We start from the raw sequence: 72,089 nt of genomic DNA on the forward strand, positions 1-72,089 counted from the left end.
TGACATTGTTTAGCTAAGGGACAAACTGAACAAGGAGAATCAGTACATCGATCAGGCAAATCTAAAACATTTTTTAAAAGAGCTAGACGTGTAGGAGATAAATGTCCTAAACGATTGTGCCAAGTATTTATGGAAGCTTTACAAAGAAATGCAGCAGTAACATTGGTGCAAGCTGACCGAGAGAACAAGTATAAGTCGTTCAAATAACTAGCCTTCCCAATCGTCCTTGAAAGTGATTTGTCCTGGATAACACAAGAACTAGTAGAAAAAATAACTGAGTATGCACCGGAACTTAGTAATGAACTGACAGAGAGTAAATTGAATGTGAAATCGAGGACAAACAAAACATCGTGAAGTAGAAGGTCATCTGAGATGTATATATATCACCCACATAATCAACATGAATTCGGGCAACTTTAGGCAGAATGACTAAAGTATTCAAAACAAGATGTATGTTGGAAAATAACCCTCTCGTATGACAAATGTGAATGGAAGCATCCAAATCAACAAACCAAGCATCTGAAATGTTTTCTGTAATTGAAGATAAAGCTAGAAACCAAGTACCTGCTACGTGAGTCACAGGATTCGTAGAGATAGGCTAAGATTTTGGTCCTGATAGGTGAGTATTGAGCATGTCCATTAGTTGTGCATATTGGTTGGGATTCAAACTAGCAAAGAAAGCTGGTTGATTTGAAGAAACAGTGGTTGTTGTGGCTGAAGAGGAGGCCAATTTTTTAGCAGGAGAAACAATACTTGAGTTTGAAGGATATCCTGATGTGTTGAATGAATTCCGTCGTTTATAGCCTGGTGGATACCCATGAAGCTTGTAGCAATGCTCGATTGTATGTCCTTTAAGACCACATTGAGTACAATGAGGACGTTGATATACTCTTTTGCAAAACGATCATTCACAGGCCGTTTAGAAGTCTCGATAGCAGCAACCAAAGCGATTGAATCTGGAGTGGAAATCGATCGTTGGTGTTCTTCTTGAATTATAAGAGAAAAAACCTTATTAATTGGTGGAATAGGTTCCATTAAAAGAATTTGTGCTTTGACTCTAGCATAAGACTCATTTAGCCCTATCAGGAACACCATTATGTACTCTGAATTGAAGTAATCAAAGATTTGCTTTAGTCCTCCGTAAGTACAGGTTCTGGGAGGGCGATATTCACATAATTCTTGCCAAACTATTTTAAGTTTAGTATAATAAACCTCTACAAATGAGATTCCTTGAGTAATCGTCACAAATTCCTTCCGAAGTTGATAAATCCCCGGTCCATTACTTTGTTGAAAGCGATCCTTAAGTTCCTCCTATATGTCTTGTGCCGAATATGAGTAAATGAGACTAGCTGCTATCTCTTTGGAAACTGAATTCATTATCCAAGAAATTACCACATCATTGTTCCATTTCCAGGCATGTAGCATATCAACACTTGGTTTCTTGATAGTTCCATGATTGATTCCTATTTTATTTTTGGTCGAAAGGGCAATTAGCATTGCACGATTCCAAGAAGTGTAGTTATTGGCTCCTGATAGTTGCTGAGTAACAAGGATAGTAGCAAGACCGAAAGAGTGATGAAAAAGAAATGGGTTCAATTGCGATTCAAAATTGGAAGAATTTTTGACCTGACATCTCCGATTGTACTTGCGAAAATGGAGGAATTGATGATAGATGAACCAATGGTGGAGCAAGTGCGGCAACTCGGAAGATGTAGCGAAGGATGGAATCGACGACGGCACCAGATCATCCAAAACGAATCATAGCAATTCGATAATAGAAAATAAGAGAAAATTATCTATGCTCAGATACCACATCACTGATATGGGAGAATTGAAATCTGTTATTATTTACATATTATCTTACTCAACAAATAATAATATCTCACAGTACATATATATAAAGGGGGAGACCTAGCTAATTTTAGTAAAAATAATTAACGCAAGCAGTTAACAAACTAACTATAGTTAACAAAATATTAACAAACTAACCATAGGTAAATACAACTAATAATGGCAATTGTTAAGGCATTTAGAGAGAGTTTTGTACAGCATTTGTGAAGTCCATTGTAATATTCACAATCATAGTAGAACCCTCACATAGCGGAACATTGGACGAAGCCCGTGCTTGGGGTGAACTAGTATAAATCTCTGTGTCATTTCGTCTCTCTCTCATATTCCTTTATTGTATTGTTTATCTAAGATTTGTTCATAACTGTGGAAGGGGAAAAATCAATTTGTTGGGTAGCTCGTGTTAGAGGACTAGTGAATTGCACATTTGGCATATTTTTCCTAAGATACTTGTCTATGGAGTGGAATATGCAAGTCTTGAAGGAGGAAAGATATACAAGGTCAGAAGTTGTACTGGTCATGACGCGATATTTAACTTCAGCACGCTTCTTGGAGGACTAAGAGATAAGATTTGAACCAAGGAAAATGCAATATCTTGATGTGCTTTTTCAAGTGATATGACAGCCACCCAATCTATATCATATAAAGCATACAAGTTTAGTAAGCTATGTTTTTTAAATAATATATCGTGGTTTAATGTGCCTTAGAGGTAACGAATGATCATTTTGACTGCACGAAGGGGTTGCATTTGAGGGTATCGGAGGTGTTGACATACTTTATTGATAGTGTAGACACCGTATTTGGTTCGACTCAATTTGATTTGATTCATCGAAGGCGTTAACACAATGTTATGTCATAATTCAAAACATGCGCTCACCCAAGTCAGACGAGCAACTCGAAAGGCAGATGGTTTAGCTACAGAGACATGTGTTGGCTTTTTCGAGCTTCAATCATACCATATGTTTTGATGATAACAAACTTAATCTATTGATGATTTTTGTGTTTCAAAGTGTCCATAGCGTAGAGCATAACAAGACAAATCCAACGCAATTTGAATGGCTCAAATCAGAGTTTAAATGAAGAAGTTATGATCGAAACAAGTCGAACGAAAAATACCCGAGAAGATGACGTGGACAAACATTATGGCGAGCTGTATTGTTGAAAAAAAAAAGAAACAAAGAAAAAAAAAAGAGAAAGAAAGATTGAAAAAAAATGAAAATGAAAAAAAAAAGGTAAAAAGTTACCGTTTGAAAAAGAAAAAAAAAAGAAAAAAAAAATCATAGTTACCGTTACATATATATATATATATTATATTATATTATTATTATATATTATATTATAATATAATGTAATCATTACTTTTAAAAATTCAATCTCCACCTTTCATCTTCCATCATTAAAATCAAATGGCCGAAATTGATTTTAGTTTCAAATCAACTTTACTCACTTTCCTCTCCTATTTAAACCCCTCTTCTCTCCCATTTTATATATACCAATTTTCTTATTTTCCTCTATAATCCATTGTTCTTCTCTCCAACCTCTCAATTCTACTTCTATTTTTATTCTTGTGAGAGATTTTCTTGTGTGAGGATTGATGTATTTGTGAGCTTAAATTTGTAAATCTACTCTATTTGAGAGTTTTAGTGTGTGAAAAATTCTTATTTCCACACTTATTTGGGTTTCGTTCTTGAGCCCGGTAAAGGAACGGAGTGTGGGTTTTAATCTTTGTCCCAAGAAAAAGATTGAGTTTAGTTCTAGATCCCGTAAAAAGAGCGGTTTGTAAGGTTTGGTCTCGATCCCGCAAAAGGACTGGGTTTCCAATCTTGAACCCGTAAAAGGATCGTGCTTAGTGGAAAATCTCAAGAGGTGCTCGGGGAGTGGAGTAGGCCGAGGGTTTGCCGAACCACTATAAATCTCTTGCGTGACGTTTTCTCTATCCCTACTTTTTATTTATTGCAATTTATCTTTTAAGTATATTTTCTTTTATTGCAAGTATATATTGTGCTTATTTTGAATATTTGTTTCATGATATTTTGAGTTGCTTTAAATATTGCATAAATTGTTTTTGTTTAAAAAATTTACTTGGTTATTTGATTTATGCTTAAATTCGAAAATTTTTAGTAAATTGATCTTCAACACTATTCACCCCCCTCTAGTGTTGTCATACCGATCCATCATTTGGTATCAGAGCGGGTTGCTCTTTTTCGAATCAAAAATATATTTCAAAAACTATTTTGGTTGAGTTTCTCTCCAACAAGTGATTTTGTACCAAGATTTCTCTTATTTGAAAATTTTATCTCATAAAATATTTTGAAAATTATTTGAGAAATTTTTTAAATTATCTTTCAAAATATTTTTTTTGAAAAGTTTGAAAAACTTAATTGTTAGAGCATTATGGCAAACTTTTTGGAAAATGGAATTGTTGAAGGTCAAATGTTGCTAAATTATGCATATTGGAAAGCTAGAATGAAAATCTATTTACAATCTATTGACTTGAATTTATGGTTAAATGTTGCTAAAGGTCCTTTTATTCCCATGAAGAAAATAGATGGTAAAGATGTGCCTAAGTTACAAGATGAGTATGATGAAAATGAAATGAAAAAGTGTTCTTTTAATGCTAAGGCTATGAATTGTTTATATTGTGCTTTATGTAAGGATGAATTTAATAGAATATCTATGTGTACTTCGGCTAAAGAAATTTGGAATATTCTTGAAGTCACTCATGAGGGAACAAACCAAGTTAAAGAGTCTCAAATTAGCATGCTTGTTCATAATTATGAATTATTTAAGATGGATGCTAATGAGTCAATTACCGATATGTTTACTCGATTTACTAACATTATAAATGCCTTGAAGGGTCTTCGTAAAGAGTATACAACATCTGAAAATGTTAGGAAAATTCTTAGGTATAACGACCCAGAATTTTCCGCACACCTCTAGGTCACATTAACTACCCAACTAATTAAACTTAACCCCGACTACATCCTGCCAACTTCCTATGCAAACAAACATATAAAATCAAGTTCCAATCCTCATCAATTTAACGATAAATCAATCTCATTGAATAACATTCAACAACATTCGTGAACCACTTCACGAGGCAAGTTTATTATTCAATCTATATGAATCTAAATAAATGGAATAAAACTCAAATAGGCACCTATCCCGAAGTGAAACTAACAATAAGGGAAAAATCTCTCAATTATTCAAATACGAATAAACCGTTTATTGGCCATAACATAAGGCCTTAACCAATGACTTAAACTAAACAGGAGTAACTAAGCAGCCTATAGTCCTCGCTCGTCATGTCTCCTCCGTCCCATCACCATGGTCACCCACGAGTCCTTCACCTGAAACAATCATTGTAGAGAGGGGGGTGAGTACATAAAATATACTCCGTAAGTAGCCCTCACCAACACACACACACGTCATGCTCAACTATATCAAGAAACATTCGTAATCATGCTTTTCAATACATTATGCATTTAAAACATATACACATTTCGTAACATATTAGTGAGAACCACAACCAGGAAACATGTTAACAACCAACCTCCAGTCTCCCTAACATTACCAGTACCTCTATTCTTATCACGGTTATCCTACCCTTCCACAGCTATCTCCTTCGAGTAGAGTCGGCCCCTGACCATTTATACCCAGAGCCTCGACCCTGCTGCATCGGCCCTCGACCATTTATACCCGAGGCCTCGATGACTTCACCATCTATTGGCCCTTGACCATTTGTACCCAAGGCCCCAATAGTCTTTCCTCCAAAGGACTCCTCGTATCGACCCTCGACCATTTATACCCGAGGCCTCGATACTCCGTTAGTGACGTATCAGCCCCCGACCATTTGTACCCGAGGCCCTAACACTCACTCCTTCACTCCACTAGTGGCGTATCAGCCCCCGACCATTTATACCCAAGGCCCTGACACCCACTCTTTCATTCCTTAAAAAAAAAAATCCAACTTTGACCAGAGTCTTACTATATATTTTCTTTTACCACTAACCCTGCACCTTTCAACTCACAAGTACAGTTCATCATGCTTTCACAACTTTATCAACTTTCTAATAACGAAATGACAACCCAATCATGCTCAATATCCAACATCAGTATTTAACAAGTATTACTAAGGATAATAACTCACTAAACACGCCGAACAAAACATACATATCCAGGCAACAAACATTACCACAGCAATACTCACAGTTTAGCAAAGCAGAAAACTCACCATTTTTCATCGACAAATATCCAACACCATTCCAAGTATATCGACTAACACCATAAAAATTATTTAGCACAACAACGTCACAAAATTAACATTAAATACTACAAAATCAGCATGTTAGAGACCATCGAGCATACATTAACACACGCACCCGCCCTTTGTCTACTTACCCACAACCGTGCCCTTAAGTTTTGCGTCGACCTCACCCTAGGCACACCAAAACAGAAAATACAGCACGTTACGTATGCTATTTATCCTTCGAAATTAACTCTAAAAGGGTTCGAATGACGCATTACCACCAAGACCGACTTCGTATAGATGTGGGTCACCTAGATCTAGCTCGCCAAGGTGTGGGTAGCCTAAATCGAGCTTCGAACGGATGTGGGTCACCGCCAAACGTCCTAAACACCGCTGTAACGTACAATTCTGCCGTCGTTCCACTGCCGTACCGTCGTTCGCCGTGCGCCGCCGCGAGGGGGAGGCCGCGCTGGTTCGTTGCAGATTGCCGGGGCGCGCCGCCGCTGCTCCAGGTCGTCGTGCACCGCTGCGAGGAGGGGGGCCGCGCCGCCGCTGTACTTGTTACGGAGCGCAGCCGCTGGAGCGTCGGGAGTCGCCGGCCGCCGCTGCTCGAACGTCGCCAAGGAAAGATCGCGCCCGACCGCCGCTGCTCGAACGCCGCCGAGGGAAGGTTGCGCCGCCGCTGCTCGTGGAACCCGTGCACAGAACCGCCGCGACGTCGCACGTAAAAGAGAACGCCGGAGGAGGAAGGCTGGGTCGCCGTCGGGTCGCTCACGTCGATGTCGCGCCGCCGTTCGGAGTTGCCGAAAAACGAGAACAAGGGGGCGGCTGGGTTGAAGAAAGAAGGAGAAAGGGTAGGGTTTCTTTATTTTTTTTTCTTTTGTTTTGTTTTAAAACCAATTTTTCCTCAATGGAGGCCCAACCATCAAAGCCCAAGAAGAAGGAGTCAATTCCCCTTAAAACAAGACCCAACATACAGAGTTCGGTAAATATTAATTTAATTGGATTTTTAGAGCCCGATAAATATAAATAAATTTAATTAACAATCAATTTAATATTAAATGAAAAATCTCCTGATTCGAGACTAACTAACCTGAAGGAGTCGGGGCGTTACATTAGGTCTCTTCCTAAGACTTGGGAAGCAAAGGTGACGGCAATCCAAGAAGCCAAAGATCTCACCAAACTTCCTTTGGAGGAACTTATTGGCTCACTCATGACTCGTGAGATTACCATGAAGGAGCACTTGAAGGATGAGTCCAAAAAGAATAAAAGTATTGCTTTGAAGTCCACATCTAACCAAAAGGAGTCCAATGATGTGTTTGAGCTCAACGAAGAAGAACTTGCTTATCTCACGAAGAAATTCAAAAACCACTTTAAGAAGAAGCATTTCTCAAGAAGAAATTCCCACCAAGAATCAAGAGGAGAAAAGATCAATAAACATGAAGATATTATTTGCTATGAGTGTAAAAAGTGGGGCACGTGAAGTATGATTGTCCACAACTAAAGTCTTCTTCAAAGAAATCCAAAAGGAAGGCATTTAAAGCTACTTGGGATGACTCCGACGAGAGTAATAACAAAGAAGATGAAGAAATTTCAAATATTTGCTTTATGGCATTCGGAAATGAAGAAGATGACAACAATGAGGTAAGTATTGAAAAACCCTCTTATGATGAGCTTATGGATGCATATGAGGGAATTATAGTTGAATTTGAAAAAGTATGCTCAAAATACATAGCTCTCAAAAAGAAATATTCTAGCATGTCTAATGAGATTAAATCTTTAAAAGATGAAATAGATGCTTTGAATATTGAAAATAATTCTTTGGTTGAAGAAAATGCATGCTTGAAAAACAATGTCAACGATGTTGTGAAGCATGATGTAATTGAAATTTCATGTGATGAGAAGCTTGCTTTATTAGATAAAATTAAACTTCTCGAGTATGATATTTTTGATAAAGATGAACCTGTTAAAGCTCTTAGAGAAAAAGAGTCAAATCTTGTAAATGAGCTTGAATGTGCTAAAGAAAACATTAAGAAGTTGACAATAGGTGCACAAAAATTAGATAAAAATTATTGATATTGGCAAATCTTGTAATGATAAAAGAGGATTAGGTTATGTTATGAGAGTTCTACTCCATCTACTTCAAAACAATTTTTGTGAAAGCTTCCTCTAATGTGCATAATAAAAATTTGTCTAATGTTGTGCCAAAGTGTGATGTGCATAAGCATGATGTACTTAAATTTGTGCCTAATCATTTTCATGCTAAATCTAAATTGGTGCATAATGCTAAATTTGTGCCTACATGTCATTATTGAGGAGTTAAATGTCATATTAGACCAAATTGCTATAAATTGAAAAATGCTCCTAATTTTTATGGAAAAAGAAATATATCCCATAGACCAAAATATTTTCATGATTATAGAAAGAATTCTTACATGAAAAAGAATGTGCATAAATTTCTTGTAAGAGAAAAATTCATGCATAATATTTTGTGTTTTTTTTGTGGCAAATTTGGACACAAATCTTATACTTGTTATTTGCCCAAATAGAATGTTATGAAAGATGAAACTAAAAATAAATGGGTTCCAAAAGTTAATTCACTAACATAGACCCAATAAAGTATGAGTACCAAAATCTTTTTGAAAATCTTTTGTAGGTTGGCTCCAAAATTCAAATTTGAAATGGTTGCTTGGTTAAAAAAGAATATGATCACAAAAACAATTCTATAACTCTCTTTTGGTGCTTCAAGTGGAACATCACCTTTTGGTAACTTTGTTATTTCTAAATGAGCATTGATATGTTTTTTGTGATATTGACAATATTATTGTGATATTTCTTTATGGACACGTTTACTTTTTTTTTGTTATTATTGGAGCATAAGTTAAAATTTGAAAATAAAATTATTTTGTTATTGGAGGAGTTTGTTTGATAGTGATGTTTGTAGTGTTAATTTTCTTCATTAATTTTTTTTTTGTTATGTTATACGAGGTTGAATATATTATTTACTTTGCTTGAATCTTTATAAAAGGTTTCAATGTTAAATATTTTTTTTGGATACTTGGAATTAATGGTTGAATTACTTTTTGGGGGGGAAATTCTAATAGTTTATTTGTTTCTTGAACCCCTATTGGTTGATTAATGAAACTGTTGTTTTTATTGCTTAAAATTAATGTTCTTTTTATCTCAACAAATTTGATTATTTTTTAGAACAATTGGTATTTTTTTAACAATTGGTATAATTGGATTGAAATTGATATATCATTGATTGGAACATTTTGGTATCTTGTTTAAGACATTGTCTTGAGTTTCTATCATTTTGTCTGTCCTTAAAAATTTTTATTTTGGTACAAAGAGCTTAAATTTATTTAAATTTTATCTATTGAAGTTGGTATCTTTGGGTTAATGTCATATTTATTTGAGTTATTAAATGATATTTGCATTTTAGCATTATTATTAAAATATTGAACAATCTTGATATATTTTGGAGTATGCTTAATTTTAGGGGGAGTAATGTCTTTTGAAAAAATATGAAGGTTTGATTGTTAGTCTCCTTAATTTTTTTTGGAAGTAAATTTGAAGCTTTCTATAGAAACTTTGGTGCTAAATTATTTGAAAATTTAGTCTATCGCCCATGTGAATTTATTACATGATTCATTTATTTAGGGGGAGTCTCATGTTTTACTTTGTGGTCATGAAATACTTATTGATTTATGTTGATTGCATTTTTTTTTATGGAAAGTGAACTTCTAAATTTATATGTTTTGATGATTTGTGCTTATTACAATTTGTATTAAAATGAAAATATTTCTTTATCCTTTTTGATTGATTCCAAAAGGGGGAGAAAGTATGAGAAAAATAAAGTTATATTATTGAATATGTTTCTTATGCCACTTTGAAGATATTTTTTCTTAAGTGGTTTGTCATCATCAAAAAGGGGGAGATTATTGGCTTTTTCGAGCTTCAATCATACCATATGTTTTGATGATAACAAACTTAATCTATTGATGATTTTTGTGTTTCAAAGTGTCCATAGCGTAGATCATAACAAGACAAATCCGACGTAATTTGAATGACTCAAATCAGAGTTTAAATGAAGAAGTTATGATCGAAACAAGTTGAACAGAAAATACCGGAGAAGATGACGTGGACAAATATTATGGCGAGCTGTATTGTTGAAAAAAAAAAAAGAAAAAAAGAAAAAAAAGATGAAAAAAGGTAAAAAGTTACCGTTTGAAAAAGAAAAAAAAAAGAGAAAAAAAATCATAGTTACCGTTACATATATATATATATATATATATATATATATATATTATGTAACGCCTCGAGTCCCTCAGGTTAGTTAGTCTCGAATCAGGAGATTTTTCATTTAATTTTTAAATTAATTGTTAATTAAATTTATCTATATTTATCGGGCTCTAAACTCCAATTAAATTAATATTTACCGGACTCCGTGTGGTGGGTCTTGTTTTAAAGGGGGATGGATTTCTTATCTTTTGGGCTTGGACTTGTTGGGCCTCTATTGGGGTAATTTGGTTTTAAAACAAACAAAAAAAAAGAAAACAAAAAAAAGAGGGACTTCATCTTTTTCTTCTCCTTCTTCCTTTTGCCCTAGCCGTCACCCACCCCTCTCCTTCTTCTTGTTCATCGGCGACCACAGCTCACGGCGGCGACGGAAGTGGCGGCGCCTCCCAGCAGCAGCGGCGGCCGGCGACCACACCCGTAGCAGCAGCAGCAGCGGCGGCGCGACTTCCCCGACGTCCCGGCGATCTGCAGCAGCGGCGACGCGTTCCCCGGCGGTCTGCAACGAACCAGCAGCGCTCCTCCTCGCGGCGGCACACGACAACGGGCCAGATCCGCGGCGGGGCACGGCGAACAGGTTGTTACAGCGGCGAACCGGCGGCGCACGACAAACGGTTCAGATCCGCGGCGAACCTCGACGACCTGCTGCTACGATCCGACGAACAGCGACTCCAGCGGCGAGATTTGTGCGTTACAGCAACGTTTAGGACGTTTGGCGGTGACCCACATCCGTTAGAAGCTCGATTTAGGCTACCCACACCTTGGCGAGCTAGATCTAGGTGACCCACACCTATACGAAGTCGGTTTTGGTGGTAATGAGTCATTTGAACCCTTTTAGAATTGATTTCGAAGGCTAAATAGTGTACGTAACTTGCTGTATTTTTCTGTTTTAGTGCTTAGGTGTGAGGTCGACGCAAAACTTAAGGGCGCGGTTGTGAGTAAGTAGACAAGGGGCGTGTGCGTGCGTTAATGTATGCTAAATGGTCTCTAATGTGCTGATTTTGTGGCGTTTAATACTAATTTTATTACGTCATTGTGCTAAATAATTCTCGTTGTGTTAATCGGTATAATTGGAGTAGTGTTGGATATTTGTCGCTGAAAATGGTGAGGTTTTTGCTTTGCAAAACTGCTGAGTATTGCTGTGGAAATGTTTGTGGTCTGAATATGCATGAGTTGTTCGGCGTGTCTTGTGTGTTATGATACTTAGTAATGTTTATTGAATATCGATGCTGGATATTAAGTGTTTTAGGTGAACTGTGTCGGATTCCAATGGTTTAAAATTTGTTTGGTTATGCCTTGTTGCGACGAACCTCATTGTGAAGCCGTTGTTAAGAAAAGTTATATTGTGAGAGCATGATCGGTTTATTATTTCATTATTAGAATGTTGTTTAAGTTGTGGAAGCATGCTGATTTGTAGTTGTGAGTTGAAAGATGCAAGGGTAATGACTTAAGAAAGTATATAGTAAGACTCTGGTGAGAGTTGGATTCTTGGAGAAAATGAATGAGTGAGTGTCAGGGCCTCGGGTATAAATGATCGGGGGCTGATACGTCACTATAGTATCGAGGACTCGGGTAAAAACGGTCGAGGGTCGATACGAGGAGTCCTTTGGAAGGAAGGCTATTGGGGCCTTGGGTGAAAATGGTCAAGGGCCAATAGATGGTGAAGTCATCGGGGCCTCGGGTAAAAATGGTCGAGGGCCGATGCAGCAGTGTCGGGGCTCTGGGTAAAAATGGTCAGGGGCCGACTCTACTCGAAGGAGTTAACTGTGGAAGGCTAGGATAGCTGTGATAAGCGTAGAGGTACTTGGGATGTTAGGTAGACTAGAGGTTGGTAGTTAACGTGTTCCTGGTTATGGTTGTCACCAAATTTTATGGGATGTGTCTATGTTTGAATGCATGATGTGATGAAAGGCATGACTATGAATGTTTCATGATTTAGTTGAGCATGATGTGTGTGTGTTGTTGGTGAGGGCTACTTATGGAGTATATTTTATATACTCACCCCCCCCCCCCCTCTACAATGATTGTTTCAGGTGAAGGACTCGTGGGCGACCATGGTGATGAGACAGAGGAGGCATGATGAGCGAGGACCATAGGCTGCATAGTCATTCTTGCTTAGCTTAAGTTATTAATTAAGACCTTATGTTATGGTCAATAAACTATTTGCTCGTGTTTGAATAATTTGGGAGGTTCCCACCTGGTATTGACTTTATTTCAGGATAGGTGTCTATCTTAGTTCTCTACCATTCATGAGTTTTGCCTAGTTTGAATAATAAAATTGCCCCGGGAGGTTGTCCACGGATGTTGTTGAATGATATTCTATGAAATTGATTTATTGTTGAATTGACCAGAGGTGGAACTTGATTGTATGTAATTGTTGCATAGGGAGTTGGCATCATGCGTTTTGGGGTTAAGTTTAATCAGTTGGGTAGTTAACGTAACTTAGAAGTGTGGGGGAAATTCTGGGTCGTTACATATTATATTATATTATTATTATATATTATAATATAATATAATATAATCATTACTTTTTAAATTCAATCTCCACCTTTCATCTTCCATCATTAAGATCAAATGACCCAAATTGGTTTTAGTTTCAAATCAACTTTACTCACTTTCCTCCCCTATTTAAACCCCTCTTCTCTCCCATTTTATATATACCAATTTTCTTATTTTTAAATCCTCTATAATCCATTGTTCTTCTCTCCAAGCTCTCAATTCTACTTCTATTTTTATTCTTGTGAGGGATTTTCTTGTGTGAGGATTGATGTATTTGTGAGCTTAAATTTGAAAATCTACTCTATTTGAGAGTTTTAGTGTGTGAAAAATTCTTATTTTCACACTTATTTGGGTTTCGTTCTTGAGCCCGGTAAAAGGAACGGAGTGTGGGTTTTAATCTTTGTCCCAAGAAAAAGATTGAGTTTAGTTTTAGATCCCGTAAAAAGAGCGGTTTGTAAGGTTTGGTCTTGATCCCGCAAAAGGACCGGGTTTCCGATCTTGAACCCGTAAAAGGATCGTGCTTAGTGGAAAATCTCGAGAGGTGCTCAGGGAGTGGAGTAGGTCGAGGGTTTGCCAAACCACTATAAATCTCTTGGGTGAAGTTTTCTCTATCCCTTACTTTTTATTTATTGCAATTTATCTTTTAAGTATATTTTCTTTTATTGCAAATATATATTGTGCTTATTTTGAATATTTGTTTCATGATATTTTCAGTTGCTTTAAATATTGCATAAATTGTTTTTGTTTAAAAAATTTACTTGGTTATTTGATTTATGCTTAAATTCGAAAGATTTTAGTAAATTGATCTTTAACACTATTCACCCCCCCTCTAGTGTTGTCATACCGATCCATCAGCATGAACTCTCACATGTACCATTGCCCCTACACAGCTGAATGGCAAGAGCTGGCAAACTTCGGCGAGATCTAGAACATTGGGGACAGTTTTATTAATACTTTGCTTTAATGTATTTTCAATTTAATGATTTAAGCATTGTGGTACAAATTTGGCACAATTGTTGCTTTGTTTCATTATTGTAATCTTCATTTATCTATTTACCCTATTTAATCATGGATTTATTTATTTATGGTTCTCTTTTTCTCTTCTCCTATTTTCTATTTTCTTAATTGACTGGCACCACATCACACTTACTGTACCAGACGCAGGGTGAGAGTAATAATGGAAGATCAAAAAGTTGAGCAAAAGAAAACAAGGAAATATATTGAGGAATTGAGTGAAAATTTTGATGTCATCCTCCTCGTGCTAGAAAAAGCAAAGATGCTTGCAGATCCCGCTACATCTAGCAATCTCGTCCATGCCCCGCAAGAAACCCTGTCTTATCCACCTAGGTTTGGCCAACCTCTTACGCCAGTAGCATAGGGCTCTATGCCACTATATACAACGTATAACCCTCTGTATGACATTCCAGTTTGTCGGTACCCACCTCCCTTTGTTAAGGGAGATCAGCAAGTCCCAACCAACATTATCTTTTGAGAGTCCGAGCAAATCATGGCACCCCCTATAGTTCTTAGTCTCGGTGGTCTCCCAGCCAAGATAGACTCAGAAGAACGAATTTCCCCCGATAATGAGAAGCTAGAACTTCTAGAGGAAAGATTAAGAGCAGTCGAGGGGACAAACATTTTTGGCAACATCGATGCTTCTCAATTGTACTTAGTGATGGGTTTAGTCATCTCTTCAAATTTTAAAGTGCCGGAATTTGAGAAGTACGATGGTTCTTCTTGTCCTAAGAACCATCTTATAATGTACTGCAAGAAGATGATGGCGTATGTCCAAAAATGACAAATTATTGATACACTGCTCTCATGATAGTTTATCTGGTCCGACATCTTTTGGTACATGTAGTTGGACAGCTCTTATGTCAGCTTGTCGAAGAATCTGGCCGACTCGTTCCTTAAGCAATATAAACATAATATAAATATGGCACCATATTGCTTGGATTTGCAAGGAACGGAGAAGAAGAGTACAAAAAGCTTTAAAGAATACGCCCAAAGATAGAGGGACACGACAGCTCAAGTCTAACCTCCTTTAACTGATAAAGAGTAATCTTCTATATTTATCAACACTTTAAAACATCTCGTCTATGATCAGATGATAGGAAGCGCTTCCATAAATTTCTCTGATATTATGACCATCGAAAGAAAGGATCGAACATGGGGTCAAGCATGGTTGAATAACTAGTACTGCTAATGACACATCAGCCATTAAGAAAGCAAGTTCTTTGAAGAAGAGGGAGGGTGAGGTGAAAATGGTAAGAGCAGACCGACACTCTTGGAAACAGCAGCCATATAGTAGGACACCGCGATACTCTCAATATTATTACCCAATGCCATACGGGTATAATCAACTATATATGAACAATACAACTTCACATTACTCTCCTTATGCCTCTCAAAATTTCTGACCCCCAGCCAGTCACAATTTCCAACCTTGGGGTCAACACCATGATACATTCTATACTCAAGGGCAGTAGTGATTACGCTTGTTTACATGCGTAAAAAGAAGGTTTTAGATACTGTTTTTACTATGTTTTAACTTTGTTACGGACTTTTTCTCGGTCATTTGAGTTCCAATTCATGCAAAAATCATATATGATGGTTCGTGGTTGGCTTATATTGTATTTATGACATTTTAGGACCATTTGGGAGTGCAAATTAATCAAAAGAAGCAAAAAGTCAGAAACATCCTCATGGGAGGCACCAGGCGCCTGGGAAGGCTGCAGAAAACTGTTTTTCTTCCAACTTTGCCCTTAATGAAACGCGTCTTCCAATGCGTTTTGGTGGTTCCAACTGATGCATACGTGTAGAAGAAGTGTTCCACTATCAGTTTGAGCACGATTTAGTCAGTCAAAGAAGTTGGAAATGGGTGGTCCACCATCGTTTTAGGACCTACCTAACCAATTCTGCACAGCTATAAATTCCAGCAGCTTCTTCACCAAATTCATCAAGCCTTGCTTCCTTCTCTTGATCATTTTTAGTGTTTCTTTGTTGCTTTCTAAGTACTTTTGAGTTGCTTTCATTAGTTGCTTTTAGTTTTTAAATCTCGAGCACTTTACATTCCTTTATTGAGCTTTGTTTTGTTTCCGTTTGTACTTAGTTATTTTCTACCTATTCAAATATATAAAAATCCAGCACTTTGCTTATCTTTCCTTTGCCTTTACTTTATTTTTAGTTAAGAGAATTGTGTTTTTGGAGGAAAGAACACGTGACACTCTCCCTTGCTTGAAAGAGAAGAGCGAAGCTCTCAATCCCGAGCAAAACTCTCCGTTAGTTAACTTTTGTTTTTCACACATGCATTTCAATTTCAACCGTTTTACTTGCTGTATTTTCTTCAATATGTCTTTCTAAATTCCCGTCTCTAGCCCGATTATGGATAGTTAGCCTTTTATTTCTAAAAAGGGTTGCTAAGAAGTAGTGTTTTTGCTTTCCACTCATTGCTCAACATGTTTTTCCAAAAAAGTTAGGATTTAGAGAAGGCCACTGTAAGTCTTAACAAGTCAATACTGAAAAGGTTGCTTATTTGCATTGTTGAGTGGTTAAACCGAGGAGAGGAGCACCTTAGACATAAGGGTTCCGGTTAAGTAGCCTAGACATAGGACCTTAACCCGAGGTTGCGACTATTTCTATCCTAAAACTAAGATATCTCTCATAATAGACATATTAGGGAATATCTTAGGACTTTGAACTTGCTTAGACATAAGTCAAGTGAAAAGCGTAGTCGTTGGTTCCTAAAGTAAAATGCATATCGTCCTTAGCATATCCTTGATTCTTTGTTGGCTAACTTGAAGTAATTCGGGCTAGGTTTTACCATTATAAGACCAAATCCCAAATCCAAAACCATTATTTGTGACCACTTCCCATTTTACAAGAACCACTCATTTCAACGTTCACTATTCATTAAAACTTTAGAGTTTGGAAATTATTTAGAAGTCCTTGAGGATCGATACTTGGATACTCCATCCATTTTATATTACTCTGACAGGTGTGCGCTTGCATCTATAAAATTGTTACCACGCTTAGTGCGTGCGTTCAGCATAAGCCCAGTCAAGTAGAATAATAGATGGCTACGTAAATAAACTCAGTTCGACTCAATCTCCATGACTTTTACTGAGCTTCTACCTCAGTTATTTCAGAATAATCGATTGGCGCCTGTATTTGTAGATCCAATCAAGCCTCCATATCGAATATGGTTTGATGCAAATGTCTGTTGTGACTACCACGCAGGAGTCATAGGGAATTCAACAGACAACTGCACTGCATTGGAATATAGAGTTCAAGCTTTGATAAAGGCGGGTTGGATGAACTTCAAAAAAGAAAATCGGCCTGATGTCAATAATAATCCACTGCCGTATCATCATAACCTGCAAACAAATGTAGTGGAATGCCAAGGGATCGAGTCAAAGAGTAAGGCTGCAGACATTATAACCCCTATAGAGGAACTATGTGACATTCTCTTAGGCAATGGATATGTATCAATGGAATATCTATGCCCGGACCTCAAGTTTGAAAGATATGATGAAAGCCATACACGCCCGTCACAGGTCTGTTCATGGGCTATAGTGGGTTCGAAATTCGTGTTCTTACTGTGTCAGGGACAAATGGCCATAGTTAGGTTCGTGGGTTTGGTTGCATGCTGTTGTATGTGGAGGAAAGGTTTGTCGGAGAAGACGTTGAGGGAGGGGCTGTTGCAATTGAGAAAATATGAGGGAGGGGCGGTTAAGGAAGAAGAAAAAGAAGAAGAAAAATATTAATTTTCTCTTTTAATTAAATCAAGTTTATGTATTTAATTTCTTAGTTTAGCACCGTGAACGATGAACAAACCTTAAATATTATGGAGTATATGTTTTGTATATGTTAAGGTATGAAGTTAATACGAAGTGTATTTTAGGGTATATGCAACATAAACTTCAAGGTATATATTATATAACCTAATATTTTAGTATAGAGCAGCAAACGTTATGTATTATATAAAAAAATTAGGCGCATATATTATTATCATGCTGTAAGCTATATTAAAAAATATTATATAACCTAATAATTTAGTATATACCAATAAAAAATATATATTATTTAACATTTTGAATGAGTATATCTTTATATATTAGATTAAAATATAAAATATATTATATAATGGTTGCTAGAATTTTCTACGACCAAAAAACTTATGCTAATCGGAAAAGGAAACCTGTTAAACAAATGGGTGGTCGAAAAAAATTAGATCCACGCGAAAAAGTAGAGCGCCGTCGTAAGGTTGAGAAACTAAATAACAGCTAAAAAAATAAATAAAATAAAGACGCTGGAATAAAGTAATATATGTCGAAAAATTCAAAGAAGAACTACCAAAAAAATTAAGCAAGAATAAGTTGATTGATTAGTTACAAAAGAGCTGAACTTATTGAAAATGAGCTTTGTTGATGCTTGGATTTTTGGCCTTCCCAGTTCTCTAAAAAATGCCCATCAAACTCGATGATCAAGGGGTTGGATACCTACAAAATCGAACAATCCTAAACTAGTGTGACTTCAGTCACATGAGCTCTGATGCTAAAGTCAGCTATGGGAGAATCACTAAGCAAACAAAGTACTTCGAGTGTATTTCAGCTTACCTTTGATAGGTGATTCCTCCTCCTATTTATGGTCTATCTTCTCCCTAGGGTTTTACGAATTCCAACCCTAGGTCATCTCAAGATAGTCGGGCTCACTGGGTCGTGATACCTGTGGGCTCTCTTATCAGGTTTGGGCCTGAACATCGATTGGTTGACATAGGAACCGGGAGAGAGGTCGAGATACTTCTCGACCTAAAGCCGAGAAGGTCTTGGCGCCGAGGTGGGGTCGGCTCTCAAGTGGGCCGACCCTTATGCTCTGGGCTGGCCCCAGTCATCGATGGCCTCGGTTCTTCCTTCTTCTTTTACGATCGAACATCTATTCTTTTCTGAACCGTTTTGCTCAATATGACAATAGCCCCCACTCTCAAAATTGAAGACGAAGGTTGTGACCATGTTAAGACTCTTGTTTTGAGAGTACTTGTTGCCCATTGTTGCTATGAGACCCTTTTACAAAGTAGTTTATATGCGTAATCAGTTGTTTGACTCCTCAACAGTGTTAATTATGCTAAGGCTTCTAAACTACTGAGCTTTTACCAAAGGCTTTCACATCCAGTTTTGGATTTTAAAATGTTTGGTTTCTGCTACTGGTCGTATACATTGGGCTTGCTGATATTGTATTGCTTCATGAATCGGAAGTCTTTCCGATTTTCATGTTTTTTCAAGGTGACTAGTCATGATCAAGTCTCTTTGAGCCTGGTTTTACAGCCATCTGGTTTTAACCATTCATTTTCAGCCCTGGGATTTAACCTTAGCAGAACTGGTGTCGATACTTTCGGATTTCCAACCTGTTTGGCATTTGCCAAACGATTTTATACCTGCTTTAGTTTTGATCATGCTGAGCCTTTATTGGCTTGCTTCTAGGTCTGTCCCCATTCTGAGTTTCTTGACCAGTTGTAGATATTTACGTACAATGCCCCCTACTTGAGAAATTTATTTCAAAATAAACATAAAAGCTCTAAGTATCATGTCAAATGTCGTATACTTTTATTAAAAAGAAAACTGTTCAGGTAGAGAACTAGGAACAATAAAGGGATAAACCAATAGCCTAGTCGACTGAGATAAGCGAGTGCCATAACATAAAATGCTTATAAAATAAATGGAATGTATCACTAAGTTAGTGGTAGTATCTTTTGAGGTACTGAGCGTGTCATGGGTGGGGTAAGGTCTTCCCACGTTGGTCTTCCAAGGCATAGATGCTCGTCTGAACCACTTTAGTAACTTTGTATAGGTCTTCCCATGTCAGTCAGAACGCCTCGCTGGTTGAGTTTTTGGTATTAGGCATGACCTTTCTTAATACCAGATCGTCCTCTTTGAAGTTACGTTTTTTAACCTTCGAATTGTAATATCGAGCGATCCGATTTTTGTACTCGACTATTCGTAGTCGCGCTGTTTCTCGATGCTCCTCTAACAAATCGAGGTTGAGCTGTATGGACTCATCGTTTTCAGGTAGACTGAATTGCTCTACCCTTGGGGAAGGGAGGTCAATCTCCACTGGCACCACTACCTCCGAACCAAACGTTAATGAGAATGGCATCTCTCCAGTTGATGTACATGGTGTTATTTTGTAGGCCCACAATGCACTGGGAAGTTCATCTGCCCATAATCCCTAAAGTTTCTCTAATATGGTTTTTAGAGTCATTTTGATGATGTTGTTAACTGCTTCAACCTGCCCATTAACTTGTGGGTGTGCTGGTGAAGAGCAAATGTGTTTAATGCCCAAACTCTCTATAAAAATCTCGAAACGTTGCATTGTCGAATTGTTTTCCATTATCACTAATAATGGTGTATGGCACTCCAAAGTCGCAAATTATATTACTCTAGACAAATCAGTGATCTTTTTATCAGTGATTGTAGCTAGGGCCTTTGCCTCGGCCCAATTGGTGAAATAATCAACTATTACCACTACAAATTTGGTCTGGCGCTTTCCTTGTGGGAGGGGCCCTATAGGGTCTATTCCTCATTGGGCAAAAGGTCAGGGACTCATTATGCTTGTTAGTGGTTCCGGCGGTTGGCTAGATACTGTTGCAAACTGCTAACATTTGTCGTATTTTCTTACGAATTGTGTTGCATCGTTTAGCATGGTCGGATAGTAATACCCTTGTCGGACGACTTAGTGGCTTGGGGATCGTGCCTCAGAATGGTTACCACAAATGCCTTTGTGCATCTCTCTCATGACGTAGTCGGCTTCTTCTAGTGCTAAACATTTTAGGAGCACAAATAGTAGCCTCTTTTATACAGGTTTCCATCTCTAAGCACATACCTAGTCGCTCCTCGTCGGCATTGTTGGGCCTCTATCCTTTCATTAGGTAGGGTCCCATCTCTTAAATATTTGATCAAAGGGCTCATCCAGTTCTCTTCTGGTTGCTCTTGCTTGTTGATATCCATTGTCTCCTGAGCTTCTATACTCGGCTCGTGCAAAACTTCTACCGGCATGGTTTTTCCCAGGTCGGTTTCATAAGTCGCTGCTAATTGAGCTAATGCATATGCATTGACATTTTGAGCACGAGGAATTTGTCGGATCTCGTATTTCGAGAATTGGCCGAGCTGGTCTCTTACCTGAGAAAGGTATCTCGCCATTCGTGGCTCTCTGATCTGGAACTCTTCTTTCACCTGACTTACAATCAATTGTGAATCACTGAGTATCAATATGTTCGTCACCCCAATGTATCTAGCCACCTTTAATCCTGCTAACAGAGCTTCGTACTCAGCCTCGTTGTTTGATGCATGAAAACTAAACCGTAGTGCATATTCGAATCTTTCCCTATCTGGGGAGACCAGTAAAAGTCCTGCCCCGCATCCTCTAAAATTTGAGGGTCCATCTACGTAAAGGGTCCAGGGCTGCTCTTCCTCAACTAGCTGTGGATCGATGCTACATATTTGATGTTCCGCCGACATTAACTGTGTTAGGAAGTCCGCTACGACTTGGTCTTTCATCGCAGTCCTCGGCTTAAAGTGGATATCGTATTCACTAAGTTCTACGGCTCACTTTACCAGCCGTCCTGAAGTCTCAGACCTTTATAGAATGTGTCGTAGAGGAAAGTTGGTGAGGACAATTATTTTGTGGGCTTGAAAATACGGGCGTCCTGAGGTGACTAATGCTAATTCCAATTTTTCCACTTGTGGGTATCTAACCTCTGCATATATCATTGCTTTACTTATGTAGTAGATTGGAGATTGTCGCCCATTCTCTTCTTTTTTCAATGCGGAGCTCACTGCGGTGTCAGATACGGCTAGGTATAAGTAGAGTTCATCACCAGCGATTAGTTTCGAGAGGAGTGGGGCTGCCCCCAGGTATTGCTTTAGTTACTTGAAGGCGACCTCGCATTCTTATGTCCATTCAAATTGTCCTTTCTTCTTTAGGATTTTGAAGAATGGTAGGCACTTGTCGGTTGAAAGGCTAACAAACCTGTTGAGTGCTACTATTCTTCCGGTGAGTCCCTGTAGTTGCTTTAAATTTCTAGGTGGACCCATCTCCAACGCAACTTTGATTTTATCTGGACTGACTTTGATTCTTCGTTGGTGCACTAAGAACCTAAGGAGTTTTCCTGAGGTCACTCCAAACGTGCACTTGCTGTGATTTAGCTTCATCTTATATTTTCTTAAGACTTCAAATGTCTCTGCCAAGTCTACCTCATGTTGATTACATTTTTGGCTTCTTACCAGCATATCATCCACGTAGACCTACCTATTTTTGTCGATAAATGCTGCAAACATTCGATTTACCATCCGTTGATCAGAGACTGGATACCTGCAAAACTGAACAACCCTAAACCAGTGTGACTTCTGTCACACGGGCTTCGATGCTAAAGTCAGCTATGGGAGAATCACTAAGCAAACAAAGTACTTTGAGTGTATTTCAGCTTACCTTCAATAGGTGATTCCTCTTCCTATTTATTGTCGATCTTCTCCCTAGGGTTTTACGAATTCCAACCCTAGGTCATCTCAAGATAGTTGGGATTACTGGGTCGTGATACGTGTGGGCTCTCTTATCAGATTTGGGCCCAAACATCGATTGGTTGGCATAGAAACTGGAGAGAAGTCAAGACGCTTCTCGACCTAAAATCGAGAAGGCGCGCTGAGGTGGGGTCGGCTCTCAAGTGGGTCGGCCTTTATGCTCTGGGTCGGCCCTAGTCGTCGGTGGCCTCGGTTCTTCCTTCTTCTTTTATGGTCCAACCTGTATTCTTATCTGAACCGTTTTGCTCCATATAACAAGCTCAAACTTATTGAAAATGAGCTCGAGCTTATTGAAAATTTGAATGAATAGCCATCGCAAAAGTTAAAATTGAACAAAATGGCCGATGAAGCTGGAAGAAAACAGCATCTTTAAAATCTGGAGAGAAATTTTGGAAATTTTTGAATTGCCGCCACGGAAAAGTGCTGAATCTAGGGGAAAATATGGAAAATTTTTAATAGCAGCCGCCCTACAAAATTGGGGAAAATGTTTAAATTTGGGAAAAGATTGACAAGATTTTGAATGCCGGCCAGTTGGGAAAATTATGAATTGATACTAAATATTTCTGATTCAAATACAAGATAAACCTCAAGTAAGAAAAGATGAACATTTAACGCGAATATTCTATATTAATTATAAAATGTAAACATTAATTCTAAAAGCAAATCATTATATTAAAATTTATATAATAAATATAATAATTGATATTAATTGAGGGTAGTTTGAGACTAAAACTAATGGGACTTTCATTTATAAATAAAAAAATAAAAAAGAATAAGATTTTTTTAAATATTCTTTAATCCCTTTTTTGTTTTTTTTTTTTTATATTGTTAGGGATGTTATTCAAATGTCACTTTTTGTATTATTTAAATTTTATATAAAAAGATTTCCAATTACTGAATATATTTAGGTAAAATCTAACTAGAATTGTTTTATAAAGGTTAAAATGGACTTGACGATTAAAGGTCATTGGTATAACATCTTCTTGTTGGGATAAACACTTAACTTTATGGACCAATTGTCCTCTCTTGTGTGAACCCTAATAGGAAATAGCAAGTAAAAATAATAATTCAAACAAGCACAGGACACAAACAATTTTAACGTGGAAAAACCCCCTCAATTTGAGGAGTAAAAAACCACAGAACGAAGTAAAAATCTCCAGTATAATCAATAATAGGTACACCAAGTTCTCCGTAGCAACAACTAGAGACATACAATAATAATATCTCGAGACAATAAATCTCGGAAAACAAAGGGAATAAACTGAGGAAGAAAATTAGAAAGATCTCACTTTGAAACTAGCACCAACTACGCACTGTATCTGACTGTTGGCAGTTCCAAAAGAAATCTCCACCGTCCAGCTTGAAGACTCTCGTGTTGTGAACACGCTGTCAACCTTAATCGGACCACGGATCGACCTCCGATCTTGTAAAAAACGCTACTATACGGAATGAATTTCTTTTCCCCTTTTCTTTTCTGTTTTCTCTCTTCGATCTGCGTGCAGAAACCTTTCTCTCTCTCTCCTCACAATGTGGTAGGCGACTGCACATGTGTAATATATATATATATATATAAACCTTAATGGCCCATTTGGGCCGACCTAAAATTGTTGGATATATATATATATATATATAAACCTTAAAAATAATGGCCCATTTGGGCCTAAAATTATTGGGCTTTCACACGTGTGAAAAATACCGAACAAATCTCCCTCTTTTCACCGTGTGAAAGAAATTGCCGTCCCAGCAGCGGAATGACAAAACTCGAGTTTTTCTCTCAGTAGATTCTTTGTCAACATATCGGATCCATTACGATTAGTATGTACCTTCTCAAGTTCAAACAGTGCATCACTGAGAGCATCTTTCATCCAATGATACCTCATATCAATATGTTTCGTTCTCGAATGAAATGTTGAATTCTTACCCAAATGAATAGCACTTTAATTATCGCAGAATATCACATAGTGTTGTTGCTTGAAGTCGAGCTCCTATATAAATCGCTTCATCCACAACATCTCCTTGCACCCTTTGCTGCTGCAATATATTCTACCTCAGTCGTGGAAAGTGCAACACACTTTTGTAGTCTTGACTGCCATGACACTGCTCGACCTGTAAATGTCATCAAATATCCGGAAGTAGACTTTCGATTATCTAAATCTCCTGCCATATCTGAATCAGTGTAACCGGCAAGCACTGGCCTTCCATTTCCAAAAGTGAGCTTCAAACTGGAAGTACCCCACAAATATCTCATGATCCATTTTACTGCCTCCCAATGTTGTTTTTCGGGATTGGACATAACTCGACTAACAACACCAATAGCATAGGCAATATCTGGTCTAGTACACACCATGGCGTACATCAAACTCCCAACTGCTGAAGCATACGGAACTTTGCTCATCTATTCCTTCTCTTTATCTGTAGAAGGATTCTGTTTGCGACTCAGTTTAAAATGATTGGATAGATGAAAACTTACTGCTTTAGCCTTGCTCATGTTGAATCTTTTAAGCAGTTTCTCTAAGTAATGCTCCTGAGACATATACAGCTTCTTGGATGCTTTGTCTCGTGCTATACGAATTCCAAGAATCTTCTTCGCTGGCCCGAAATCTTTCATGGCAAAGGATTTGCTCAACTGTTTCTTCAACGTGTCAATTCTGGAAATATTCCTACCAATAATCAAAATGTCATCAACATAAAGCAACAGTATAATAAAGTGATTATCAGAAAATTTCTGCACAAATACGGAATGATGAGAAGTAGTCTTTTTGAAGCCTTGCTCCCTCATAACTGACTCAAACTTCTTGTATCAGTGCTTTGATGCCTGTTTCAACCCATAAAGACTTTTATTCAACTTGCATACAAGATTCTCCTTGTCTTTCTCCTCAAATCCCTCTGGTTGTTCCATATAAATCTCTTATCTAAATCACCATGCAAAATTACAGTCTTAACGTCCATCTGCTCAACCTCCAAGTCAAGGCTCGCTGTCAAACCCATAACTACATGTATAGAAGACATCTTCACAACACGAGCAAAAATTTCATCAAAGTCAACACCTTTCTTCTGACTGAACCCTTTGACAACTAGTCTCGCTTTGTAATGTGGTCATGAGGTGTGTTCTTCTTGTTTCATTCGATAAACCCACTTATTTTTCAGTACGGTTTTTCCTTTAGGCAACTTGACAAGGTCAAAAGTGTGGTTTTCATGCAATGATTTCATTTCATTTTTCATTGCATCAATCCACCCTCTTTTTTGTTCATCTTCCACGGCCTCCTCATAACTTTCAGGCCCTCCCTCATCAGTCAATAACACATACTCATCAACTGGATACCATGTGGAAGAATACTGATTTCTAGTAGATCTTCTAAGTGAAACCTTTATGGAACCTCTGTAGGAAATTCTGTTTCTGACAACTATTCATGAACATCATCTTCTACCTCAACCTGTTATGGACTCTCTACTATACCATCAAACTGATCGTTCTGAACCTCATTCTCAGTTTGCATAGAAAGTTGTGTCAAAGGAACTGAATCCAAGTCAATCAAATCATCACTGTGCTGAAACTTTGTTTTATCTGTCTTCTTAATATCTTCTATGGTCTGGTCTTCAACAGATACAACATCCCGACTTCTTATGAGCTTCTTTTATACTAGATCATACAATTTATAACCGAACTCATCTTGGTCATAGCCAAGGAACACACATGGTCTTGTCTTTGCATCAAGCTTCGATCTCTCATCTTTAGGAACATGTACGAAAGCTTTACATCCAAAGACACGCAGGTGATTATAGGATATCTCCTTATCTGACCAAATTCTATCAGGGACTTCAAAATTCAAAGGAACACATGGCGTAAGATTCAAAACATGCACAACTGTGCTTAATGCTTCACCCCAAAACGATCTTGGTAACTGTGACTGTGAAAGCAACTATCTCACCCGCTCAACTAGTGTTATGTTCATTCTCTCAGCTAGCCCATTCAACGAGGAGTCTTCGGAGGTGTCTTTTGATGTCTAATACCTTGGCTTCTACAATACTCATCAAAAGGTCCAAAATACTCACCTCAGTCCTGATGCATTTTAATTTCTTACCAGTTTCTCTTTCAACAAGGGCATGAAACTGTTTAAATACTTGCAACACTTGATCTTTAGTCTTCAACGTATAGACCCAAGTTTTCCTTGAATGATCGTCTATAAATGTCACAAAATATGAGGAACCTCAAGTGTTTTGTCTTCATAGGACCACATACATCAGAATATACCAAGTCTAGTATATTTGGCTTTCTTGAGTGTTGAGACGCCTTAAAGGAAACTCTAGTTTGTTTCCCTGCTAAACAATGAATGCATCTTTTCAAAGGCGCATTCTTTATACCATAATGATGATTATCATTCCCTTCTCACTAATGTGACCGAGTCTCTTATGCTTTAATTCAACACTCTTTTCATCATCTACTGTATTTATTGCATAATCAATAACCATTGCTTGCATCAAATACAATGAGGAACACTTCTCCCCCTTAGCTACAATCATTGAGTCTCTAGTAAGCTTCCATTTGCCATTGTAGAAGGTATTGCAGAAACCTTTGTCATTAAGCTTACCTGTGGAAATTAAATTCATGCGAATATCAGGAAAATGTTTCACATTCTTCAAAACCAGCGTAGTACCATTCTTCGTCTCCAAGTGCACATCACTAATACCAACGGCTTTTGCTGATCCATCATTACCCATCCTAACACTCCCGAAATCACCAGATGTGTATGATGCAAAGAAAAAGCTTCCTAGATTTAACATGAATTGACGCGCCACTATCAATCACCCAATTGCTCCGCTGTGTAGCTAGATTAATAACATCACCATCAAATAAGATAAGGAAATCCTCGGTAGCTGCAGCAACTCTATCTACGTCATTACCATCATCATTTTTCTTTTCCTTACCTTTATCATTTTTATTTTCTCTCTTCAATTGTCGACAATACTTCTTTCTATGCCCTTTCATGCCACAATGATAACACTCAACATTGGATAACCGACCGCTTTTACTTTTGCTTCTATCTCTATCCCTCAGACCTTTGCTTTTACTCCTCCCCCTTCTTTCAGTAACAAGAACCTCTGACTGTGATGAAGAGCCTTATGATTTTCTTCTCATCTCTTCATTTAAAACACTGCTTTTCACCATGTCCATAATTATTACTCCATTTGGGGCCGAGTTTGATAACGAAGTTCTTAAAGTCTCCCATGAGTCCGGCAATGTACCAAGAAACCATAACCCTTGTATCCCATCCTCAAACTTGATTTTGATTCCAGCAAGCTGATTAATGTACCTTGGAATGTATTCAAGTAATCTGGCATAGGTGTACCATCTTGATATTTCAAAGTCATCATTTGCTTGATCAGAAACATTTTATTATTGCTAGTTTTCGGGACATATAACAACTCAAGCTTGTTCCACATAGTCCGTGCATGTGTTTCTTCTCCAATATGATTTAGAATATTTTCTTCTACCTAATGTCTAAAAAAACCACAAACTTTTCTATGACATATTTCCCATTCTAAACCAGTTTTATCTTCAAGCTTCTCAAGTGAAAAAACAGGAAGATAAAAATCCTTCACATATAAAACATCTTCCATCTTCCTTTTCCAAACTTGATAATTTGAGCCATTCAAGGTCACTATTCTACTTGTACTAGTTTCCATTGTTCAACACAAGACCTAATTAATTTTTAACTTCGCTCTGATACCACTTTGTTGGGATAAACACTTAACTTTATGGACTAATTATCTGCTCTTGTGTGAACCTGATAGGAAATAACAAGTAAAAATAATAATTCAAACAAGCACAGGACACAAACAATTTTAACGTGGAAAAACCCTCTCAGTTTGAGGAGTAAAAAAGCACGAACCGAAGTCAAAATCTCCACTATAATCAATAATGGGTACACCAAGTTCTCCCTAGCACCAACTAGAGGCATACAATAATAATATCTCGAAACAATAAATCTCGGCAAACAAAGGGAATAAACCGGGGAAGAAAATTAGAAAGATCTCACTTTGAAACTGGCACCAACTACCCACTGTATCTGACTGTAGGCAGCTTCAAAAGAAATCTCCACCGTCCAGATTAAAGACCCTCGTGTTGTGAACACGCTATCAACCTCGATCGAACCACTTATCGACCTCCGATCGTGCAAAAAATGCTACTGTACGGAATGAATTTATTTTCCCTTTTTCTTTTCTATTTTCTCTCCTCGATCTGCGTGCAGAAACTTTTCCCTCTCTGTCCTCACAATGTGGTAGGCGACTGCACATGTGTAATATATATATATATATATAAATCCTAAAAGTAATTGCCCATTTGGGCCTAAAATTGTTGGACTTTCACACATGTGAAAAATACCCAACACTTCTGAAGACCGTTCAAAAGAAACATGTTTCATTACCTTAATTAGCAAACGAGGGAGAGGTAGTGGAATGTTCAAACACTTAGAATAATTTATGCTTCTTCAAAATTGAATAAACAATTGCATTCATTTATTGTTTTTATAGTTTGTATTACTATTTTTCTTACTATTTATGCATATTTACCTCTTGTCTTTTTTTTTTTATGAAATTATTCTTATTTATGGAGATTTATACTTCTCGTTCTCAATAGATGAAGGAAGAATCTCAAGTAAACAGTTGTTTGAACCATTCTCCTTGGATTTACTTATGATTATTGATTCTCAATCTTTGATTTACGTGGTTTTATGTATATTTATCTAGCTACAACTATTATAGAGATAGTTTTCCTCTCGTTTATGGATTTATAGAACTATTTTTATTTACCTATGTTGTTTGTAATCATAGTTTCTAAATTATGAAATTTATTTTTTTGTATATAGGCTAACTACATCAATAATATTTACCTCTCGTTTTACTTAGAATTACTTATGATCATCCACTCTCAATCTTTAATGTTATTTACCTAAGTGTAAATATCATCGAGTTATTTATATGTACACATTGGTGAAATTTGTGCAAATAATCAACAATAAATATGCAAGAAACCAACATAAATATAAAACTAACTAGATATTATTTAATATAGATGGAAATATAAATGCAAATATAATTGAGGCATTGAGCATATATACACATTGGTGAAAATTTGTGACAATAATCTAATGTAAATATACAAGCAAATAAAAATATTAAAACTAAGCTAAGCTTTTTTTTTTTATACAGAGGAAAATATAAGTGCAAATATATTGGGATAGTTAGTCACATATATTAAAATTTGGAATTAAATCTATCAAGAAAGATCCAAAATTAAATTAACACTAAAATTGTAACGCCCCGAGTCCCTCAGGTTAGTTGGTCTCGAAACAGGAGATTTTTCATTTAATATTAAATTGATTGTTAATTAAATTTATATATATTTATCGGGCTCTAAAAATCCAATTAAATTAATATTTACCGAACTTTGTATGTTGGGTCTTGTTTTAAGGGAATGGAATCCTTCTTCTTCGGGCTTGGATGATTACGCTTTCATTGAGGGAAAATTTGTTTTAAAACAAAACAAAAGGAAAGAATAAAATATATATATAATATATAAACAAAATAGAGAAAACCTATTTTTTTCCTTCTTCTTTCTTCAACCCAGCCCCCCCCCCCCCTCCAGCCACCTCCACCTTTCTCCTTCTTGTTCTCCGGCGAGAAACCGAGCAGCCGCACCTTCCTCGACCAGATCTGCAGCAGCAAACGGCGGTGCAGCATCGTCACGGCGGCGCGGCGGTTTCTGCACCATCCTACGGCGCTCCTCGCGGCGGTGTGCGACGAACGGCGTTCCTCCACAGCGGCGCACGACGCACAGGTCAGCTTCACGGCAGCCCCGACGACCTGCTGCTACAGCCTCAACCCCGGCAACGTGCGCAACTCCCGATGGCTGTCTCCGGCGAACAGCAGCTCCGGGGACTCGTTCTTTTTGCAATCCCGACGCGAACAGTAGCAGATTCGCGACGATATCTTCGTTCTGATACATTTTGGCATTGACCGACACCCACACAGACCTTGATTTGCGTTACCCATCGCTTTTAGACATCAGGACGGCAAGCCAAAGGTCTTTTGAACTCAGATTGGGAGCCCGAACCCCCTCGACGTTGACCCACTCCTAACCCAAGTTGTTTTAGTGTGAGTTAGTAGGTAACGACTCTACCTAAACTCGGTTTCGTTTATAACTAAATGTTTTTGATGGGCTACTAACCTCGAGATCGTGCTCTTTTTGTAGTAGGAAGTGTTCAACAAGCTTAGGAGCTTTAGGACATTTGTTCGTAAGTAGCACGGGGGCGGGTGTGTGCGTTGATGTGTGCTAATAGAAATTGTTCTTGCTAATTTTACATTATAAACATGTTTCTCTTATTATTTTAATTGTTGGACAGGTTTGTGAGGTCGATGCTGTTATTGTAACTTGCGGTTATTTTATATATTGGATATGTATATGACAGGTATTCATGTTTGTTGTCTGCAACTTTAGGAACTTACTGATATTGTATGGTTGGTTGGAAGTGATTAGGATTTGTTATGTTGTGAAAAGCATGTTATGTGAAGAATGTCATAGGGTTGTTTGTTGAAGCTTTGTGTGCACTATGCTGTGAGCAGGTTGGTTGTTGTCAAACTTTGTGTCATTGAGACCCGTGATGCATTGAAATCTTACTAGTGGTTGTGTGGTTGTTGGGCTTTGTGGTGGTTGGTGTTATTAGGGAAGTAGTACTGAAATCCTGGTTGGAGGCTAGAAATGATATGTGGAGTTATGAAAGTTACGAAGTGAATGGGTGAGTGTCAGGGCCTCGGGCATAAATGGTCGAGGGCTGATACGTCACTAATTGGGTATCGAGGCCTCGGGTATAAATGGTCGGGGGTCGATGCGAGGAGTCTTTCGAAAGGAGAACTATTGGGGCCTTGGGTATAAATGGTCAAGGGCCAATAGATTGTAAGATATCGAGGCCTCGGGTATAAATGGTCGAGGGTCGATGCAGAGTTCAAGGCCTCGGGTATAAATGGTCGAGGGCCGATGCTGCAGGGTCGGGGCTCTAGGTATAAATGGTCAGGGGCCGACTCTATTTGAAGGAGATGGCTGTGGAAGGGTATGATAACTGAGATAAGCTTAGAGGTACTGGTAATATTAGGGAGACTAGAGCTTGGATGTTAACATGTTTCCTGGTTGTGGTTCCCACTAATATGTTACGAAATACTTATATGTTTAAATGCATAATGTATTGAAAAGCATGATTACGAATGTTTCTTGATATAGTTGAGCATAACGTGTGTGTGTTGGTGAGGGCTACTTACGGAGTATATTTTATATACTCACCCCCCCTCTATAATGATTATTTCAAGTGAAGGACTCGTGGATGACCATGGTGATAGGACGAAGGAGACATGACGAGTGAGGACCATAGGCTGTTTAGTTACTCCTATTTAGGATTGAGAAATAAACTTGCCTCGTGAAGTGGTTCACGAATGTTGTTGAATGTTATTCTATGAGATTGATTTATCGCTAAATTGATGAGGATTGGAACTTGATTTTATATGTTTGTTGCATAGGAAGTTGGCAGGATGTAGTCGGAGTTAAATTTTATTAGTTGGGTAGTTAATGTGACCTAGAGGTGTGCGGGAAATTCTGGGTCGTTACAAAAATCAAATCATTTTGTAAAAGAATTAAAATTTAATTTATTTCTAAAATTGATTAAATCATTCAATTTCAAATAGGGGAGAGATAAGTTTGTTTTTAAATATAGCAAATCTCAAATTAAATAGTTTTAAGTGAAGTTTAAAAGTAGAATAAAGGTAAAGTTGAAAAATACCTGAAATTTTGATCGACTGTTTTTGCAAATTATGATACTACTGGCCATTTATTAAAACGAGTGTTCGAAGCAACTCACCTTAATTATCTTTATTCTTTAATTCTCTTTGTTGTGAAAGCCTAGCCCAACCAATCCTCATACATGTCATTCAACTCTCCTAAACTTTTAACAATACTCTTAAACTATGCTTCTTCAATACACATAATTACAGACCAAATTCGACGGGCTACAATATGGATTGAAACATCACAAACTACAAATAACTCTAAATCTCCTAAAAATTTTAAACACTACACACAAACAAACAATAAACCAAGTTTACAGTAATTATAAATATTAAGAAATCTAACTCTTCTAAATGAAAAAAATTCGTTCAATTGAAGTTTACTAGTATTTTGGCGTCTTCCGCATTCACTCATTGTTCATCCTTTTTTTTTTTTCATGTTCTTTTGCCCACAACTTAATCCTTGTGATTGAAGATGGTTCCAAGTAGCTTTTGCCTGCTCCCTCGTTCTATGTACTCATAACTTGAAAGTACTTTCTTATGACACTAAACGAATCAAAACAAACATTTATTAGTTTCTATTATGGTTTAAATCTTCCAAACTGAAAATGTATTTGGTTAGTATTAATAGAAAATGAAGCATTTGATTTTGATTACTTACTACTGAAGCTGCTGCTGCAATTCCGCGGAGCTTGTTAAAGCCTTCTGCTGCACTGTAAACGAACCACCCGAAGCAATGGAACCTCCAATGTTGTTACCAGCTTTTCCAGCACCCCCAACTTCAGAATACAATACTGCAGTTGCTTTGGTTATCTAATACAAGCATATGTTAAAATGCAATACATAGGCCTCTTCTATCTAAAATAAACATAAGCAAAATCTGCTGAAGAACCTTGACAACATTCCAATACATAGGCCTCTTTAAAATGCAATACATAGACAACATCCTAAACAACTTGCTCAAGAACCTCCATCAAAAGCAAAATCTACAATCAGAAGTGGTGTAATGAAAATATGCAAATAAATACCAAAAAGTTCAAATACATAATTTCTATGACAAATTAATCTACCTTACTGGAATGAATACAATAATAGAGTTACATTAGTACAACCTTAAATATTTGCTATTTTTTCTCTAAAGATTTCAAGTTCATAGCAATAAAAGCCATATCAAATAAACTAGAGCAATTTTTTTTCATGAACTTGAAAAAAGTGAGATCTAACCTTTAAACACCTCTATGGCTGAATGAGAGGAGAATAAATTTTAAAACAAATCTTATACAAAAAAGATAGGGGGAAAAAAAACTTAAAAAGGAGAAATAGAATTCTACAAAATCCTACGAAAATGAAACCTCTTTGTATTTTGCATCAGTCATAGACAAAATTGTACAAAATCCTATGAAAATTAAACAACAGTCACTACTTACACCAGTTTAAATGAAGGACTTGTCTTACATCTTGGCCATTCCATGTAATGAAATGTTAGTTGAAGTGCATATTGGAACATTCATAGCAGTTTAACACAAAAAGCAAAACTACAATTAAAATAAATCACTCAAGCTCACATGTGCAGGGAGTGAGAAGGGTGGTTATAACATTCTAGCGAGAAACATAGGCACTGATCCATTGAAATTGTTAACAGACAAGTCATCAAGTCCCAAGTAATTACATAAATAGAGCTCCAAAAGTAAATTAAATCAACATAATATTCACATATTAAACTAGATCAACCACTAAACGGCCATGGCAAAACTATATATTTAATACTTTTGGCTATGGCAAAAAGTTAAACATACTCCTAATCTATGGCCAAAATTAAGAAGCCAAAGTTTGCCAGACTAATAAATACAAATGTGAGGCAGTGCCATATAAGAATAGGTTAAAGATTCAATCTTCCATAAAATCTGAAGCAAGCATAACTATATATTTTCTAAGGTTAACTTCTTGATGAGCTCTAATAATATTGCTTTATAAACAAATATATGCAAGTGGCTAGAAATGGCTATGGACTAGTAATTAAACGAATATAATATAAGAAGGATTTGAAGTTATAGGAATAACCTAAAAAAGTGTTGTTTTTATTGCATGGAATTTAGAAAAACTATTTTCCTTCTGTAAATATAACTTATGATTTTTTTAATCCTTGTTTACAGCTGTCTTACCTCATAGAGTTCTTCTTTTTGTCCAATATAAAGAAACAACATAGTACTTCAATTCAAACATCAATGAATCAGTTAAAAAGCCACAACCTTCTTAAAAGAAAATTTTTACTTCACTTTTTTATACATTATAGTTTGTCACTAAGCCCAAGTTAGAACTAAATGCAACCTACTGAAAATAAAGTTAATTTCACTTCAATTCTTTTGTATATTATAGTTTGTCATAAAGCTTAAAGTTAGAAATAAGTTATAACTAAATGCAACCTCTAATAATCTCAATTCTGGTTTTAAATGGAGATTTCCCACTAAACTTTGTAGGCATTTTTATCATCCCATAAATTCCCTTTTTCAAATTTTGGACATATTATTTTCCCACAAAGTAGCCTGCAACTGCATGCTTAAAGCAAGCCACATATAGAAGCTTTATTTTCTATATTTTCTACTTTCTTTTTCCAAAATCACTTTGTAGAGTGACAGTCACGTGATCCCCTTGCACTTAAAGAAACACCTCTGTTCTGTTTTTACCTTCCCTCTTTGTCCACTATTTTTTGGTTAATTCCATCCATTTCGTTCGGTTCACATTAAGTCATTAACAAGTTCTTACTTAGAAAATTGACCAAGAATATTTTAAATAATCAGTATCTCATATGATTTGTATTACATTTCTAGTTTATCCCCACCCCTACATGTTGTTGAATTCAAAAAAGAAAAGCATGGTCGGTGGCAGCAATATCAACGAAATATGCAGGATTAGAACTTACCCATATAGACTTTGCATAATAAATAACTCAATTGGGACAATGTATTGAGAAAGTTGCTTTCAAAGCTTGAACATCCTTCTTTTGAGCTAAAAATTTTTTGCAATATTCAAGGAGGAAACCAATATTCAAATGGGTTGGGTTTTTGAGACCTAAATTCTTGGTATCCCTTTCACATTACCAATCTTATTTTCATTTTCTGTCTGGAGCCATTTTTCTTTTCTTTTGAACAAGAAACAAACTTTTCCTTAATAATATGAAGAGGAAAAATTTCAAAATACAAACTCCTAAAGGAAGAAAAAAAGAGGAAAAACAAAAAACAAGGAACAAAGCTAAAGAAATACAAGATAATAGAACAATAGACCAAGACCACAAACATCAAAATGCAAAACCGACGCTAAAGAATCTAAAGCCATAGCAAAAATCTGAAAGGGCGGAGACTTTCAAAACTTTCTTCAACAGAGCTTGTCACTCCAAAAATGAGTGACTACTTCCCTCCATAGCAGCAATAACCCGACTCAAGGAGGACGAATGGCCAAGATCGCAGGACTCGTGAACTCCTTCCTTTGAGACCTACCTAAACAACCAAATCACCCAACTCCACTAAAACTTGAACCAAAACTTTTGTAGTGAGAGCATCATTGAAGAGTGAAACCAAGGCAAACAATCCTTACAATTGCAACTCCAAAACCCTTGAATCACTCAAACTTCCATCAAAAAGTAGTCATTAAAAGTCCAACTTCTTTAAAACTTTAACTTAAAGACCTATGAATCTTCAAGAAAGATGAAGAGACACGACCATCCAACCCCAGGAATTAGAAAAAGAGTAGAACTCTTGATTTAAGCGTATAGAATCTTCAAAAACCTTACAAATCATTACATTGGTAGCACCTAATGAACATTTCATCAAAGACATTTGCTGCAAGTTAGTTGCTTGAAGAAAGATTTCGTCTGAACAAAATTTAAAAAGAGTTTCTTGATCTTAAGAACGATTTTAGAAAATCTCGAAGAAAAAACTAACAAGGAGGATTATAAATAGGGACAAGAGTTAACCCTACAGCCACAAAATATGGAGGAATTGACATTGCCTCTTCCATACTTGGGATTTTAACATCTGAAGGCACACCGACAACCTTACCTTGTTCCAGATCAGAATGGAGGTCAATGGACTCATTGTTCAATCCAAGGAAATTAATAAAATCTTCTGCAAAAGAGTTATCTGAGAGGTCTTCTGAGCAAGTCAAATGATCTTCCAAAAATGGTGTAGAGTGCTGATATTAAAATTATTATCATTGTCTGAATAGAAAAGAATCCACCTAGCCTTTCTTTATTCCAGCATTGGTTGTCCTAATGGATTCAAGAGAGAGAGAGAGGCGGGTGGACCTGAAAGGATGTTTTTTCCTTATTTGAATCGATAACATACAAAAATTAGGATGGTGTATCTGATTGCCCTTCCGAATCCCTTCTCTTTCCTCATTAAAATTGTTTTCTAAATTGGTTTGATTTAGACAAGCTATCATTAGAAAATCAAGACCAAATATTTCTCTTTCCACGTTAAATGACAACTTTTCGTAATTCAAAACCGAAAAAGATTGAGGATTGAGGCTTTTGCCATTCGGATTTAATTCTCTTTCATCGTTAGTGCAATTTCCTAATTCAGTTGGAGTGATTCAATTGTCCTTAAAGCTTCCACTTCATCAGAAAATTTCGAGAAAGGCTTCCTTCTTGAATAATTAAAGGGTAGGGGGAGGAATAAAATTTCTCCTTCACAATTTATCCAGTTCAATTCTAGGGCTGCTCACACCTGTCGCAATAAAATTCAAGACTGTTGTTTCCTCTTTCGAAAATCTTCCGCAAAATATCCGGATCAAAATTAGGGATAGTCTCACCTATTGCAATAAATATCGAGGCTATCGTTTCCTTTTTTCAGAAACTTCTCCAATGAATGGTAAGTCTTTTTCGAATTAATGACTCCTTTTTCCCTACCCACTTTCTTCTTAAAAGCAGCCTCACCTCTAACCAATGACTCTTCATCTACCAAAACTTAGTGAAACCTTTGCAGATCCATCTCCTTTGAAGACTCTTGAATCGAAAGCTTCATATAATTCAAGTTTTGTTGATTGACAGATTTAAACAAGGCTTCCACACGAACAACAAAACTCCAAATTTCGTATGTATGTCTATTGAGGCTCGAAGGAAACCACAGGTGTTCAAGTCCACTTTAATTTGAGGCTCTGAGCAATCTAGCAAATTTAGAGTTTATGATGAATCTTCTTTAATCCACCAAGCTGGACACCAATGGCTTGAAAACAATGCTTGTTTCAATATTCTAGAGGTAAATCACATATTTTAACCCAAACTCCATAAAAAACCATTACTTCATTTCTACTATAATCTTCAAAACTCCATTTTTCTAGCTTCACGTGAAGGTCACCTAATTTTCTCCATTTGCCATTGAGCTAGTTAGAATTTAGCATTTTACCATCCTCAAACCTTATCAAACTCTTATCAGCAAAAAAGGGATTAACTTGACAATCTTGAGAGAATTTTTCTTTTAAATCATCTGCTATTTTCGTCCAATTATCATGTGCACAAGTCTTGTGATTACCATGACATTTTCCCAATCCATCTCTAACACTTCAGTCTCCTTTCTGACCCAATAGTGCTTCAAATTCTTGAAATGCTTCGAGTCCCCCTTTGTAGCAAAGACTTTCACACCTTTCCCATTGAACATAGCCTCGTCTTCTTCTCTAATATTCCTTCTGTTTTTCCCTGTTTTTCCCTTCAAGAATCTCCGCAAAAGATAGCCCTATCTTCCAAAATTCTTTTACCCTCAAAGCTTCCAATGACCTTGAAGTTTCTTTCCCTTAACAACTTCTTTTGCTCGCTCAAATCCATAAACATCCTCTTTTTCCAGATCTAGCAGCAATGACAACCCCCTTTTCCTTCCTACAGTTGGCAACCAAACCACCAGTTCGACATGCCGTCTTGCATCATACTTTGATTTTGTAATCTTACACATACAAAATTCATCTCTTTTCTAATTAGAAAATAAATACTGCAACAACTGCATCAACTGAATCATCTGATCCTCAAACCAAGCTAACTGTGAAAGTTTCAATGGCAAAACCTCTTTTTGACTAATATCTTTCACATAAAGCCATAGAAAATTGCCTGAAAGACTCATATGAAACCATAAAGGAGAGAAGAGGGAGGAGAGAGGAGAGAGCGTCCATTAAAAAAAGGGGTGGATACTTAACAGTTGTATTTCCACAGGTTTAGAATGTGCCTTTAACTTTAACCCTTGGCTAGAAACCTAATTTTCTGTTCACTGGAACGGACATTTGGACTTTTGGAAGGAGAATTGGAACCCTGCCTATAGCCATTTTGAAATAGTAAAATATTATAATGGGCCTAATAACAATCCATGATAATTAAACAAAACAAGATTTAAAGAAAAAAAAAAAGAAGATAAACTGATAACTCAAGAAATGGAAACTTACAAAGAAAAAGGAAACATCAAAAACTCAAATTTTATAGGATAAGTTTAATAAAAAGTTAAAAACATAAACAGAAATGCAATTACAGAGATGAACAGAGAATGAAATGAGAAGAAATTAGGGAAAAATGTGAACAGAATGGCACAATAAACAATGCTTTTGGAAGTCGATAGTATGTGAAAAGTTTTGTGCGTGACTACATGGGAGGAAATTCAATCATATTGGGGGGTTTCTCTTTAATATTTCACCAACAACTTATTTATAAATATGTAGAGCAAGAGATTAAAGGAGATAAAACAAATGTTGAAGAACTGTCCTGCTCTAGTTCTGTTACGTCAACTCCCCACTAAATAGAGACACCAATGACTGGACAACTCCTCCGACCAGCCACCACTCTTCAACTTGCCACCAAACGAAAATGCCAACGGCTGGATGATTGTGAAGACAATTTTACAGAGCGGTGAAGATAAGTGTCTAAGGTGGTTAAGCAGCCAAATAGGAAGAAAAAGAAGGGAGCGCGAGAGAAATATTTAAGGGAAAAGGAGTGAAGATAAATTTTCCCAAAGAGAAGAGAGAGATTATGGCTTTTACGAAGGTTGGAAAGGAGAGAAGAGAAACTTTTACGAAGGTTGGAAAGATTAGGGCCTTTATAAAGGTTGGAGAGAATAGAAGAGGAAAGGAGAGGGGTAACACTAATTTTTTTCATCCGGGATTCGAAATTTTTCAGCACGCTTTATTTCCACCTTTTTTCCCGGCTTTTTTGTCATAGCCTATTTCTAAAAGGCTATATCAAAGAGCTATAAATGGTGATATTTCTTGTAGTGGTGGTTGAAGGTTTTCCTACAAAATTGAATAAGATGAGGCTCCCTTGGTTTCAAGAGGCAGCAGGTTCTTCTGTTGAACTAGGTGCCGTTACTCAAAATAGTGTTGCTTAAGATGATAAGGTAACACCTAGGCCTGCTATATGCATTACATATGTAACGGTAACACATAGGCTTAGTAAGAAAGTTTATTTCTGTTGGATGTCAGCCACGGTTAGTGGGGTTTGTATTTGATGCAATTAGAGCAAATGGGGAGGGTGTGCAGAATAGAAGCTAATTTTGATAGTACCAAGTCCCAACTTCTCAAATTGTCTAAAAGTGTGTGAAATTCAAAGTGATTAGAAATGAAAGTAGCAACTAACACTGATCTTTTTGTATGATAACTATCTAACAATATCTAACAATCTTCATTAATCGACATCTTTCTTGAGTTAATAAATTATTCCTTTTTGTGATCCCCTTGGCTGTTTGAGGATATCCCATCTCCTACGTCCTCTCTTTTTCTAATGAATTCATAATTAACATAAATAAGCATATATCCCAACCCTGGGACACCATCCTTTCTAGAAAAAGAAAATTCTGGATGTAGTACAAAAATTTTCTATTCTATATATATGAATAGTAAAAATAGTCTTTACCAACAAATGCAATTGGTAATTAGTAGCAACTTACTATGCTCAAAAGAAACCAAAACCTCTGTTGCAGACTACCATTAGCTGACAAATAAATGGAAGAAAATCCCCAACAGTAACAAGATTGAGATGAATGTTCCTCCCATTAGAAAAGATTGGAGAACTTTTTCCTTGTTCCTCGGGCTCATTGAGGTGAGCTGGAAAATAATTATCTCCAGAATAGATTCACCATCCAAATAATATACCTATAAATATACACACAATCATAATGAAAGTTCAATAATTACTTCATATTTTCCCATCATGATCATTAGTTTAAATGTGCTTTAATTGTCAACTCGGCTCCAAAAGCAAGTGAACTTATTTAATTCGAGTATAATTTACTCTTACCTAACATATAAAGCAAAAAAACGGTGCTGAAATGTTAAGTATTCTTGGTTAACTTGGATAGAATCCTCATTCACAGCAACAAAATTTTTTCTTTATGTTTTTGTTTTTTTAAGATTGTGAATCCTGATAAAGAATTAAGATTGTGGAGGGAAAAACTCTAAAAAATTTACATCTTTTCAGAATGGTACATGGTTAAGTGGCTTATTGATACATTACAAAAAGTTGACGTTCCTTATAATCAAAAGATAAAAGGGTAAGCAAGAAATAATAATGGAAGGTTTGATCTAGGTAAGAGAATCTCTAATCATAGAGGTGGATTGTGAAAGACCCCCAATCACTAACGTCTAAACTAAGAAGGGTAAAAGGGAAATATTTTTAGTGCTTATTCAACGAAGAGTACAAAGAGAAATACTCCTTGACAAGTTAGTTATACCTTGTATTTAGGGGAGGATAAGTGAGTGGGGTAGGCAGATATCCTTTTGAATTGTGTTTGCATAGGGGAGAGCAAGCCAGGACTCTCAAATAGGTTGAGCAGTTTGTACTATCCTTTTACCACCTTTTGGTCTTTCAACGAGAAAAAGAAGAAATATACCTAACATATTGGTATCAAAGCACCTTCAAGCCGGATGAAAACTGGAAAAATAGCCAGAAGAAGCTGGAAGAACGATTGGACCTTATCGGTAAAGAACTTGTGGGAATCAAAGTGCAGCTCTAGTAGAAGATCTTACTCTTAAGTTATCGATGGAGCATATGGCTCAGAACTTCAAGTGGTTGTCATCTAGGTTGGAGGAGACAAAACAGTCCAACAAGGAAACATGGAGAGCAACAGCAACTCCTGTGTTATAGTTGTCAAGTGGGAAGTGGAGAACAACCTCTAGAAAGATGATGACCATTAAGGAAGAAGGAGCTCGCCTGAGCTGAGGGGGAATCTTTCCTACAAAAGTGGGTAGGAAACTATCTGACCAAAGCAAGTTTAAGAAAGTGGAAATGCTTGTGTAAACTCGAGAGGACCCAAATGCATGGCTATTTTGAGCAGAATGATACATCAATACCCATATCAAAGAGCTGATTTGCGGGTTTCAAAAGCTCTTCTACTCTCTCTTTGGAGTTCGGGCAGTCCAAAACGAGTTAATATGTTAATTTGGATTCTATTATATGGCAAAGTCAATACAGCAGATATTTTGCAGAGAAAATCTCCTAAGATGGCTTTACAGCCATCCATTTGCTTTTTATGTGCAGAAAATGAAGAAAGCTTAATCATGTCTTCTTTTTCTGCCCTGCTGTTTGTTGGAATCTATTTCTCCAGATGTTCCAATTAGTATGGGTGTGGGATCGTGAGGCTGCTAATAATATTTTTCAGATTCTACATGGTGCCTAGCACCTAAAGCTAATTTACTTTGGTTTAATGGATTTTAAGGCTATCATCTCATAATTATGGTTTGAGAGGAATCAAAGGATTTTTGAAGATTCTTGTCGCCCGCCATTGGATTGCTTCAACATGGCCAAATTCAAAGCTTCTCAATGGTGTGCTCTTTCCGATATGTTCTCTTCGTATTCCCCTAGTATGATTTGTATGAATTGGGAGGCCTTTATTTCTCCTTTGTAGTCTTGTCTTATGTTTTATTTTCTATTTCATGCTTTCTCTATCACTCCTTCGGGAGTTTGTATCTTTGAACAATTTTGTTCCTTTTCATATATCAATGAAAAGTTCGTATCTTGTTAAAAAAAAAATATCCATAAGCTAACGAATTCAGAGAAGTTGATGGTGTGGTAAGTTTCAATGAGGAAGCTTTAACGTGATACTGTTGGGCAAAGACTTGAAAAAAAAGGTCTTAAGTTCGAACCTTCCGGTGAGTTTAATACCAAAAACCCTTGATGTCTCCTAGGTTTGGATCTTGGAGCAAGCGCGGGTGCCCCCCTAGGGAACAAAGTTCCAACTTCTAGTTATCAAAAGAAAGATATCTATTGGGTTTTTCCTAAGGCTATTGGTGAATCAGTTATACTATATTACTGTTGATTGGTTCTCCTTTCAAAGGATAAGATGGTGAAGTCTCATCATTATTTGGTGGTTGTTGTATTGTCGAGATTATGGCATGCTCCCTTGCTAATCCTTTTTGTAATATGACTGTTTATATAATCATTCCAAGAATCCTTTTTGCAACCTTTTGTTTTCACGGAATATCTCATCCCTCCTTTTAGTAGTTTCGCCTAATATTAATAATGTTATTCTCCATTTCCTATTAACATCATCGTCATCAAAAAGCTCTCAAATAACAGATCTCCTTGTTTCAGCCCTTGGTTTTCTTTCATCTTGGGACCGAAAGTAAAATTTTGGGAGGTTGTTTGGATGGATTACCAGAAACTTTGTATCTGATCTTCAAATATAGAGTAATTTCAAAAAACCCCACAATTTCTAACTCCTTGGTGAGGAGGCCTTTAAAATGGGCAAATCTACCTGGGAGATATCTCAAAAACAAAGAACTCAACAAGTTCTTTAAGTTTCTAAGGCCATATAGAAGGACAAACCATCTAAAGAACATAAGGTTTTTCACGTGGTCACTTGAAATGGGAGGCTTGATTATGCCCAACATTGTTTACAAAAGAGGTTCCCTTTTATGGTTTTGAGCCAAATTAACGCCATTTGTGTTTGAATAGTCATGAATCTTAAATACCACAGAAACTCTCCAAGAGAAGCTGCCCAACATGCCCCTCCATCCTTCTATATGTATTTTGTGTGCTGCCAATTGCGAAGATCAGGTACATTTGTTATTTTTCTGTCCTTATGCTTCAGTTTGTTGGGACCTCTTCTTTTACATCTTCAATTTTGCTTGGGTAACGGACAAGTCAATATCATCTTCAACTTTTCAGCAACTGTTTGGTCCATCTTTACCGTCTAAAGCAAGCCTCCTTTGGATAAATGGTCTTAAAGCGCTTATTTCCAAGTTATGGTTCGAGCATAATCAAAGCACTTTTGAAGGGAAAAGCCAATTGGCTTTCGAATGTTTCTACGTAGCTAAGTTCAAGGTTTCACAATGGTATGCTCTCTCCAATCTCTTTGAAAACTACTCTCCTAGCATGATTTGTTCTAATTGGAAGGCTTTTTGGTTTAATGTTTAGATCTCCTTTAGTTCTCTATGTCCCTGCTAAGTTTGCCTTGGTTGTACCATTATATTATATTTGATTTTCTTTTTTCCCCTTCATTTCACCCCTTTCGGGGTTTGTATTTTTTAACAATTTTTGTTCATTTTCATTTATCAATGAAAAGTCCGTTTCTTGTTTAAAAAAAAAATAGTCATGAATCTTAATCTCTTCTCTTCTCTCCTCCCTAATTTAGTCTCAAGTTGGGGTCTAATCTATAGAAAAGAAAGGGAACAAAACTTGAAAATCATTGCTTAAGAATGAATCAGAAATAGGAAATTATAAAGTTTCCATTATAACATCTTTTCCTCTTCTACGGTTCTTCAATATTGTAAAACTTGATTTAATTCAAGAATCATAAAACCTTGTTTAATGATATCCCCATGAAGTAAATATGAAAATAATTTCCAAATGGTGTGTATAAAAACTTACTGGCAAACTGTTGAGAAGAGCTAGTGCAAGAGATGCATGAAATAAGCACAATAAAAACCTTTCCAGTACATCCGGAAGATAGGTGGCAAAAGGGACATTCAATCTTGGTTGGTACATGGTCAATTGAATTGAGCGCGCCATTGAAATCACATCACCAACAAAAATGAAAGTTCCACTACAATTAGAACTTGGGAGTAGATATTCTCCAGAATAGAAACAGTCAGAGGAATTCAAATATGTAATCTCAACCCATATCGAACCTGGCTCTTGAACTGGACTTAGGCAAGTTTCGCCCTGTAAATTAAATTTAAAAATGTGATGAGCTCAAAGACAGTGCATATGTCCAATTATCCAAGTTTGAACGAAAAGCAAGAGAACATGGAAAAGTACACGTTGCTCACCAAAGATCAAGCACTTACCTGAGAACATACACAGGTGCTATCATTAATTATGGCTTTATCCCATCCATTAGTGCATTTATTAAGCTTAATAACATCATTGACATTCAAGCAATACGTCTCCTCTTTGCTGTTGGAACGGCTATCTTCCACATCACCATCAATTAAAACAGTAGAACTAACACAAGAAATAGTTGTAAAAGAGACAAGGTCCCCGAAACAAGTTGATTGATCATGTGTGAACTGATCTTTATTGTTTTCCTTCAACATAAAATTTGGAACACAGTATCCCTTTCTGCCATTGCCAATTCGATTCTTTTCACCATGCGTGGAAAGGGTTCCATTTTTAAATCTTAATTCACTTATTTGAGCTGATAGATTGATCCAATCATCCACACCATGAACATGCATGCCATCTAATGACAAGATGACATGACCACGGGACAAATAACCAGATAATGGTGAAGTAAGAGGAACATCCGAAACCTATTACAGTTTACAGGCATTAGTCAAGAGGGGAAAATATATAAAAAATAAGATCTTTCATGTGAAGTTATGTAATAATTTCATGCATGTAAATATAATATGTTGGTGTACCGTGGGACTTTCGCCATGTATGTAAAGAGGAAACAAAAGCAGCGGCAGGAAGAATAATATCAAGCCAGAAGCTGCAGAAAGCTAGAGAGATGTACATTCAGTTATGCTGATAAAATTTTTAGAGCTTTAGTCGCCAAAGCTTAAGAGATAGAAAACTAATGAAGCAATTATAGTCACCACATATGCAGAGCTAGATTGGGAGATTAAACAAAAATCAACAACACGGCAATAACAATTTTAAGGCTTACAACTGCATTGTGCCAAATACCAGCACAGTAGATACGAAGAGCACTGAAGCATGATAGATCCTGCAGTGCATCGTGATTAAAAGCCACCAAAGCGCCAGGAAAAAGGAGTGCAATAAAAACAGCAACATACTCCAATTTCATCCCCTCACTGCCATTCACATAAACTTTCCCAAGTAAGAGGAATGATAATCTAGTCACCACTACGTTCTAAGATCTAAAATAATGATCATCTATTTTTCCAGGTAATGCTACTGACATAAATTAGTTTATATAACTATTGCAATAAATGTGCATTGAAGAAAAGAATTGGAATTGATAAGGTAGAATAAATAAACCTTGCAGCAGCAGCCGCATGACCAAATTCATGAAAAGCTACAGATATTAAGGTAGAGATAATTACGTATCCAGCATCAACTGGGGCGAAACTATTGCTCGGTAGCTGTGTAGAAGATAAAATTTAATAAGAAGCAGTCATGGCACGAAGAAAATGAAGAATGAACCCTAATAAAATAATAATGGAATAAAAATTAAGGGTATTGTATATGAACCAATGGAGGAAGACCAAATAATGAGGAACATGAAATAGGAAGATGATGGGGCACATTGCTATTGCCAAAAATATGCATCAATATAGCAAGTTCCAGAAAGAGGACCTGGAAAATGAAGGATTGAGATTGTTACTAACATGAAGCAATACAATAAAAGAAAATTACTTGGGTTGTTGGCTAAAAAGCAGCAACAGTATATATAGCGCGTGCTACAACTCTACAATGACAGAAATTTTTCTCTTGGCCTGCTAGCAAAGTCGAGCATTAATTTTTTCATGTAGGAAGTCTAGTCAAATCCTAACGTCCATAAAAATAGAGTTCAAATTACAAATTCTTGTAACGACTTGGAGCTTGTGTAAGTAGAAAATGCTCTTAATGAACTAGAACTAGAACGATAATGACAGCTAAATCTCCACCCTCCCTGGTTTCTTCCTCCCTCTTTACCCTTTGTTTACCCATTAGCCTCGTTCTCCGATGAGTTGGGAATACTCCTCTCCCTCTTTCTCACCTAATTCTAAATCCTTTGATACTCCTCCCTCTTTACCCTTTGTTTACCCATTAATCTTGGGGGATCTGAGAGGTATTAGAAGGAGGTTCGAGACATTATTAATTTTAATATTTCCATGTGGCCGTCGTTTTATAGGGTCTATTGTAGTTTATTCTTCCGGTGTTACACTTTTGGATTGGAGCCCTTTTCTTTAGGGCTTGGGTTCTTTATATGCCCGGTTTTGTTTGCCCTTGTGTATTATTTCATTTCTTCCATGAAAGTTTGGTTTCTTATAAAAAAAAAAATCAACCAATACTCCCGCCATGTCTACTATAGAATTCATAAATTGGGATTTGAATATTGTTATAGAAAAAAGGTTCTTCGATGATGATTGGTACAATATTTTGAGAACCCCCCAATGAAATATTAGTGCATTATGCTCTGTTAAACCCCTTTTTGACGCAATAAAGCAATGTGAGGACCTAAAACAAGTGAGACTCCTATGTGTACATAGACGTGGAGTATGGTAGGACCCATTTTCGTTTTGGTGGCCTTTTAGATTGTGCCAAGAAATCAACAAGGAAGCTTGATTTGATGAGAGTAGAGATCAAAATCATAGAAAACTTCTTTGGTTTTATCCCACAAGTAGTAGTTAGTCCCTCCTCCATGACTTTCTCAAACTCTCTCACAATACAAGACCCTTTTTAATACGTAACTTTCTTTGGTTGAAGTTAGTCCCCTCCCCCCAACATTGAATATGTAACTTCTACTAAAGCTAAGCAAATTACTTTGATATGTCCCTCACCTTCTACCGCTAAACTTGTTACATCTTGGCTTGGAGCTATGGGCTTATGCTGTTCCTTTTCCAGAAGAAGAAGAGGAAAAACAAAAACAAAAAAAACACAAAAAAAAAAACCAAGAAGAAGAGCAAAAGTAACCAGAATAACAACAACAAAAAGGCATCATGGAGCTAAAGAACTACTCATCCTCCATAAGTTATGACATGATAGAGCAAATGAGCTCATCAGGGAGCAAGTCAGCCGTCCAATGAAGTTCCCATCATGCAATATCAAGGTTATTGGCTCTAGGAAGGAGAGAGCTATCATCAAAAACTCCATCCTCAAGGCAAATCCAAACGTGGTTCTTTGGCAAAAATGAAGCCAAGTAAAATGGATAATGGAGCAATCATGATATTGGTTGGACAACAATGTACGCAATAGGATCAACTAGACACAGCCGTATTCTTTGGAATGACCCTTCCTTCTCAATTAAGAAAATCATCCAAGGTAACCATGGTGTGAAGCACCAGCTCATCCGAAATGCGTCGCTGTTTTCAAAACCAACCTATTTCTCCTTTCATTTATTGAAAACAAATCCAGAAACAATATATCATGGTAAAAGAGGATCATACAAGAGCTTTCTTCTTGGAATGACCTCTCCTCTCTCCCAACCCCACGGCCACTCCGCCACCCAACCCCTCCCCTGCTACACCGCCGTCGCCATCCAGGGAACCTCCATCCTTTAGACCTGCCTCCCTTTCCAACCCCAACCTTTTCTCTATTGCTGGCTACACTCATCATGACCTACTAGACCTATCCTTCCAGCAAAGTAGTTGTAGAAAGGAAAACCTTCTCCATCAAAGTTGATGAACATTACAGGGGTAGTCGTGCAAGGATCATTGAATCTGGTAGGGATTCTTCCTTCTCATTCTCCCTTACTTGGGCCTCTATATCCTGGCTTACCTCTTCCCTCAATTTACTGCTCGACTCTCCACTCACTCACAAGTTCTTCCAAGAGCACAGGAGTGACGACTACACTCTATGGGTAGAGAAACTCAACAACAAAAGAGGATACTGGGTGGAACTTAACAAACTAGATAACAATGGCAAGAAGAACAGGATTATGCTTCCCTTTGGAATCGACAAAGAAGGCTGGAAAGTTTTTTACAACCTTCTCCTTGACTACCCGACGTCCAACAAGCCACATCCAATACCTCAGACCACCACACAACCCCCGTCCCCACCATCAACACCATGTGATCATTGATTCACCCTCTAAGTTGTCCCTGTTCCTTGAAGTTTTCGCTTGGAGTCGATGGATTATTGTTCAACGCCACTCGTTCCATGATGATTGGCATCCCATCCTCCTGGCCATATAAGAGTCGATCAGCGATTACCGCTCCCTGAGCCCCATACGTGCTGACAAAGCCCTCTTCATATGCAAGGACAACTCACAGGCTATCACCCTCACCCAAAACCCCGATTGGCAAGAAATTGGATCCTTCCAGCACCGTTTTCTCCAATGGAGCACAAAGAAGAATATTAACTCAAATCACCAAGTCCCTTCCTATGGAGGCTGGATTATCATTCGTGATATTCCCCTCCACCTTTGGAACGATTCAGTTGTCCCCTTTATTAAGGATAGATGCGACGGATTCATGGCAACCTCTAGAGTGTCCTCTGGACCTTATGGAACTTGAGATAAAGGTCAAAGGCAACAGCACAGGCTTTATTTCGGCCACAATTGAGGGAGCTCATTCCTTCACACATGAAGACGCCATCACCGTTCAAATCGACCCCTTCTTTATTGCAGAGAAGCTGGTGGGTCACTGCCACAAAGCTCGCGTCACCCAACAAAAACCCACTAAAGAGTCCGTCGAGGGACATTCAAGATTTCTTAGAACCTACAAGCGACTGACAGAAGAGTTATATTGGCCCGGAATGAAGGATGATGTCAAATGGCATGTCAGTGAATGTGAAGTGTGCCAAAGACATAAAACCGAATCGCTAGCCCCCGCAGGTCTGCTCCAGCCCTTGCCACTTCTAGATCGCATATGGGAAGATGTTACTATGGACTTTGTGGAGGGCTTACCTAAATCGATGGGGAATGACACAATCCTCGTGGTGGTAGATCGCTTGAGCAAGTATGCTCACTTTATACCTGTTAATTTGAGAGAGTAAAAAATATACTCCTTGATTCAAACATGTAACTTAGATCTTCTTATATAGGAGAATGACCTACTACAAACAAGGAAAGTAATAAACACCATAAAGACTGAATATCAACAATAAAGACTAAATATTGACAACTAATATTGACACCTAATATTTACACAAATATTAATAAATCCAACACTCCCCCTCAAGCTAGTTTGAAGATGTCGTCCATAGCCAGCTTGCTGATTAAATTGTCGAATTGTTTCTTTGGAAGTCCGTTGGTTAAAACATCGGCAATTTGCTCTGTTGTCGGAAGATAAGGGATACATATTGTACCTGCATCAATCTTTTCTTTAATAAAATGTTTGTCAACCTCGATATGTTTGGTTCGGTCATGTAGAACTTGGTTATGAGCTATAGATATGGCAGACTTATTGTCACAATAAATTCGTATAGGTGTCGGCTGAGGAATCTTCAATTCTTCAAGTATCCTTTTGATCCATATACCTTCACAAATTCCATGAGCCAATGCTCTAAACTCTGCTTCAGCACTACTCCTGGCCATTACATTTTGTTTTTTGCTCCTCCATGTAACTAGGTTTCCTCCAACAAAGGAACAGTAACCAGAAGTAGACCTTCTGTCGGTAGTACTTCCAACCCAATCTGCATCAGTATAAACTGCTACTTGGAAGTGGTTATTCTTTTCGAATAAAATACCTTTTCCAGGAGTTCCCTTCAAATATCTCAAGATTCTGTAGACAGCTTCAAAATGAGTTGGTCCAGGTGCATGCATGAATTGACTTACCATACTTACAGCAAATGCAATATCTGGTCGTGTATGTGACAGATAAATTAATCTTCCCACGAGTCTCTGGTATTGCTCTCTATCCTTTATTTCTTCTACGTTTGCTACTTGTAATTTCAAGTTAGGTTCAATAGGAGTTTCTGTGATCCTGCAACCAAGCAATCATGTTTCTCCAAGTAAGTCAAGAACATATTTTCTTTGATTAACAAATATACCTTTCTTCCATCCTGCGAATTCCATTCCTAGAAAATATTTTAATGTTCCCAAGTCCTTGATTTGAAACTCACTTGCCAGTTTTTTCTTGAGACCAGCTAGTCCTGCTTCATCATCACCAGTGAGAATAATATCATTTACATAGACAATCAGAATTGAGATTTTATTATTCTTAGAGTGTTTATAAAATATAGTATGGTCAGCTTGACTCTGGAGAAATCCATAACTCGATATGACTTTTCCACATCGTTCGAACCAAGCTCTAGGAGACTGTTTGAGGCCATAGAGAGATTTCTTTAATCTGCAGATTTTATTCCAACCGAGTTCTTTTTCAAAACCTGGTGGCAAATCCATAAAAACTTCTTCCTCAAGGTTGCCATTGAGAAAAGCATTTTTCACATCAAGCTGGTGGAGAGGCCAATTTGAATTAACTGCAAGAGATAAAAGAACTCTAATAGAGTTAATTTTTGCAACAGGAGCAAATGTTTCTTGATAATCTATCCCGTAAGTTTGTGTGAAGCCTTTAGCTACCAATCTAGCCTTGTATCTCTCGATGCTACCATCTGCATTACATTTTACGGTAAACACCCATTTACATCCCACTGGTTTCTTATCCTTTGGCAATTCTACTATCTCCCAAGTACTGTTTTGCTTTAGAGCATTCATCTCCTCCATGACAGCTAGTTTCCAATTTGGATCTTCTAAAGCTTCATGTATATTCCTTGGAACAAACAAATTAGTTATCCTAGATGTGAAGGCCTTATGACTATTTGATAGTTTTTCATATGAAATGTAGTTCGAAATAGGATATTTGGTACAACTTCGAACGCCTTTTCTAATGGCTATGGGAACATCAAGGTCAGAGACAACAGGTGAATTATTTTGAAAATTTGAAGAAGAGGGATTACCAGACAATGTTGAAGAGGGAGGATTATCAGACAGTTCAGTTTCATTTCTCGGAGTCTCAGATTGGCTTTGTGAAGGAGTAACTATTTGATCTTGGTTCCTCTGATTGAATTTCCTTCTAGTATAAAACTTTAACTCAGAACTAGGATTCGCAAAATCGTTTTGTAGTATTTCTCCCCCTGATTGGACAGTTTCTATGCTTGGCATCGAAGGACTAGTAAAATCCAAATAGGTAGAACTAGGAAGGGGAACAAAAATATCCCAAAAATTATCTTCCAAATTCATTTTCTCCCCCTCAAGAGAATTTTGGGTAAAATATGGTTGATTTTCTAAGAAAGACACATTCATACTCACAAAAAAAAATTTTGTCTGAGGATCAAAACATTTGTAACTTTTTTGACCTGAAGCATAGCCTAAGAAAACACATTTAATAGCGCAAGGGTCAAGTTTCGACATGAAATGACTAGGTGTGTGAACGTAAGTAGTACACCCAAAAACTTTGAGAGGTAGATCATAATATATGCGGGATGTTGGAAAAATATTTTTAAATGACTCAATGGGAGTTTTGAAATTTAAAACTTTAGTAGGCATCCTATTTATTAGGTAGGTCGCTGTGAGAATCGCTTCCCCCATAAATATTTTGGATCATGCATAGAAAACATTATAGCACGTGCTACTTCAAGTAAATGCCTATTTTTTCTTTCAGCAATCCCATTTTGTTGAGGAGTATCCCGACAAGTAGACTGATGAGCCATACCTTTTTCTTTCAAAAAATTTCCCAAAAACTCATTAAAATACTCAGTTCCATTATCAGAATGTAAAATACAAATTTTTGTTTGAAATTGAGTTTCAATCATCTCATAAAAGTTTTTGAAAATGTCTTTCACCTCAGATTTTTTTGACATTAAATAAACCCAAGACAGGCGAGTATGATCGTCAATGAAAGTAATAAACCATCATCTTCCACTATGAGTACTGATTTTAGGACCCCAAACATCACTGTGAATTAAGTAAAATGGTTTGGAATCTTTATAAGGTTTTGGAAAATATGTGGAGCGATGATTTTTTGCTAAAAAACAACTTTCACAATTAAAAGATGAACAATCAATTCCCTTAAATAACTTTGGAAACAGATATTTTAAATAGAAAAAACTGGGATGTCCTAGTCTACGATGCCAAAGCATAATTTGTTCCCTAACAGGAAGAGAACTAATACTACTAAGACCCTGAGTTATTTTGTTACTAAAGGTACCTTCATCAAAGTAGTAGAGACCATCAATCATCCTACCGCGGCCAATTATCCTCTCCGAGTTCTGATCCTGAAAAATACAATGGGATTCAAAGAAAGTAACACGACAGTTAGAATCTTTAGAAAGTTGGTTGACAGATAAAAGATTACATGCTAATTGTGGAACATGAAGGACAGACTGTAACGAAATGGTCTCAGTCAATTTAATGGTTCCTTTGCCTGCAACAGAAGAAAAACTACCATTTGCAATTCCAACTTTTTCATTGGAATATGAAGGAAGGTATGATTCAAAGAGATTAGAAGAACTTGTCGTATGATCAGAAGCTCCAGAATCTATAATCCATGGAGATGAGTTACTACACGAAAAAGCCTTAGAATAAATACCTGTTTGTGTCAAGGATACACATGAGTTATTAGAAGGTAAATTGGAGGATAGCAATTTTAGGATTTGATGAATTTGCTCTATACTTGAGTCACCACGACTATCACCAAACATTTCTCTACCATTGTCAGTTGAGATTTGGACCATTTTAAATAAACAACTTGTCCTGAACAACTTTGCCTGAACAAAAACTGACAACAAAATCACACCACCAGATAGTAATTAACCAAATCAAATCAGACCACAAATTGATATTAGAAATGAGATAATCATAACCAGGAGAGTCGAACCAAGTCAGAATAAGTTACGGCAGATGAACCAACCCGAACCGATTTGAACCAAAGCCCTGAACAATGCAATACTTAGAAAATCTCCGACGGATAGGATTGACGGTGATTACAGAGACGGCGGTGAGATCTGCGAGCAGAAGAGGTCGACTGTGAGCAGAAGATGGTGACCGACAAGAGTGCTGGCGGATCGAAGACGACGAGGATGTGCGCCAGGCAAAGATGGGCGATCGCGAATACCAGACAAAGGGACGTGGAGGTCGACTGATGAGGGGTCACGTCGCGGTGGATCTGTGCGGATGATGGAGACTGGCGAACGACAGGTTGCGTCGCGGATGGGAGTAGCGGCGGATCTGTGCGGATGTCACCGGTGCAGATCGACGGTGAGAACGACGGATCGACGACAACAGCTGCGTTGTCGTGGGGAGTTCGTCGGAGGTAGACTTACCGGAAGGAGGAATGGATGCCGACTAGGGTTTTGATTGACAGCTAGGGTTTTGATTGACAGCTAGGGTTTTGATTGACGGCTAGGGTTTTGAAATTAGGGTTTGGTATTTTTGATGATGGATAGGGTTTTGAGAGTTAGGGTTTACTTCCTAAGCTCTGATACCATGTTAATTTGAGAGAGTAAAAAATATACTCCTTGATTCAAACATGTAACTTAGGTCTTCTTATATAGGAAAATGACCTACTACAAACAAGGAAAGTAATAAACACCATAAAGACTGAATATCAACAATAAAGACTAAATATTGACAACTAATATTGACACCTAATATTTACACAAATATTAATAAATCCAACAATACCATTATGCCATCCGTTTTCTGCTAAGGTGGTTGCTATGGCATTCATAAAGGAGATTGTAAGACTCCACGGATTCCCCAGATCCGTCATCTCAGGTATATGACAAGGTTTTCATCCGTCATTTTTGGACCAAGTTATTCCGGCTGTAGGGGACTACCTTGAAAAGAAGCACAACGTACCACCCACAAACTGATGGACAATCCGAGAGAGTAAACCGTTGCCTAGAGACCTACTTGTGATGTTTCTGCAGTGAGAAGCCCAAACAGTGGGGCAATGGCTAGCATGGGCAGAGCACTGGTATAACACCACCTACCATAATTCTCTCGGCTCAACTCCTTTCCAAGCCATGTATGGCCGGTCTCCACCACCCTTGATTTCCTATGGGAGCCAAAAGACAGCGAATGCTACATTGGATCAACAACTCGTGGAAAGAGATATGGCACTAGCCCAACTGAAAGAACACTTACAGAAAGCTCAAGATCAAATGAAGAAGCAGGCTGACAAGAGGCGTAGGGAAGTCGAGTATGATGTTGGCAATCTCGTGTTCCTCAAGGTGCATCCCTAAAGGCAACTGTCCTTGGCCAAGAAGAATGAGAAGCTGCAGCCTAAATACTTCGGGCCCTACACAATCTTACAACGCATTGGTAAGGTCGCTTACCACCTTGAATTACCATCCGAAGCCTGGATCCACCTCGTTTTCCATGTCTCTGAGCTTAAGAAGGTGATCGGGACGGCTACTGCAGCTCAGCTCATCCCACCACAACTATCCGAGGAGTGGGAATGGATTGTGGAACCTGAATCAGTTTTTGCTTATCAGACCAACTCGACGACCTGAGAGAACGAAGCCCTTATCAGCTGGAAGGGGCTGCCTAAAGAATAAGCTACGTGGGAGACCGTGCACGACATCAGTAGACAGTTCCCCACGTTTCAGGACAAGGTGACAGGTGGGGGGGGGGGGGGGGGGGGGGGGGGGGGGGGGGGGAGTTGGGTAATGTTAGACCCCAATCATAAAAACATATAATAGGAAGGGCAAAGGGGTAATTATAGAGGGAGATGGCCATAATGGCCAAGACAGAGAAGAGGGGAGGAGTGGAAAGATATAGGGAATGGGCCGTTGTCTATAAGGCCAAAGAATATAGGGAGGGGGAGGATCGTTCTAGACTTTTGTGCTGTGGCAGCTTTTGTGTTTGTTGGGAGAGATTACCCACCCTCTCGGATTGGTGGGTCTGTTTTCATTGCCTAAGGGCCTTTTGTTGGTTTTGTATCGCCTATGGGCGCTTTTCTAAGAAGTAAAACATCTTGTGAGGGGTTGATACCTCACATAATACAAGGGGGCACACTTTCCCCTTTTCTTTTCATTATGGTCACCGATGCGCTTAGCCGTTTGCTCACACATGGGGAAAGTCGAGGCCAACTCAAAGGTTACTCTTCTAGATGTGGTTTGATTAAGATTAACCATCTTCTTTTTGCATATGACATGCTCCTTTTTACTAGCATGGACCGTTCAAAGATTATGAATCTCCACAAAATCATCAAATCCTTTGAGATTGCCTCGGGTCTCAATATTAACTACAACAAATTTGGTGTTCATGGTGTCTCCATTGATCCACTGCACTCATTGCTAAGGCTTGGGGATGCAAATCTGGAGCTTGGCCTTGCACCTACTTGGGTCTCCCTTTGAACCGAAATCCTAGAAAGGATTGCTGTTGGCGTCCCATTATAGAAAAAACTTCAGAACCGCTTGAGCAAATGAAGCAACATTTTTATCTCTAAAAGGGGGAGGCACACTATCCCACAGTCAGTCTTATCCAATCTTCCTACATATTAGCTTTCCCTATTCAATTTACCAAGAAAGGTAGCAGAGCAGATCAGTAAAATTTTCCGGATTTCTTATGGGAAGGACCAACCACAAATGGCAAGCCTCGTCCAGTTAATTGGAAGCAGGTCCAGCTCCCTTTAATTGTGATGGCCTGGGCATTGGTAACATCAAGCACAAGAATAGTGCTCTACTCTCCAAATGGATTTGGCAGTTCATCAGTGAAAGACACCACCTTTGGAGGAAATTCATTTCAGCAAAATATATGGGATCTTCAACAGACACCTAGCCCGCATCCTGCCCTTCTGGTTCCAAAGGTCCGTGAACTTCTATCCTTCAACAAACTCACTTAATTAAGGATTTTGCTCACTGCCAGGTGGGGCAGGGAAGTCAATGCCGTTTTTGGGAGGACATATGGTTCCCCCAGAGGACCTTAGCCAGCCTTTATCCGAGGCTCTTTGCTTTAGCAACAAACAAGGATGCCTGAATTACTGAGCATCGGTCCACGGCATCTTCTTGCTGGGATTACAGCTTCCGCAGACCATTTAAAGATGAGGAACTCGTGACTGGTTACACCTATCTCATTTATTCGATGCATTTGCCCCTCCCCCCGTGATGATAAATGGTTATGGCCCCTCGACCCGAGTAATTTCTTCACTACTAGCTCTGTATTTAAACGTTTGACATCGGCCAAAAACCACACAAAATCCTCCCTTTTTCCCACCCTTTGGCAATGCAAATGTCTCAAAAATGTCAAGTTCTTTTGCTAGGAGCTCATCCATGGGGCAGTGAACACCTATGACCGGATTCAGAAAAAGCTTCCACACATCTCCCTCTCCCCAAGTTGTTGTTACATCTATTTCAGGGCATCAGAATCGCCGGGACATCTCTTCATTAGTTGTAGCTTTGCCTCAAAATTCTAGGGACACCTCTCTACCTTTGGTTGGGAGACAGTGCTGCACAACAACCCCTCCACATTCCTTGACTGTCTCTTGGCGGGCCATCCATTTAAAAAGAATAGAGCAACGCTTTGATCCTTTTCATCGTAGCTTTCTTTTGGAGCTTATTGCTAGAAAGGAAGAACAGAGTCTTTAATGATAAATCTCTTCTTTTTTATTCTTTTCTTGACAGAGTTACTGTTCTAGCTCTTGGTTGGTGTAAAAGTTTATATCCCTCTTCAATAGCTACACCCTAAACGACCTTATTACTAATTGGAAGGCGTTTTTGTAATTGCCCTGGAGGCCTTTTGTATATTTCATACCATCAATGAAATACTTGTTTCATATAAAAAAAAAAAAAAAAAAAAAAAAAAAAATCATCCAAGGTTCTTTCCCTCCCTACCAGTATCTCTTTACCAGATGGATTTTCCTTTCCTCTCAACCACCAGCACAGATCTTCTTTCTACAAGAGTTTAAGAACTTATCTCATACAACATATCAGTGGTGATTTTGGCTCTTTGGTGGCGAATTTAATGTCACCCATCATGGAACTTATTGTGAACAGTGTAGTTAGTTATCATGTACAAGCTGGTTGTTGTTACTTAGTTGGGTGAGTAGTTATATTGACAAGTGCTGTAAGGTGGCTCTAAATATAGCCCCTCCATTACCATTTATTAGTGAAATAAGCTAAATTATGTCAACATTGTTTTTAGTCAGTTTAACACCCCCACCCACGTTTCGCATCGGTTACATACTGATTGAAAAATAAATAAACAAATAGCAAAGTGGAAAAGAAGAAGCACAAGAAAGCTTAGGCTGAAACCGTGGTAGCAACAGCAAGAGCGGCAAGAGAAAAACCAATCCCAGTCGAGAACCACGCTCTCAGAAGCCTGCAATATTTAACATGATTGTAAATTAAATAAACAAACAATTTGCAGCAGCCCATTTGAACATGAAAGGAAAAAACCACAATAGAAAGAGAAACCTGGCATGTGTTCGTCCAAAACGAAAAATAGGTTGGTTGAAGGAGGTGATCTTGCAATCGCAGTAGCAGCAGGAAATGGTATGTGAAAGGCGAGGGCGAGATGTGGTAAGTGGGAGTAGTGGAGGAGTATGAGCGCCAACATCGGCTCTTTTAATTCGCCTCCATCTTCCTGCCATTCTGCGTGGGATCGTCCAGAGGAAGAGAAGAAAAAAAAAAGAAAAAATGGGAAGGAGGGTTCTAACTTCAAGGGTGAGAGATTTGGGGGAAATTTACATATTTGACCCCAAAAAACAGTTTTAGTATGCTCAAATCATCTACATTTTGAAAACACCCGTTTTTTTTTTTAACCTACTTAAAAGCATTTATGAGATGTCTGCCTATACGAGAGATTATTATGTCCTTTTTATAACAACCGAAAAAATATATAAATATATATATTAATTTAAATTATTATTTTTTAGTTGTTTTCTTTTATTTTTTCAAAGATAAACCTTTTTTTCTAGAAATTATTTTTAAAAGATAATTTGTTCTTAGAATTTAAAAAATAAAAAGTAAGAGTTTTATTAAATCTTCATCTTTTTATGTTAATCCTATTTTAAAAAAAAAAATTCATTAGGGTTTATTATAAAAACCCTTAAACCCTGGGTTTTATTTTTCTTAAACTGTTAGACCTAGTAGAAAACAAGAATAATTTTGGTATTTTTTTTAAAGATCGGTAAGCTTTTTTCTTCCTCATTGTTTTAATTTTATTTTTGATTTATAGTTTTTTAATTCAGTTTATTGAGAAAAGTTTTGAGGTATTTGTTTTTTTAGAATAAAATATTTTAAGGACTTTTTACCATAAAAAATTTTCAGAATTTTTTGTTTGAATATTTTTGTTTATGAGACTGTTTTTGGGCTATTTTGAGACTGCATAAAAAGTTTACCTATTTGTATCCCATAAATTATAGTTTATTGTTCTGATTTTTACATGAGAAATTATATGTTTTTACCAAGTTTTAAAGGTTTTCTATACCGTTTTTAGATCTGATTTTTCTATAAAAGTCAGTAAATTGTTAATTGTCGTATGGAAAATTCTTGGAAGTTTTATTTTATAAAGATTAGTTTGGTTAGTAATTGGTTGAATTTTAAATCCTTGGATATGATTTAACGATTAATTTTGGATATTGGTTGTTTATAGGCCTCTAAGTTGACAACTACCAAAGAGGAAGTTAATAAGATTACTAGGATTTCTGAAAGAGGTAAATAATTTGTCGTATCCCATCGAAAAAATATTGTAAGTAATTTACTGTATCCCTTCAAAAAGTATTGTAAGTGATTTACCGTATTCCTTTAAAAAATATTGTAAGTAATTTTTCATATTCTTTCGAAAAGTATTGTAAGTGATTTGTCATATCTTTTCCAAAACTAAAATGTATTCTGGATTTGATATGACGATTTGAAATTGATATCTTACATATGAAATTCAAGTTTTATTATGGATTTGAAAACTAATTTGGCAATTGAAATTATGTTTATTTTCAAAGTATTTGAAGTATTCTTAAATGATTTGATAAAGTTTTGTTTAGATTTATTTAAAGGTTTGAAATTGATATTTTGTTTATTTGTGAAATATTTGAAATCATGTTTTAGAGGATTGATAAAGTTTGTTTTAAATTAGTTCAATGTTTTGAATTAATTTAATATTGAAAGTAAGTATTTGTTTTGCATTTTATTTGAAAGATATTTTGATTAATTTGATAGGGCTATCTGGATATGCCATGATTTTGTTTTGAGGAACGTTTTACTTATTTGGGGTAGTAGCCTAATTTGGAATTGATGGATTTCTGTTCTGGTTTATTTGTAGGAAGGCACTTTTGTGGTTTGGCATTGTTTGGGAATGGAGATTCATGTGTGTGTTATTCACTCACATGGCCTCACACTTAAGTAACCGTTCTGTTTGCTTTGGTCGATATTATTTCGACAACTCTGTTCTGGTCGATATTAATTTGACAACTCTGATAGAAGCTTCTGATTGATTGGTGTTACCGACGGATAACCACATATTTTCTGTAGGCTACCCAAATAATGCAACCTTCCACTCTGATTTTGAAAGTATGAATGAATGTAAGATTGTTTTTAATGTTGGAATGGTTTAGTTATTCGAAAGTTTGAAAGCTGTACCAAATGTTTTAGAAGGAATTTTGAAAGTTTAATTGAAAAAAAAAATTGTTTTGAAGGATTTGAAGTTTGATCGAGTGAAAGTTTGTTTCGAATAAATGAAAGTTTGTTTTGAAAGAATGAAAGTTTTTTTTGATTGACTGAAAATTTTATTGTATTTGAAGACTTTGTTTCTGAAAATCTAGTTTGTTTTGAAAGTTTTGAAAATTATATTAAATATTTTAAAAGACTTTAAAAGTTTTGATCCGTTCTTATTTTTGTTTACGAATGTTTTGAAAGGAAAATGAATTTCGAAATTCGATATGGAAATTGCTTATTGAGTATTTTTGTACTCATCTTTGTTTTCCTAAATATTTTTCAGATGAAGGATTGAATGATCGTTTTGGTAGGAGGTGAAGTTTAGCGTACTGGCACGAGTTTGAAAGTCATCATCCTATTTAGTTAAGTTAGTTTAGAAAAATTCTATAAAGAAATTGTTTCCGCTGAATAATTTTAGTTCTTAAGGTTTTTTTGAAAGTTACGTTTTCGCATTTTGTCTGAATGACCGTATTAGAAAATATGGGTTGTTATACTTTTCATTTTCATTTTCTTCTTTTATTTTGTTTCTCTTCTTCTTCTACCCCGTTTTTCATTTTCGTTGCTTTCTTCCAATTTATTGATTTTCCTTTTAAGAAAATAGAAGTCGACCATATTTTGACAAAGCCAAAGAGGTATTTATGATTGAGATAATTTAGCTTTAATCTCAGATAAATTTTTTTATTTGGGTTCATTGAAATTAAATGACCATAAATATTAACCATGTATTTTGGCTAAGATTGCACGAATCTCATTTGGGATTCAACTCTTGAGCAAACTTTATTGGAAATTTTAGAATTCTATAAAAAAAAAAAAAAAAAAAAAACGGGGGCAAAAACTCAGGTGAGTCTGTGCCCAGGTTTTTATGTTGGTTGATGGCGAGTTCGGGAGAGGTCCATATGTCCTTCGGAATTGTGCGTCATCATACAAATGAGTTTACAACAACGAATCTCAACACTAATGTAGTACCCCGCCTAGTAAACTCAGACGCCCAAGTTAGTAGTCGAGCAAGAATAGTAGAGAGCACCTTTAAGAATAAGTGATAGATTTTTCACTTATTTGGTGGTGGTGGTCCTTCCCTTTTGTAGGAATTCATGGCCGACCAGGAAGGACATTAGTCTAGAGCGCAGTGGCGTGCCCCACCGTACGAGATTTTGACAGGCAGGGATAGACATCCCTTACACATGGTGGTGGCATTGCCACCTGCCAGACTGTCCCCTTCTACAGGCTATCTGCAAACTGCGGTGCGTCCCCCGTATCGCTCTGTAGGGGTGCGCTCGTATTAGTCCTTCACGTACGTTTCTAACCGTCTGTGGTCCCCCATTCAGCTGTCTCCCTTTAGGGCTCGACACGCCACCTGCTTGGATTTCTCCCTCAACAGTTAGCTCTCTTTCAGATTTGATTGGCTTTGACTGATAGACCGGATCTGGAAGCGTTAACGCAGGTAAGTGCGTGGGACGCTTGCTTGGATGATCCTCTTCAAATCTTTGGTGGGGACCACACGTCAGGTTGGAAACATCATGGAGATTATTCGTTCGTGTCACCACATTGATGGAAGGGACACATGTCCTCCATCGTCTCGCAGGTCAGCGCGTCCCTCTAGTGTGGGATGGAGCGATGGCTAGCGGCGGTTACGATTTTTCATAGCTGTTGGGATTTGGAGCGACTCTAGAGACGGTTAAAATATCTACTCCAGACTTGCGGGCTTTTGTTTTCTATCCTTTTTCACTCTTTTCCCATTTCCTTTATGAGTAGTCATTTTCTACCCACCGGAGGTTCTCCATGGCTGGTTTGAGAAGAAAGAGTCGTTCCTCCACCGAAGGTCGTTCTGCCTCTTTCTCCAAGCTGTGACCCTTGGGAATCCCTACTGGGCCGGTTCAAGCTGTGACCCTTGCAAAGATTCAATGGCCCAATGATTTGATGAGTTTTCTTAGTCTCTGTTTTTTTTTTGGTATGTGCGAGGTGACATTTCTTGCCCTTCGCAGTGAATCTATTTTCTGTTTGCTCAAGCCATATCAAGGCGTGCCATGTCGCCCTCCAAAATTCCATTGTCCACCTTACTGTTAGATGCAACGGATCCCCTCGTTAGGTTGTCGCAGCCTTGTCCAGTGCCGTGTCAAATGAGTCTTCCCCTCCTCCCTTAGTTGTTGTCTAAGGGGATCACCAGGCCATTAATGCCCTAGCCCCTAAATAGGTGGTTCAGCCTCTTAAACGTTGCCGGCTATCACGAAGCATGATTTTATCTTCTGGGTTTGATGAGGTTGGCGTGTCCACGGTCGTACAGGCTCACCAAAGAGGGGTGGTGCCTCCCAGTGGTGGAAGAGCTCTCTTTGTAGTCCCTGCTGAGGGTGAGGTCGTACATCCCACTGTTAAGGACGTCATCCTTCGCCCAGACCCCCAAGTAATTATGAGTTGCACTGGGGAATATGGTGAGGAGGAATCAGTCCCTACCCCCAGCTCCCAAGGGGGCCAAATCGTGGAAATTGAAGGAGCAGACCATGACGTTATTGCCAAGGTGGCGGTCTTGAGGTGGTGATTGCCAACAATCCCTCAACGACCTCGCGAGTCCTTTGGAGAGCTAGCTTCTGCGGGTTGATGGCGTGGCTGCCCAGTCATATTCATCGTCTCCCAAGACAGAAGGACTGGAGATGAGTTCCTTCAACCTCCACCTTAATGCTTCTGACCTCGATCCTCATAGGTACCCATGGGAAATAAGAGAGTTGGTCGAGGTCATGGCGAAGAGGATCTTCTTACATGAACAGGTTTATGGGGCATTCAAATTCCTAGAGGAGTTTCGCAATGGATCTGTAACGCCCCGAGTCCCTCAGGTTAGTTAGTCTCGATTCAGGAGATTTTTCATTTAATATTAAATTGATGGTTAATTAAATTTATCTATATTTATCGGGCTGTAAAAATCCAATTAAATTAATAATTACCGAACTCTGTATGTTGGGTCTTGTTTTAAGGGGAATGGTCTCCTTTGTCTTGGGCTTCGATGGTTGGGCCTCCATTGAGGTAATTTGGTTTTTAAAACAAAACAAAAGGAAGATAAAAACCCTAGCCCAAGCCCTTTCTCCCTTCTTCTTTTTTCTTGTACCCTAGCCGCTCCCCCCCCCCCCGATTTTCTTCTTCATTTTTTTCAACGTAGCCGCCCCCTTTGTTTTCCGGCGACCCAGCCTCCCTCCTCCGACGTTTTCTTTTGCGAGCGACGTCGCGGCGGTCCTCCGTGCACGGTAGGTCCAACGAGTGGCGCACGAGTTCCACGAGCAGCGGCGGTGCGACCTCCTTGGCAGCGTTCGAGCAGCGGCGGTCGACGACTCCCGGCGCTCTAGCAGCTGCGTTTCGTAACAGGTACAGCGGGCACGACAGCGTCCTCGCAGCGGCGCATGGCGGACTGTTACAGCGGCGGACCGGCGGCGCGACTCTCCGACGATCTACAAGAACCAAGGCGGCCTCCTCCTCGCGGCGGCGCACGGCGAACGGGCGGTACAGCAGCGAAGCGGCGGCGGGATTTGTACGTTACAGCGGGGTTTAGGATGTTTGGCGGTGACCCACATCCGTTCGGAACTCGATTCAAGCTACCCACACCTTGGCGAGTTAGATCTAGGTGACCCACATCTATACGAAGTCGGTTTTGGTGGTAATGCGTCATTCGAACCCTTTTAGAGTTAATTCCGAAGGATAAATAAAGTACGTAACGTGCTGTATTTTCTGTTTTGGTGTGCTTAGGGTGAGGTCGACGCAAAACTTAAGGGCACGGTTGTGAGTAAGTAGACAAGGGGCGTGTGCGTGTGTTATTGTATGCTCGGTGGTCTCTAACGTGCTGATTTTGTGACGTTTAATGCTAATTTTGTGATGTCATTGTGCTAAATAATTTTCGTTGTGGTAGTCGATATACTCGGAATGGTGTTGAGTATTTGTCGATGAAAAATGGTGAGTTTTCTGCTTTGCTAAATTGTGAGTATTGCTGTGGTAATGTTTGTTGCCTGGATATATATGTTTTGTTCGGCGTGTTTAGCGAGCTATTATTCTTAGTAATACTTATTAAATAATGATGTTGGATATTGAGCATGATTGGGTTGTTATTTTGGTAATGTTTGTTGTCTGGATATGTATGTTTTGTTCGACGTGTTTAGCGAGCTATTATTCTTAGTAATACTTGTTAAATAATGATGTTGGATATTGAGCATGATTGGGTTGTTATTTCGTTATTAGAAAGTTGATAAAGTTGTGAAAGCATGCTGAACTGTACTTGTGAGTTGAAAGATACAGGGTTAGTGGTAAAAGAAAGTATATAGTAAGACTCCGGTGAAGGTTGGATTTTTGGAAGGAATGAAAGAGTGGGTGTCAGGGCCTCGGGTATAAATGGTTGGGGGCTGATACGTCACTAACGGAGTATCGAGGCCTCGGGTATAAATGGTCGAGGGTCGATACGAGGAGTCCTTTGGAGGGAAGACTATTGGGGCCTTGGGTATAAATGGTCAAGGGCCAATAGATGGTGAAGTCATCGGGGCCTCGGATATAAATGGTCGAGGGTCGATGCAGCAGGGTCGGGGCTCTGGGTATAAATGGTCAGGGGCCGACCCTACTCGAAGGAGATAGCTGTGGAAGCGTAGGATAACTGTGATAAGCGTAGAGGTACTTGTGCTGTTAGGGAGTCTAGGGGTTGGTTGTTAACGTGCTTCCTGGCTGTGGTTGTCACTAAAATGTTATGGAATGGGTTTATGTTTGAATGCTTAGTGTATTGAAAAGCATGTCTACGAATGTTTCTAGATAGAGTTGAGCATGATGTGTGTGTGTGTTGGTGAGGGCTACTTACGGAGTATATTTTATATACTCACCCCCCTCTACAATGATTGTTTCAGGTAAAGGACTCGTGGGCGACCATGGTGATGGGACGGAGGAGACATGACGAGTGAGGACCATAGGCTTCCTAGTCACTCTTGCTTAGTTTAAATGATTAGTCAAAACGTTATGTTAGGGTCAATAAATTATTTGTTTGCATTTGAATAATTGGGATATTTCCCCTTGTTGTTAGTTTCATTTCGGGATGAGTGCCTATCTTAGTTTTATTCCATGCTTTGAATTTTGCCTAGTTTGAATAATAAACTTGCCTCGTGAGGTGGTCCACGAACGTTGTCGAATGATATACTATGAGATTGATTTGTCGTTAAATTGATGAGAATTGGAACTTGTTTTTATATATTTGTTTGTATAGGGAGTTGGCATGATGTATTTGGGGGTTAAGTTTAATTAGTTGGGTAGTTAACGTGACTGAGAATTGTGTGGAAAATTTTGGGTCGTTACAATTGGTATCAGAGCGGAGTTGTTCCTGTAGACTGTCCTAGAATCTAGGTCGTTAGGGTATGGTCCTTGTCAGTCTCCTCGTCATCACCAGGTACGCTTCCTAGTGCTGTTGTTCGATCATGAATGTTTTACATTGCTTATGGTTGTGATATTATTATTGACTGACATTATATAGGTCGACGTGTTTCCTTGGTTCATTATATAGACTTTGCTTGAACTTTGCACTTGTATTGTTCTCCGGTTAGTGCGTTAATGACCTTGGTGCTCTGTTTTTAGACAATGGCTTTTCGGCGAAATACGAGAGCTCACAACTACGAGGATCCGAATCCTAGGGGTGAGGGAGCAGCGGATCTGAATGTTCCCCCGACAGTTCCTAGAGGGGTAGCACCCCCGGTCCCTCAGTTAGCACCCCAGGGAGTTCCCCAGGTGAATCCCCAGGTGGCGTTACTAGCTGAGGCCTTGCAAGTATTGCTGGATAATGCGAATGGAGCCGGTGGAGCTCAAGGGCAGCAGCCTCGTCGGGCACAGATTCAACAAGAGGAGGTTCAGTTTATCAGGGATTTCAAACGCTTTGGACCACCAGTTTTCAACGGGGTGAGTGAGAGGCCTACTGCGACCGAGGAATGGGTCAGGGAGTTGGAAGCCCTTTATGTGTATTTGGGATGCTCCGACGAATTCAAGGTCCGGGGAGCAATGTTTATGCTTCGGGGAGAAGCAGTAAATTGGTGGGAGTCGGTGGCGGCAGCGGAGGATCACGCCAACGTACCCGTCACATGGGCGAGGTTTAAGGACCTACTCTATGAGTACTATTTCCCCGTGACTGTCAGGAATGAAAAACGGGCAGAGTTTCTCCGTCTCACTCAAGGGAGCCTAACTGTGACCCAATACGAGAGGAAGTTCACTGAGCTGTCCCGTTTTGGAATGCAATATATTCCTACTGAACAATTAAAGATTGACAAGTTCATTGACGATTTGCGTAGGGAGATCAAGGGGCTACTTGTTCTCAAGGAGCCAACTACTTATGCAGCAGCAGTCAGGTGTGCGTTGGTTATGGACAAATGTCTCGAGGAGCCTCAGTCTCAGCAGGTGATGGGCTCCAACTCAGGGGTCAAGAGGAAATTTGCATCGTTCTCCTCCAATCAACCTTCAAGAGGACACCAGCAGCTTGTGCAAAGGCAGACTGTTCCTCCGGTGTGCCCCTCTTGTAAGAAGAGCCATGCTGGGCCGTGTTGGGCGGGAAAAAGAATATGTTACAGGTGTCAGAAGGAAGGACATTTCGCAAGGGAGTGTCTGATGACCGGCTTGAATACCCAAGCTTTAGGCCAGAGGATCCCTGCGACGGCGGCAACTCAAGGTGGGACCCATAGGGCGCGTATCTTCGCTCTTACCAGGGGGGATGTTGAGCATGCCGAGGCGGTGGTCACAGGTACCTTCTCTTTGCGAGTCTTGAGCTGTGTGTATATGCTTGTGTTTTATTGCATGCGTGTTACTTTTGTAGGGACTGTTTTAGTGCTTAGTATGCCTGCGTACGCATTATTTGACTCTGGATCTAGTCATTCTTTCATTGCTTCTACCTTTGTTCGACATGCGGACCTAGAGCTAGAATCGTTAGGCTTTTTGTCGTCGGTATCCACATCGTCAGGGTCTGTGTTGGGCACTAGTCAAGTGGTGAAAGGAGGCCAACTCTCCTTTGATGGTCAGGCCTTGGATGTAAAATTAATCCAACTGGATATGCAGGATTTCGATGTGATACTAGGCATGGATTGGTTAGCTGCCAACCGGGCTAATATTGATTGCTCGAAGAAGGAAGTTAGCTTTCGCTTGCCCTCCGGACAAAACTTTATCTTTAAAGGAGTTAAGGCCGGGGTCCCAAGGGTGGTGTCGGTATTGAAGGCCAGCCATCTCTTCCAACGTGGTGCCTGGGCCTATTTGGTCAGCGTCGTGGATGCAAGGAAGGTTGTGCCAAGCATTGAGGCGGTTCGTGTGGTTAATGAGTTCACTGACGTGTTCCCTGAGGACCTCCCTGGTTTGCCTTCGTCTCGCGAAGTGGACTTTTGTATAGAGTTGCTGCCAGGGACAGCTCCCATCTCGGAAGCACCTTATCGAATGGCTCCGGCAGAGTTGAAAGAGTTGAAGCTACAGTTGGAAGAATTACTTGACAAGGGTTTCATCCAACCAAGCGTGTCCCCTTGGGGTGCGCCCGTGCTCTTTGTTAAGAAGAAAGACGGTTCTATGCGACTTTGTATAGATTACAGGCAACTAAACAAAGTTACGGTTAAGAATAAGTATCCCCTACCACGCATTGATGACCTTTTTGATCAGCTTCAAGGGGCGAAAGTGTTCTCGAAGATAGACTTGCATTCGGGGTACCACCAATTAAGGATAGAGGAGGCCGACATTCCAAAGACAACGTTCAGAACCAGGTATGGGCACTATGAGTTTATCGTGATGTCATTTGGACTCACAAATGCTCCGGCAGCCTTTATGGAGCTAATGAATCGGGTCTTTAAGGATTATTTAGACTCATTCGTCATTGTATTTATCGATGACATCCTGATATACTCCAAGATTGAGCAGTGTCACGAGGAGCATCTCAGACAGGTTTTGACTACACTACGAGAGAACCAGTTGTATGAAAAGTTTTCAAAGTGTGAGTTCTGGCTGGACAAAGTGGCTTTCCTAGGTCACATAGTCACCAGGGAAGGTATTGCAGTAGACCCCGCCAAGGTAGAGGCAATTAGCAATTGGCCAAGACCTAGTTTAGTTACAGAGATTCGTAGTTTCCTCGGCTTGGCTGGCTACTACAGGAAGTTCATCCAGAATTTCTCTCGGATAGCGGCACCGTTGATGCAGTTGACTCGTAAGAATGCTACCTTCACTTGGAGTAGCGAGTGTGAGGAGACTTTTCAAGAATTAAAGAGGCGTTTGGTGTCTGCACCAGTGTTAACTGTCCCAGATGGGACGGGAGGCTTGGTGGTTTATAGCGACGCCTCGCGAAAGGGCTTGGGATGTGTGCTGATGCAACATGGGAAAGTTATAGCATATGCCTCTCGACAACTGAAGGTGCATGAGCTTAACTACCCCACTCATGACTTAGAACTAGCAGCAGTTGTCTTCGCCTTAAAGTTGTGGAGGCACTACCTTTACGGAGAAAGAATTTAGGTCTTCACGGATCATCAGAGTTTGAAGTACCTTTTCACTCAGAAGGAGCTTAACTTGAGACAGAGACGGTGGCTAGAGTTGGTGAAGGATTATGATTGTGAGATTAGTTACCATCCAGGTAAAGCAAAGGTGGTGGCCGATGCTCTTAGTAGGAGGGCGGCGAGTGTGGCATCTCTTGTAGCGGTCTGCAGTCCAATACATAGCGAGTTGGAACGCTTGGAGGTGGAGTTGACGGTGGATGATGTCTCCGCGTTGTTGGCTCGACTCTTAGTGGAACCTAACCTGAGACAGAGGATCATTGTTGCCCAAAAGGGAGACCCTGGCTTGGCCAAAGGCTTTAGTATGGTGGGCCATGGAGACTTCGCTCTTTCGGATTAGGCAGCTTTGCTTTTTCGCGGAAGGTTGTGTGTGCCAAAAGATTATTCCTTGAGGAAGGACTTACTGGGAGAGGCACATAATGCTCCATACTCGGTCCATCCAGGAAGTACCAAAATGTACCAAGACCTTAAGAAACATTACTGGTGGCATAACATGAAGAGGGAAATAGCTTAGTTTGTTAGCAAGTGCTTGACGTGCCAACAGGTAAAGGCCTCAAGACAGAGACCTGCTGGATTGCTGCAACCTTTGAGCATACCAGTTTGGAAGTGGGACGATGTGGCTATGGACTTCATTACAGGACTACCAAGGACGGTTAAGGGATTCACTGTGATTTGGGTAGTTGTAGATCGTTTAACCAAGTCTGCTCACTTTATTCCCGGCAAGGCCACGTATACAGTAGAAAAATGGGCGGAACTGTATTTACAGGAAATTGTCAGGCTACATGGCATACCGGTATCCATAGGGTCCGATCGCGACCCGCGTTTCACCTCGACTTTTTGGCGGAGTTTACACAAGTCCCTGGGCACTAAGTTCGACTTTAGCACGGCGTTTCACCCCCAAACCGATGGTCAGACGGAGCGTGTGAACTAGATTTTAGAGGACATGCTCAGAGCTTGCATGTTAGACTTTGGTGGTAGTTGGGACAAGTACCTCTACCTAATAGAGTTCGCTTATAATAACAGTTTTCAGGCCACAATTGGGATGGCCCCATACGAGGCACTGTATGGGAAGGAGTGCCGGTCTCCGGTTAATTGGGACGAAGTCGGAGAAAGAGTTCTCTTGGGACCGGATTTGGTGCAGGTGACTAACGGCGCCATTCAAAAGATCAGGGGAAGGATGCAAGTTGCACAGAGCCGTCAAAAGAGTTATACAGACGTCAGGCGTAGGGAGCTCGAGTTTGTGGTAGGTGAGCGGGTGTTTCTTCGTGTGGCACCCGTAAAGGGGATTTTACGATTTGGAAAGAAGGGCAAGCTCAGTGCAAGGTTTATTGGGCCTTTTGAAATTTTGGAACGTATCGGCCCAGTCTCGTATAGGTTGGCCCTGCCACCATCGTTGGCAGCGGTTCACAATGTGTTTCACGTGTCTATGCTGAGGAAGTACATTCATGACCCTTCGCACGTTTTGGACCCTGAACCATTGAAACTAGATGAGTCCTTGTGCTATGAGGAGCTACCCGTCCAGATTTTGGCAAGAGAAACCAAGTTGTTGAGGAACCGGATGATTCGTTTGGTTAAGGTTTTGTGGAGAAACCACTAAGTGGAAGAAGCTACTTGGGAGCGGGAGGACGACATCAAGGCGAGATACCCTGAACTGTTGGAACATTCAACTTTCGGGGACGAAAGTTTTTGAAGGAGGGAAGTCTGTAACGCCCCGAGTCCCTCAGGTTAGTTAGTCTCGATTTAGGAGATATTTAATTTAATATTAAATTGATGGTTAATTAAATTTATCTATATTTATCGGGCTCTAAAAATCCAATTAAATTAATAATTACCGAACTCTGTATGTTGGGTCTTGTTTTAAGGGGAATGGACTCCTTTCTCTTGGGCTTCGATGGTTGGGCCTCCATTGAGGTAATTTGGTTTTTAAAACAAAATAAAAGAAAGATAAAAACCCTAGCCCAAGCCCTTTCTCCCTTCTTCTTCTTTCTTCTACCCCAGCCGCCCCCCCCCCCCCCGATTTTCTTCTTCATTTTTTTCAACCCAGCCGCCCCCTTTATTTTCCGGCGACCCAGCCTCCCTCCTCCGGCGTTTTCTTTTGCGAGCTACATCGCAGCTGTCCTCCGCGCACGGTAGGTCCGACGAGTGGTGCACGGGTTCCACGAGCAGCGGCGGTGCGACCTCCTTGGCGGCGTTCGAGCAGCGGCGGCCGACGACTCCCGACGCTCCAGCGGCTGCATTTCGTAACAGGTACAACGGGCACGACAGCGTTCTCGTAGTGGCGCACGGCGGACTGTTACAGCGGCGGACCGGCGATGTGACTCCCCGACGTTTCGACGGCCTGCAACAGCGGCGGCGCGCCCCGACGATCTGTAAGAACCAACGCGGCCTCCTCCTCGCGGCGGCGCACGGCGAACGGGCGGTACAGCAGCTGAGCGGCAGCGGGATTTGTACGTTACAGTGGGGTTTAGGACGTTTGGCAGTGACCCACATCCGTTCGGAGCTCGATTCAAGCTACCCAAACCTTGGCGAGTTAGATCTAGGTGACCCACATCTATACGAAGTCGGTTTTGGTGGTAATGCGTCATTCGAACCCTTTTAGAGTTAATTTAGAAGGATAAATAACGTAAGTAACATGCTGTATTTTCTGTTTTGGTGTGTTTAGGGTGAGGTCGACGCAAAACTTAAGGGCACGGTTGTGAGTAAGTAGACAAGGGGCGTGTGCTGTGTTATTGTATGCTCGATGGTCTCTAACGTGCTGATTTTGTGACGTTTAATGCTAATTTTGTGATGTCATTGTGCTAAATAATTTTCGTTGTGGTAGTCGATATACTCGGAATGGTGTTGAGTATTTGTCGATGAAAAATGGTGAGTTTTCTGCTTTGCTAAATTGTGAGTATTGCTGTGGTAATGTTTGTTGCCTGGATATGTATGTTTTGTTCGGCGTGTTTAGCGAGCTATTATTCTTAGTAATACTTATTAAATAATGATGTTGGATATTAAGCATGATTGGGTTGTTATTTTGGTAATGTTTGTTGCCTGGATATGTATGTTTTGTTCGGCGTGTTTAGCGAGCTATTATTCTTAGTAATACTTATTAAATAATGATGTTGGATATTGAGCATGATTGGGTTGTTATTTTGGTAATGCTCGTTGCCTGGATATGTATGTTTTGTTCGGCATGTTTAGCGAGCTATTATTCTTAGTAATACTTGTTAAATAATGATGTTGGATATTGAGCATGATTGAGTTGTTATTTCGTTATTAGAAAGTTGATAAAGTTGTGAAAGCATGCTGAACTGTACATGTGAGTTGAAAGATGCAGGGTTAGTGGTAAAAGAAAGTATATAGTAAGACTCTGGTGAAGGTTGGATTTTTGGAAGGAATGAACGAGTGGGTGTCAGGGCCTCGGGTATAAATGGTCGAGGGCTGATAACTAACGGAGTATCGAGGCCTCGGGTATAAATGGTCGAGGGTCGATACGAGGAGTCCTTTGGAGGGAAGACTATTGAGGCCTTGGGTATAAATGGTTAAGAGCCAATAGATGGTGAAGTCATCGGGGCCTCGGGTATAAATGGTCGAGGGCCGATGCAGCAGGGTCGGGACTCTGGGTATAA

General features: G+C 38.8%; 2 protein-coding genes and 2 long non-coding RNA genes across 10 annotated transcripts in view; 1 reads left to right on the forward strand and 3 right to left on the reverse strand.

Moving 5' to 3' along the window:
• The window catches only part of LOC111025621 (uncharacterized), a 5,244-nt gene extending 3,361 nt beyond the window's left edge, over positions 1–1,883 (reverse strand). The window contains exons 1-2 of one of the 2 annotated variants that reach the window (XR_015792772.1): positions 565–1,883; positions 1–258 (exon numbers count right to left, since the gene is read on the reverse strand). The exon at positions 1–258 is cut by the window's left edge and continues 1,856 nt beyond it. This is a non-coding gene — a long non-coding RNA (uncharacterized LOC111025621). The other variant, XR_015792771.1, reaches the window with a different exon arrangement.
• A 4,929-nt stretch (positions 1,884–6,812) lies between these two features.
• LOC148213092 (uncharacterized) lies at positions 6,813–12,423 on the forward strand. The gene is made up of 3 exons (XR_015792356.1): positions 6,813–6,951; positions 7,217–10,312; positions 10,755–12,423. It is a non-coding gene; the product is annotated as an uncharacterized LOC148213092 (long non-coding RNA).
• An 8,295-nt stretch (positions 12,424–20,718) lies between these two features.
• On the reverse strand, positions 20,719–21,447 carry LOC148213093 (uncharacterized). Its single transcript, XM_088123199.1, has one exon. The coding sequence runs from the start codon at positions 21,445–21,447 to the stop codon at positions 20,719–20,721; it is 729 nt and encodes a 242-aa protein (XP_087979325.1).
• A 10,992-nt stretch (positions 21,448–32,439) lies between these two features.
• Positions 32,440–57,996, reverse strand: LOC111022467 (Peptidase M50 family protein). 6 transcript variants are annotated; one of them, XM_022299639.2, is made up of 11 exons: positions 57,734–57,995; positions 57,572–57,638; positions 45,923–46,027; positions 45,710–45,813; positions 45,375–45,522; positions 45,127–45,207; positions 44,551–45,015; positions 44,132–44,425; positions 40,212–40,416; positions 32,963–33,114; positions 32,440–32,847 (listed from the first exon to the last, which is right to left on the reverse strand). In XM_022299639.2, exons 1-9 carry the CDS (start codon positions 57,907–57,909, stop codon positions 40,252–40,254), a joined length of 1,605 nt encoding a protein of 534 aa, XP_022155331.1. In that variant the 5' UTR covers positions 57,910–57,995; the 3' UTR covers positions 32,440–32,847; positions 32,963–33,114; positions 40,212–40,251. The 6 variants fall into 6 exon arrangements, with proteins under 6 accessions (XP_022155331.1, XP_022155333.1, XP_087975293.1 ...); XM_022299641.2 differs by having other exon boundaries at positions 57,552–57,638; positions 57,734–57,753; XM_088119167.1 differs by lacking the exon at positions 57,734–57,995 and adding an exon at positions 52,522–52,588 and having other exon boundaries at positions 57,572–57,636.
• Positions 57,997–72,089: the final 14,093 nt, after the last annotated feature.

The sequence above is a fragment of the Momordica charantia genome, assembly GCF_013281855.1.
Source record: "Momordica charantia cultivar OHB3-1 chromosome 1 unlocalized genomic scaffold, Mcharantia_2.0 BLBB01000001.1, whole genome shotgun sequence".
In the NCBI taxonomy this organism is placed as follows: Eukaryota; Viridiplantae; Streptophyta; class Magnoliopsida; order Cucurbitales; family Cucurbitaceae; genus Momordica; species Momordica charantia.

What these genes read in the sequence shown, in the direction of transcription:
- LOC111022467 (XM_022299639.2), bottom strand. Translation starts at nt 57,909, where the DNA reads ATGGCAGGAAGATGGAGGCGAATTAAAAGAGCCGATGTTGGCGCTCAT. An exon ending in TATTTGGTCTTCCTCCATTG is followed by an intron (nt 45,814 to 45,922) that starts GTTCATATACAA and finishes TCTTCTACACAG; the next exon opens with CTACCGAGCAATAGTTTCGC. An exon ending in GCACCTGTGTATGTTCTCAG is followed by an intron (nt 44,426 to 44,550) that starts GTAAGTGCTTGA and finishes TTTAATTTACAG; the next exon opens with GGCGAAACTTGCCTAAGTCC.
- LOC148213093 (XM_088123199.1), bottom strand. Translation starts at nt 21,447, where the DNA reads ATGAAAGACCAAGTCGTAGCGGACTTCCTAACACAGTTAATGTCGGCG.